This window comes from Ambystoma mexicanum, chromosome 12, assembly GCF_040938575.1.
Source record: "Ambystoma mexicanum isolate Mex_15411 chromosome 12, UKY_AmexF1_1, whole genome shotgun sequence".
Lineage (NCBI taxonomy): Eukaryota > Metazoa > Chordata > Amphibia > Caudata > Ambystomatidae > Ambystoma > Ambystoma mexicanum.
The window spans coordinates 675,610,542-675,682,630 of NC_090936.1; the positions used below are offsets into that span (position 1 = coordinate 675,610,542).

The 72,089-nt window shown below is 46.8% G+C and overlaps 1 pseudogene; it reads left to right on the forward strand.

The window, feature by feature from the left end:
- The first annotated feature begins 47,626 nt into the window (after nt 1-47,626).
- LOC138514653 (zinc finger MYM-type protein 1-like) lies at nt 47,627-48,967 on the forward strand (annotated as a pseudogene).
- Nucleotides 48,968-72,089: the final 23,122 nt, after the last annotated feature.

Genomic DNA, 72,089 nt, shown 5'->3' on the forward strand with positions numbered 1-72,089 from the left:
ATTGACGAAGCAAGCTATTAATACCAACCGTGGTGAACCAAATAAGAAAAGCAGATTGGCTCTAACAAAAACCTCCACAAAGACAATAAAGAAACATCAACAACCTTTGAACCTCTTATCGGCCTTTTTTCTCAAGCACCCAAAGGTCCTCCAAGGAATACGCCAAGATTTGACGGACGAGGAAATCCTAGAAGCGGCCAGCGAATGCTCCCCTCCTACTAAACAGCGTAGACTGAGCCTGCAACCTCAACCTTCTTTGCCGTCTTACCCTAAAGGAGCTGACCGCCCCACGCAACCCCAAACCAAGGAAAGGGGGCTATGCGCAGGCAAACTCTCAGCTGCAACCGTCGCACTAACAACTGCTCCACAGTCCACGGGCCTAGCTCCCAACAACAAAGCTGACATAGTGCCCGTTAAAGCGCCTTGGCGCCTTAATAACACTGCCATTACCACGGACGCCCCGGTCCCAGAGCAGGTTGACAGTGGAATGCAGTCCTGCAACGAGAGTGACTCAGCCTCCCCAGTTTCTATGGAACTGGAACGAGAGCTTTATGAGACATCCTCAAACCACTCCACGGTCAGTCAAAGTGTAGTCCTCACTGGTGGAAGTCCATTGGCTACCCAAACCCTACCTCAGGACCTTATTTCTAAAGACAACCAGAACCCTGCAGTCGTGGAGCAAATCAACGAGAACGAACCAGCGAAAACGTCCCATTCTGAGGTATGGGACGCCCACATCAGACCAAATAAACCACCACTTGGCAGCCTTCGGAACAAGAAGACCCCTCAACCGCCTAAACCAAATCCCCCACTTGAGAGAACCTTGGACTCTTTCTACTCAAACCTCAACAACTACAATACTCAAAGAAGCCACTCACTTGACCATTCTATCAGATTGCTAAATACAGATTCTACCCCTACCCGCCTATTATCCCCTCCACGAAATCGTTCCTCCTCTCAAAGTACCACAGCTTCAAAAGATCCCCCCCTAAAAAACTCGACATGTGTACCCTGATGTCGGCCCTGACAATCGCCCTCGCCCCCTTTACCAAACTCTACGAGACAATTGGAGACACCTTGAAAGACCAAATCTCAATACAGGCGGCAATGTCAACCAAACTGACTTTCCTTGAAGGGTACATAATGGCCCTAGACCTGAAACAAAAGCAGGAGGATGCCCCCAGGTCTCAGCCACCGACACCACCCATAGTCACAGGAAAGGATATTACAACAGTAGTGGTCTCGCGGCCAAACCATACCCTGCAAAAATCTATAGCAACTCAAACAGCAGCATTTATCGATCTAACAATTACGTCCAACCCACTAACCAGGACTGAAAAACTCATAAAAGACCCTCCAAAGAGCACTACACGATCTACGACAGTCTCAACTTTCAAACCAGTATTCCTATTTCAGGCCCCGACCAGGGGTAAACTCTCTCCACCATTAAAACTTCCTAGGACCCAAACCCCTCCAACATCTAAACCTGAAGCAAAGCAAAGGCCGACACGTGAAGAAAGTGACCCTATCAACCCCTCGCCAAGAGGGGTCCAGGCATTTTTAGATCAAGAAGACCTGATGAACATAACACAGCACTTAACAGAGAAGTCGACACTTCTCTCAACGAATGAAATCTCCATGCCAGATCCAGCTACGTCATCTACTCACAAACACACGAGGTTCAATCCAGAAGACTCTGACTCCGAATCGCCATTTCTCACTCTGGCGAATCGCAGAAAGTCAGCCATTAGGAGACAGGTCGACACGAAAAAACATTCTTCTCCTTACCTTAACCACAACTCTAAGAAAAGATCCTCCCACCAACAGAGAGAAGAAAGAAAAAGTGGAAACTGTCCGAGCAATTCGAAAGAACACTATGAAGACACTAAACGCTTTACCCTAGATACCGGTCGTCTACCAAACCGCCCGCAAAGATCCATAAATAGACTTCCTACAAACAACAGAACAACCAGAAATCTTTCACAAAAAGGACCCCAAATTAGATGGATCCTTAAGCTCGTGCAAATCCAAGAAAACCGCGACATAGTAACCCTGAACAGAAGAGCAGTCATCGACCTCTTCAGCTACATCCCAAAACTACGCGCAGTTAAATCCGCTGACATTCGGATAGTAGATCCAAGTCACATTCACCACAAGGCGATTTCCCACCTTTACATCTCCTCCTCATCTACGAACAAATTACTAAGATCAGCAGCCGAAGATCTGCTAACACTGGGCTACAACCTAAGTGAATCGACAAGGAAAATAAAAATACTTAAAAACGACGAACCAATACACACCGCCAATTCCATAAAGAGAAAAATTGACTTAAAGCAACCCAGTCAATACCGACACCATCTTACAAAAAATGTCCGAGATATCCGTTCAGGGGAAGAACCTGCCAACCTGATCACTCATAAAGTCCACTTGACACCATCCACAAAACAAATTGCCCACTCGACCACGTTAGGCGGCCATCCTTCAAACACGCAGCTCCCCCACGCTCCTCAAAGAGACAAGTCAAAACAACGACTAACGGTTGATCCAGTGAAAATCCAAAAGACGGTCCAAAATGAGTACTACTCAAACGTGGCCAAATTCACTCCAGCCTCCACCCTCGAGACAGTGTGGTCATTGCTACCTAAGGCCTTGAAGCCCCGGCGGCTAAAATAGCCATCAAAGCCCAACCTCTACCGCAACATCACCAAAGACACCCACAGCCTGACGGGCGACCGTATAAAGTTGTGCTCATGGAATACTAGAGGTTTTCACCATCTATTCTCCCAGAGCTCCGTAGACTGGCACAAATACGACATTATTTGCCTCCAAGAGACTTGGCTCCTTCAACCACCGACTATAGACGAATATGTGACCAACTTAGTCACGGCCAAGAAAGGCTCAACAGGCAGACCAACCGCCGGCCTACTTGTAGCGATCCGAACTTGCCGAAGTCTAACAAACATAGAAAAACTAAAAGAGTCTGACAATACGTTAATGATGAAGCTAAACTGGTCTCTGACTACAGAGACCCTCCCACTTAAACCAAAGTCGATGATCATCATTACAGTATATTGGAACCCGGCTACGACAAACACCTCAAAATTCATCAAAGAAATGGAACAAGATATTGATTGGATACTCCTAAAACACCAAGTGGGCCACATACTCATATGTGGTGATCTTAACATCAAGTGTCCCAACCCGGAAAATCCCCCTTCCGACAAACCGAAAGGCCCTTCCACCGACCTAAGGGCTTCCAAATGGCAGAAGTTAATGGAATCCAGATCCTTCTCAAACCTCGACCATACCTTTCATGATCCAAAGAGACACCCAACCTGGGAGAGAGCCAACTCAAAATCCACTATTGACTACATCTTCGTCTCTCGGCCGCTGCTAAATTTAATAACATCATTTAATGTCCATAGAACAGAGGAGAGTGACCACAACCTTTTAGAAACCACCTGGGTCTCGGTAGCTCCAAACAACATCTCGATGCCAACCAGCCTCGAATTAACAACGCAAGGCACAAGATTAAAAATGACCAAAAAAGCAATAACCTCCCTAACTACTGCCTACAAAGATCTCACCTTACGAAACCAGCAGTCGATGACCGACTATACTCCGCTGTTGACAGTATATAGAGTTCCACGTGGAAAGACCAGTCAAAACCCCCCTCAACGGTTTCACACCTTCGACAAACTAATCCAAGAAAAAAAGAGAGAGTTAAGGAGAATCAAAAGACTTGCCCTAAAAAGCAAAGACCCTGCAATGCAATCAGCCGTCCCTACAGCTGTTAAAGCCTACAAAAACTGGCTGAGAGGCCATCGACACAACTTATACCAACAAGACGCCGAAAACATCCTTATGGCAATAAACAGCAACCATGCAAGAGACTTTTGGGCCCTCATCCATTCAGCAACCCCAGGCACTCTCCCTGACGAACTAAATGGGATTGCTGCCTCAGTTTGAGAGACCCACTTCAAAGCCCTATTCAAAGAAACGGATTCCGTTCAGGGCAAAACAATCGAAACCAACTCCCCATGGATAAACATCACTGACCAGGAAGAAATCCAAACACAAATAAAGAAGCTAAAACCCTCCCGTGCCCCTGGACCAGATGGGATAACAAACTTAGATCTAAAAACCCATCCGGAAGCGTGGTCCCAGCTTCTGAGTATCATCTTTGCCCGTTGTGTAGCATCCAGATCCATACCTCCATCATGGACCAAAGCGAACATAGTTCCAATTTACAAAAAAGGAAACAGGGCCGATCCAGCCAACTTTCGCCCTATAGCCCTCCTGGACTCAATAGGCAAACTATTCGGATCCCTTCTCTTGCAACACTTCACTAAGTGGGCAAACAACGCCCCCTGTCATGATAACGTCCAAAGAGGCTTTAAGAAGAACCTGGGCACGAACGCCAACATCTTGATACTAAACACACTGAAAAACAAGATTCTTGAAGGGAAACCCACACTCTACATCACGTTCGTGGATCTAACCCAGGCCTTTGACAAAGTGGATCGTGCAAGACTATGGCAGAAATTAACGACCTGGAAATGCCCACCCGAGATTCTGAACCCAATCAAGGCTTTACACTCCTGCACATCAATGAGGGTGAGGTTAAACCAACAAGGGTCCCTTTCGGGAGAGATAAAAACAGCTAGAGGCGTCAAGCAAGGTTGCCCACTTGCTCCTGCATTATTCTGGACTTATCTAGGCGACTTTCAAGACTCTGGAAAACAAATCTGTTCGTTTCCTCCAAAGCTAGGAGGTACCCAGATTAGCCGCCTGCTGTACGCCGACGACCTCATTCTATTAGATCACACCCCTATAGGTCTCCAACGGCAATTAAACAACCTGCAAAGGTACATGGCGGAAAACAACTTAGAAATCAACGAGTCTAAAACTAAAATGATGAAGTTCCAAAAAACATCTAAGAAAACAGAAAAATTCCATCTCCATCTTGGCTCTACTCGAATCGAAATGGTCTCTAGCTTTAAGTACCTGGGAGCCACGTTAGATTCCTCCTTAAAGGATAAAGCCATGCAAGAAACCCTCATCGACAAAGTCAAGAAGTTATCTACACAGGGTAAGGCAATCGACCTCAAATTCGGTCGCTACTCCTTAATTCCCGTAAGAGACTTCTACAAGAAGAAGGTGATTCCCTCGGTTACTTACGGATCTGACGCCATGCTTAACCTTCTGGCAGAGTTATGGCCAAAATTGGAAGCCCTGTTCTGGAGGAAAATTCTTGGCCTTCCAAAATCGACTCCAATAGCTTCGATTAGGAGGGAATTAGGCCTCCTATCTCTGGGAACGTCTGTCGCACTGAACAGTGTCCAACTATACAGGAAATGCATAATGCCTGGGTCTCCATACGCCTACCAACTGATAAACCAGGAACTTGAATCGAAATCTTGCAACTCACTCCAGAAATGGGAATCAAACATGCACAATCTTCTACACTTGGCTGAAAGTAGCAAGGAAGAACTGATAACCAACCCTGTAAAAACCTCGAAAAAAATTAAAGAGTGGGACTGGATACAAACTACAGAAACCGCTAACAAATATAAACTTACCAGCCACCTTCCCCCTTTTTTCAACAAGCTGGACTCACTGCAAACTTACCTCAAACTTTTCCCAAGCAGACCAGCGTGTCTCTATTTTTTGAAAATACGCTTAAATCTTTTGGAGACAAACGAAATCCTGGCAATCAGAGGGCTATCGGAAACTAATCGATGCCGGTATTGCAAATCGACTACAGAAAAAGAGACAATGCGCCACCTCCTCTTGAATTGTCCAAAGACACGTGACATCCGTGTCATTTACCTGAAGAACAACATCTCTGATTTTGTATCGTTAGACGAGGGAAACTGTTGGAACAAGCTGATTGCAGGCAACAAACCAGGTTGGGCCCTAGCTACGGTTAATATCATGCAACACATCATCAATTCGACACCTCCTCGAGAAGCATTGAACTTTGATCCTCGTCCACCTACTGCTTTCATATGGGGCTAAACTGGCGAAATCGCCAAAATCTCAGAACTCGTCTACAAGGTGCTGTTTGGTGAGACCCCGACGTTCCCACCGGACTACTTTGGTCAACCCTTCTTTTTCCCTCGTCGACACGGAGAAACATTTATTTACTTGAACTTTAGTTATTGTCCTTGAAACCTCCATCAACACCAACCATTTGTTCCTTTTTGTAAAAAATCCGAAGAGATTAAACACAAATAAAAAAAAAAAAAAAAAGAAAGGCTGAGGTGAGGTGTTTAAGAACAGAAAAGAAAGACTCTCACACAGTTACTGCGCCTCAAGAAGTGCAAAACCTTATCTGGTTTTATTATGTAGAACTCCCGTAGGAGTGCCCTATGTGAGACACGTGTTTTGGCACGACCTGTGCCTTTTTCAAATCGGGGCTAGTCAACTGTAATGATTACACACAGTACACATTGCTTGTTAATAAACAAAAGTGAAAAAATATATATAACAATATTGTCATGAATTCACATGTCAAAGCCACAGAGATGAAGGAGTGGTGAAGGGCAGAGTAGTTACGGTAAAAAAGAAAAAACAGCATGGGAAAGAAGACAAAAAACTGTAAATCAGCACCATTCACCATTAAAACACATGTATTTTATACATGGGTTCATCATTACACAAGCTCTTAGATGCAGTTCTCCATAGTGTTACTAGATCAACGTTTATGTAACTAATCCCGTATTTAAAAAAAATATTATTTCTATTGAACTCCTCACTGTTAGGCCCGGAGTGGGCGTTGCAATAAGGACAGACACGCCGAGATAGTGCATACGTCTTTCTTTATTCGTTGCACATCCAAAAGTGATTAAACACACCCTCCCGCTTATGTAACCCTGTCACGTGTCCCGACCCACATGACACGATCTCAGTCTCTTAAAGAGACACAATCAGTGTAACATCACCCCCGGACAAATGTCCTTACAATGTTCTCAACATTCTTCAACTAGACGAGCTGGTTTCTACACTGCTCGTTGGAGCCGGCTGCTGGTGGCTTCTCCTGGATCCTCTTCTGGTCTCTCTGTTCTCGCGTCCATAGTGTATCTCGCGGATCCAATGACATGGGTTCGGGATCTGGGGGTTCCAGTCTCTCATTTCCTTGCATTGCCGTGAGTTTGAACTGCGAGCAGTTCCGGGTTATCTCTCGTTCTTCATTTTCGGCAGTCACCATGGTTCCTTTTACTGCAGTGACTTGTAGTGGCTGTGGGGCGAACCTTGGGTCAGTCTTCTTGACTGTTGCCTGTTGTACTAGAACTTCATCTCCCACTTGAATGTCTTTTGGGCGTGCTCCTCTTCTTTCGTCTGTCTGGATGCGGGCTCGCTCTTTCCAACCTGCGTCCCTCTCTAGGATTTCTGGATCTATTTCTGGTTTGTTGGTAGGGTGTCATATGATTTGTGTGCAAACTTGGTATTTTACCATGAGTTCGGCCGGTGTCCTATTCGTGGCCTCATGTGGAGTATTCTGATAATATTGAAGCATCCTGCACAGGGCCTGGTGAGGGTCAACATTTTCTAGTCTGGCTCTTTGCAATGTCTTTTTGATTGATGACATGAATCTCTCGGCCATCCTGTTGGCTTGTGGCCATCTGGGTGTTGTTTTGTGGTGCTTGAATCCTACGTGCTTGGCGAAAGTTGCAAAATCGTGACCACAAAATGGCGGGCTGTTGTCTGACTTGATGTCTTCAGGTATGCCCCACTCACTCACGACTTCATCGAAGACAGCTGCAATATGAGCGAAGGCTGTAGATGGCGATTTCTTTACGATAGGGAATCTTGAATGTTCATCAATGAATAAGTGTAGGTACTCCCCTGATTCTAGGGGTCCATAAAAGTCCACTGCTACTCTTTCCCATGGGTGTTCCGGTATCTGAGTTGGCTGTAGGGGTATCAGTGCTTCAGCTCTGGCCGTGCATTGGCATGCCATGCAGTTCCTTACCCATCGGTCTACTAAAGCGTCAAGGAACGGGAACCACACGTGGCAGCGGAGTCGTCGTTTGGTGTTGTCTGCTCCTGGGTGTCCCTCGTGCGCTGTCTTTATTATGTCTGACCGCAGGGCTGCTGGGATTACTATCCTACATCCTCTGAGAAGTATGGCTTCATCCTTGACGGCGAGTTCCGTATGAACTTTTGCCAGTCTTTCTAGTTCATCTCGATTTGCATCTGGATGTGTTGCCAGTGACGTCCTGTAGTCCATCCACTTGTTGTGTTCAGTGAGGTTGATCGCTAGGGCCATGGACGGATCAGCTGCTGACGCTAATGCGAAGGTTTCTAGCGATATTGCTGGAGGCAGTGCATTTGTGGTGATGTAGCTTATGTACTCTATGTCGCCTTGTCTTGGTGTTCGGATTCCTGTAGGCGAATGCCCCATCTTTCAATTCTGGGGGGCATTTTCGTTTGTGGGTTCCCAAACAGTAAAAGTAGGGCTTGATGGTCCGTGATTAGGGTAAACCTCTTTCCTATTATGAAATTGTGAAAATGTTCACACGCCCAGACTGCCGCTAGGCTCTCTTTTTCTGCTTGAGAGTATGCAACTCGGGGGGCGCCAGAGCCCTACTGGCGTAAGCCACTACATGTCTCGGGTGGGTGTCAACTCCATTGGTCTGTGCAAGAATGGCACCCAATCCTACTGGGCTTGCGTCGACTACTATTTCGGTGTGCCAGTCTGGATCGAAATAGGCTAGTTTTCTGGCTTCCGCTAGGGATTGCTTAATGGTGTCAAACGCTTCTTGGCATTCCGCTGTCCAGGCGAAAAGCATGTCCTTCTGGAGGAGCTTCATGAGGGGATCAGTGATTGTGGCATAGTGCGGTATATATCTTGCGCAGTAACCTGCCATGGCTAGGAATGATTGTATGTCAGCTATTTGCCTCGGTTCTTGTAGGTTGAAGATCATTGCAACCTTGTCAGGGTCTGGGGTCATTCCATCTGCAGAGAATATATGACCAAAAAATGTTAACTTGGTTTTGCTGAATCGGCATTTGTCAACATTCAAAGTGAGGCCAGCCTCTTGGATGGCCTTGCATGTGGCCTGGAGGGCGACATCATGTTCCTCCTTCGATTTTCCATGCACAAGAATGTCGTCACTGTAGTTTAGTGCCCCTCTAATGGGCCGAATGATCTGTCTGATGGCTTCATGAAAGATTTCTGCGGCTGATGATATGCCGAAATTGAGGCGCTTATATCGGAATAATCCATTGCGCCTGGCAAAGGTGGTAATACTTCACGAGTCTGGTTGGAGCACCATCTGGTGGTACCCTTGGTTCAGGTCTAGTTTCGAGAAAAGGGTGGACTAATTTATTTGGACAATCATGTCCTCGATTCTGGGGCCTGGGTGTCGTTCACGCTAAATCACAGTGTTGGCTATGCGCATGTCCACACAGAGTCTGAGTCGTCCTCCTTCCTTTGGCACGATTACCAATGGAGAGACCCACAGGGTCGGGCCTGTCGCTGGTTCAATTATTCCATCTTCCAGGAGTTGTCCGAGTTCAGCTGACACTGCGGCTTGGAGGTGGAAGCCAACTCTCCTTGGGTGTTGTGGGACAGGTCAGACCGTGGGATCAATGTGACGTTTTACTGGGGGTCCTTTTAGTTTCCCTAGGCCTTTGCAGATGAGGGGGAATTCTTTCATGATGGTGTCTTTTGACATCATGTCTGTATCCGTGGACCCTGATCGGACATTGGACACGCTCTCTCTTGTCTCTGGTGTTGGTTCTGTCGAGTGGATTTTGTCACCTTCTTGCACGTGTATGTCTATGAGTCCTAGGCAGGAGGCAGTTCTGTAACTGAGGAGGCATCTCCCTTTGGTCGGACTGCGAATTACGTGGATGCTTGTCATGGTGGAGTGGTTGCCGTGGATGAGGAGACGTCCAAACAAACCAATGGTTTGTAGGGGGGTGGCAGAGCCCCATTGATATATCTTGTAATCGGATGGCGTTAAGGCTGGTTTGCTGGGAATCTGGTGGAACTCTTTTTCACCCATTATGTTGACCGTGGCTCCTGAGTCAACCAGGAAACAGAATTGTTTTCCACCTATATCCACCGGTATCTTGGGTGCTTCACGTGCTTGTCCTTCGTCCATGATAAGGTTGACGTATTCGTCATGCGGAGAGTGGCCGCATTGATCGCTTTCATATTCGAGACTTTGTTGGTCCACGTCGTAGTGCGTTAGAAATGCTGGGGGCCCATCGTATTCATCTCTTATGTGGGATACCTGTTCGTATCCTTCACTTCCCTGGGTTTCATCGGATGGGTAGACGTCTTCAACTACTCTGACGTATCTCCTCGGGCCTTGTTGATGTGGTCGTGTTTGGTAGGCTTGTGCTTGTGGGTTCTTGGTGGGTATTTTGAACTGGGGGGCAACAGGTGGTCTTTGCGTCGGAAATGGTCTGCCCTCCCTGCAAACCGATTGAAAATGTCCTTCTCTGCCACAGTTGCCACATCTCTGGGACAGTGCAGGGCAAGTCCCTGCATGAGGGAAAGCCATCCCACAGCGGTAGCATTGGCGTTGGGTTCTTGGCGTCATTGGGTAGTTGGGATTGGGGCCTCTTTGCATTGTTCTGGCGGCGTTGGACTGCATTGCCGCTATCGTTTCGTTCTTGTCTTGTTTTGTGGAGGTGGTGCCTGTTATCTGTGTCACTTGTTTTTTTACCCTTTCTAAAATTCTTGCCATCTGGCTGACTTCTTCAATGGTGATGGGCTTTTTGAGAAGCTGTTTCTTTAGGGTCTGGGATACACATCCTTTGATTACTCTCAGTTGTATGGCTTCATCGAGTGAGAAAGCATGGAACTGGCAGTTCGCTCCTTTTATTCGTAGGCGGGTGATGAACTCGTCAACGGTTTTGTCGATATTTGCATGCACTGATTAAATATGTATCTTTCATAGTCTCTATTGGGCTCAATTACCAGCCTTCTGTTCAGTGCCGCAATTAGCGCTGGGAAGTCAGCTTGTTCAGCCGTTGGAATGGTTTTCAACAGGATTTTGATGTTGTTTTCTGCAAGGATTAGAAACATGCTGCGTAGTCTTGGTGACTTTTCTTCTCCCGCGGCTTCTATGAAGGTGTTGAAATCCTCCAACCACTCAACCCACCTTGGGCCTTTGTCCGCTTGTGACATCATGGAGAACGGGGGGCATGCGCCATGCTGTGGTTGCTGTACTCCCCGTAGGAGTTGGGGGAGCTGGAGCTTGCTGATCTTGGGGTGAGCTCATGTTGGTGGTGATGGGTGTGAGTCACCGTTGTGGCGGGTGAAATGGGCTGGAGCTGGCTGTCGGCGGGGGTGTCACCCACCTTTCACAGGAGTCTGCCGGTGTCTGCCGGGCCTCGGATGTGACTGCTGGCGGGTCGCCATGTAGTCGGTGTGGGTGGATGGGCCTGGGATCAGGCGCTCTGATGCTCACGGATGGGCCTGGGATCAAGCGTGCTGTGGCACACATGGTTTGCACGTGTACATGGAGGAGAAGGAAGACGGCCTCTGAATTGGCAAGCCGCTAATGGCGCATGTGTTAATTTCCACGCGGCCGTGACTGTACCACGAAGGAGGGCGGGCCGGGATCGGCTCGTAGGAGGTATGAGGAGGAGGCGGGCCTGGGATCAGGCACGGGCATCTACGGGCTGAAGGTGCCTGTGGCGCAGGATCGCTGCCGGAAGATAAAGGAGGAGGAGGACTCGGCTGTCTGGGAGATCACCTCATCGCCAGTTATTAGGCACGGAGTGGGCCGCTGCAATAAGGACAGACACACCGAGACACACTCCCTCCCGCTTACGTAACCCTGTCACGTGTCCCGACTCACGTGACACGATCTCAGTCTCTTAAAGAGACACGATCAGTGTAACGCTCACATTGTTTGCTCTGTGATTTCATCATTTTTCAGCTTCACTGGTCACGTTATTGTCATTTTACTTAGGTCATTCAAACATAATGGTTTAAAATGTTCCCCACTATAAACTCACTTAGAGCACCCATGTTGTACCGTAAGTTTGAGTCAATTGTAATTGAATGCCATTACACTGTCAGGTAAATAAAAATATAGATCTTACCATTTCTTCTTCTGTCCGTGTTCGCTAAAGTTATATGTTCTTTTGTCTTTACATCGATCAACACTCCTGCTGAAGATACTCAGGACGGTGACCAGGTGGCACAGCCTCAGCAGGCCCTACAGCCTCCTGTGCTTCTAGTACAGCAACCAGCGGCACAGCCTCAGCAGGCCCCACAGCAGCCCCCGCAAGGAGGGGGTTAGGCGCCTGCACCCCAGGCTTTACCCGTGGCACAGCTAGGTGCTCCACAAGGACTTCCCATCATGGCTCAGGCTAGAGCCCAGGCTGCCCAAGCTGTCCTGCAGCCCATCCCTGAATTTGATGCATCGGGCCCACCTTCCAGCATGGGGCCTCGGTGGAGGAGGTGGGTTGCCCGTCTGGACATGTATTTCAGAGCTGCTCAGGTGATGGACGATGACAGCAGGGTGGCCACCATGTTGCATTCGGCGGGTCCTGCGGTCCAGGAGATCTTTGAGTCGCTCACCCCGGTGGACCAGTCTTACGATGCGGCCAAGGCAGTTCTGCTTGCTCATTTTCTGCCCCTTGCCAATGTGGATTACGAAAGATTTGTCATGCTGTCGGCCAAGCAAAAGGACGATGAGACTCTGGATACCTTTTATGGTTGCCTGCGCCGCCTCTCCCAAGGATGTGCATGGGGGGATGCGAAGGACATGATGCGCACGATGCTGATTCAGGCATGCTCCTCCGGCAAACTCAGGAGGCAGGTCCTGAGAGAGCCGGGCCTCACTCTACCCCGCATATTGGAACTAGGCCGGTGCCATGAGGTGGCCGAGGCTCGTGCCAACAAGATGGAAGCGGGGTCACGCTCGATGAAGTCGGAGGAGGTGTGTGCTGTCTGGCGGGGTGGCAGAGGAACGAGAAGACCTGGTGGAGGACCCCGGGACAGGGCAGGAAGATCAGGGGAGTCGTGCCAGAAATGTGGCTATGACCTCCCCCACCCGACAGAGTGCCCGGCAGCGGGGAAGGCTTGTGGCCGGTGCGGCCTGCCTGACCACTTCTCAAGAGTGTGCAGAGCGGCTCTGCCTGTGATGGTACCGAGAGGTCCAGCCCGGACGTGGACTCTGCGCCAGAGCCGACCACCAAATGTGGCCCAGGTAGACCAAGGTGAGGAGGAGGCCCAGGTGGATGAGGCAGAGGAAGAGGAGGAAGAGAACATTTTCTTTGTTTCGAGCGTGGGGGTCCTGAAGGGGAAGAGCAGGAGGCAGCCAAGGTGTGTGGTGGAGGTGAACCACTCGCCGGTTCCGGTGCTGGTGGACACAGGGGCCTCAGTCAATGTCATGGCGAGGGGACACTACGATGCCATGGACCCGCCACCAGACTTGGCCATACCGAGAGCCTGCATGTTTGCTTTTGGAGGACTGGAGCCTATATCGCTGGACGGTGCATTTGTGGCGAAGGTGGAGCATGAGGGCTCGACGATCAAGGCTCGGTTCTATGTCACCCCTGTGAGTAACAACACTCTCCTGAGTTGTGCCGCTGCAGAGGCCCTTGGAATTGTCACCTTCGCGTACTCGGTGTACTTGGAGGACATCAATGACCTGCTCGATAAGTACGCTGCCCTCTTCAACGGCATTGGAATGATGACTGGTGACCCGGTCAGGCTGCATATCGATGAGTCTGTACAACCCATTGCCCTAAAACACCGGAGGGTGCCGTTTCATCTGAGGGAGCAGGTCGACAAGGAGCTAGACAACCTGGTGAGTCTGGATATCATTGAGAAAGTCGAGGGCCCGACGCCGTGGGTATCCCCTATTGTTGTAGCGAGGAAACCGAAACAACCTGACTCTGTTCGTATCTGTGTGGACATGAGGTTGCCCAACAAGGCCATCAAGAGGGAGCGGCATCTCACCCCTACTATCGATGACATTATCGCAAAGGTACAGGGGGCCCGATTTTTCTCCAAGCTAGATCTACGAGCAGGATACCATCATGTTGTCCTCCACCCTGAGTCCCGGTACATAACCATGTTCACCACCCACCGGGGGCTGTACAGGTATAAGAGGTTGAGCTTTGGGGTGTCATCGGCTGCTGAAGTATTTCAGAACATCATACGGTGCGCCCTCGCCAATCTGGAGGGTGTCCTCAATATTAGCAATGACATTCTGGTATTTGCCAAGACAGAGGTGGATCATCGGAGGAGGCTGGCAAAGACCTTTGAGAGGCTGCAGTCGCTGGGCCTCACCCTTCACAAGGATAAATGTGAGTTTCTGCGCCCCTCCATTGAGTTCTTCGGGTTCGTGTTCAAGGAGGGGGGGGGTGTCACCAGATCCAAGGAAGGTCCAGGACATTAAGAAGGCGCAGCCCCTGGAGTCGGTGTCGGACGTGAGAAGCTTCCTTGGCATGGTGACCTACTGCGGGCGCTTCATTCAAAATCTCGCCTCGAGGTCCGAGCCACTCAGGGCGTTGACAAAGAAGGAGACAGTCTGGCATTGGGGCCCACTGGAGCAGTCGGCTTTTGAGGACATCAAGAGCGCCCTAACAGCGGAGGACACCATGGCGTTTTTCGACCCGGCGCTGCCGTCAGAGATCATTGTGGATGCGAGTCCATTTGGCCTGGGGGCGGTTCTGACTCAGGTGGACCGGGATGGGAGCGTTCGTCCAGTGGTGTATGCCAGCAAGGCGCTCTCGGACACGGAGCAAAGATACTCCCAAATTGAGCGGGAGGCCCTGGTGGTTTCGACTCTATGTCCTGGGGCGTCCAGTGACCGTGGTGACTGACCACAAGCCCCTGCTCCGGATTCTGGCTGGGTCATCCTCGAAGCCCCCGGCCAGGATTGAGAGATGGATGCTCGCCCTGCTCGAGTATGGAGTCAACCCGGTGTACCGGCCGGGGGCCAACAATGCAGCGGACTACCTCTCCCGGCATCCCGGAGTGCGCGGGGGAGAGGAGTATGACACCTGTGCAGAGGAGGCCCATGACCATGTCCGGATGGGGGTGGAAGGGGCCACGCCAAATGCAATGACCCTGTCGGAGCTGGAGGCTGCAGCGGCAGCAGACGAGTGCTTCCAGATCTTAAAGCACTCCATGCAGCACGGCTCCTGGAAGTCCATCTTGGAGGCTCTGGCAGGGCGGACCCAGGAGGCCAAGACTGGACTCGAGCAGTTGTGGAAGGTGAAGGACGAGCTGTCCTTCTCGACGTCGGGTCTGCTGCTCCGGGGTGATCGCATCGTGGTCCCCCAGTCCAACGTACAGGAGGTGATCACTATGGCCCACCATGGACATCAGGGCGCCGCCAAGACCAAGGCGAGGCTGCGGCTGAAGGTCTGGTTCCTGGAATTGGAGAGAAGGGTGGATGACTTTGTAGCGGCCTGTGTGTGGTGCCAGGCGGCTTCCCCCGTGCAACGAGAGCCGACCATCGAGGCGATGCCCCGGGGGACCTGGCCCTGGGAGGTTGTCCATGCGGACTTTGGGTCAACGTCCGTGGGAACCCACTTCATCGTAATTGTTGATGAGTACTCATGGTACCCAGAGGTGGAGTTTGTGGAGTCGGTGGCCTTCGAGCATGTGGTCGTAGTGGTGGAAAAGGTATTTGCGGCCCATGGGTTCCCCTTGACTCTGTTCGGACAATGGGTCGCCATTCCAAAGTGAGCGGTTCTCTTGAGTTCATGGAGAGCTGCGGAGTCAAGCACAGGAAGATATCCCCGTCGTGGCCTCGCGCTAATGGAGACGCCGAAAGGCTGATGCGGACACTTAATAAGACCTTCAGGATTGCTCAGGGACAAGGGCAGCCCCTCCAACGCGCCCTTTATCAATTCCTGCGGGTGTACCGAACCACTCCACATGCCTCCACCGGGGTCGCCCCTGCGGAGGCTCTGTTCAGGCGATGCCCCCGGGGTCTACTGCCCGAGGTCCGGGAGAAGGAGCCCGGGGTGATTGACAACCAGCAGGTTGAGGCCAATAGGCGGGCCAGGATTGACCACGAGAACCTGCAAAGGGGTCTTCTCCCCCAGCGGCTGGAACCGGGGGACGAGGTGCTCATTCGAAACAGACACCCCCATGGAAAGCTCTCGCTCCCCTACGAACCGGAGCCATTGGACGTGGTGGCTGTGAAATGGTCCATGGTGACTGCCCCGAAACGTCAGCTTCTTCAAGAAGCTGGGCGATCCCCGGACTGAACCACCCCTGGACCCTGACGTGGCAGAGGTGCCTGAGGACGTTGGAGTCCCCGTGGGCACCCAGAACTCTCCGCCCAGGGAGCTGTGGCTGATGGACTTCCCGTGCCGGAGGTAAGCGGGGGATACCCCCAGAAGAGGGCTGGGCGAGGGAAACCCGCTTATCTCAGCGAATACGTGTTGGGACATGTGGAGAGTCAACCGGAGTGAGGGGACCCGGGTGGCTGACATTAAAGGGGTATGGGCTCAGTATACTGGTGTTATTTGTGTGTGTGGTTTGCAGTGTTTAAGAAAAAGCAATTGTGTTTCCTACCGAAAAAGGAGGACTGTGGCGCTGCCCCGTGTGGGACGCGCACACGGCGGCGTGACGTTGCACGTCGCCGCGTGCTGTTTAAATAAACGGGGCGTTCCCGGACGCAACAGAGCGACCGGGGATCCCGAACTAGATAGACGTGTGTCGTGTGTGGTCTGTCTAGTGTGGGGGCTCACGGGCACGCATGGGGGCCAGGACACACTCCCAACAATAAAGTGCAGAGAAACTGCAGTGAGAGAGTGCTGTGCGCTACATGAATAATTCTGGCGGGACAGTATGTAGGTTGTACTCCCTATTCTCACTGCAGTGGGATGCCAGTGGTCCTCAAACGGTTAGTCAGTAGAGTCGAAGTAAAGCTGGAGACAGGGGTGGGCCTCGAGGCGCTACATTAGCTAAAGGCAAACACCACCTTCTCCACCCGATGCACTTAGTTTCGTGAATTTGCTGCGTTTTCTAAACGTATGTCCTTTGTGGGGCAGTTCCCTAGTGTGGCTGGGAAACGCCAGCTACATGGGGAGCAGGCTTCGGGGTGCTGTCAGTGCTGACCCGGGCTCAGCGTTGGAATGCTCGGATTTTAGTTGGGGGTCTCAGGAGGTCTCCAGCGCTACAGCCCCATTCACTTTGCTTCATATACTGTTTGCCCAAAGGATGAGCTGCGGCAGACCTTTGGGGTCACGCCCCTCAATCCGTGGTCAGGGAGCTTTTCATGGGGGTGTCCGCTTTTAGAGGGTGCTCAACCCTCTGCTGCTCCAACCCCGACTGAGACAGACTTTTTCAGCGGACTGGGGTGCCACCAGAAGCCCCGGCAGTCTGGGACTTCAGCCCAGCTCACCAATGGTTAAAAAGTCCCCTCCTTTAGACCCTCACCCCATGTCAGAACTTGCACAACAAGCATTGGCAAGGCCAACAGTTTGGCTTTTGTGTAGGTATGGCACTGCCATAGTGGTATTAACTGCCCATCGTGGTAGCAGGTGCACAATGGTGCGAGTTCCTGGGCTTCTGATAGCAGCACCTGGCAAATGCCTGGTACTTAATACCAACATCTTTTCTACAGGTGTTTCGAATCTTCCACAGTCCTGGAAGTTCTCCTATACATGACTGCAATAAGCACACCTCTTTATCAACCTACAGTTTCTCGCACATCTAAAGCAGGAGAAGCACAAGCAAAAAAAAGCAGCCACTTCCTATGTTTCAGTGTTTTTGCTCCCGAAGTCGCCGTATGTCATGTGCATGTCTGTTTCAGTCCCCCAGTGACACTTACCAATCCCCGTTAAATGCCAAGCATTACGCGAGTAGAGTACCCCACCACTTTAAAGAACGCACTAGTTATTAAAGGATATTTCAAAGCGTTTACAGAAAGCGCTATCCAATGGGTTTATGTTGCTTGCATGCACAAATACCCTCAGCGGAAATATCTACTTTGTAGCCGAATAGCCTTGCCTTTTGCATAATGTGGATGAGCCACTGCACCATATGCTCCAGTTTATGCAGCTCTTGAGAATTGCGCCTCTATTTCGTGGGAAGGACTTGTAGAATTTATTATTCAAAGTAGGTGTTTTTGGAGCATGGTTATTTGAAAACGTGAGCGGTGTACCATCTGGGTGACACATGCCAAGGAAATATACATTGCACCGCATTTCTGCCAAGGGAATTAAAGAAAGGTTGATAGCCAGAGAGAGGGAACACAATTCTATATATACACATCATATATATATACACTGGTCAGCAATAATCGAAGCACTTTCTGGGGATTAGGCGCATGGCTAAACCTAAGAACATACTCAGTGTTATGACGTAGCGGACCTTCACACTCATGGACGCGCATCTTTTTTATTTTTCACATAGGCCTTCTACAGTACCGCAGAAACGCAAGACGCCTGAAGAGAGCGTGTATATGCTTGCTGATGCTTCCTTGCCACCTATCTCTACAAGACGCTATCACGTATACTTAGTGCTGCATGTGATGATTTGTCACTCCACGACCACCAGGGACCCATGAACTGGGCCCGAGTAGGCTGCGAGCAAGAGTCCCCAGGTTGGAGCCTTGCAAACGAAAACCCCTTCAGAACAAAATACAAGTGCTGATCAGGCAGAACAAGCCCCTAACGAGGGCCCACAGCCAAGGCCACGATGTTGCAACTCGCATGCCGAAAGCCCAGCGCCAAGGTTACACCTGCAAATGCTAAGCCTCCAGACACAGAATACTAAAATCAAATGCTCATAATTCTGCCCCAGCCACGGTCTCTCCACACGTGACCAAGCCGAACTGACAAGGTGCCAAGTCTACGAGACAGAGAAGCAGCCAGGGTCTCACAGGTTGCAACAACGAAGCGGCAAGATGGACACCTATAGCGACGGGAACGACAAGCCTATGAGCCTATGAGCAGACCTGTCCGTTGTTTGCACAAAATACATAATTGCACATTGTTGCTAATGACAGGTACACCGCGAGCTGGGAACGACGATGGTCCCAGGCTTGGGGGCTCGCGGGAGAACCAATCAGAACACAGGGGGACTCACTACTGACGCCATTTCTCAGAGCCAATCACCAAGGGTCCCCTTGTTGCAATTTTGAAGTAACAAATGTTAGGGGCAGCCCAAGTATACCACCCGATCTGGTCCCTTCCAATAACAACTTTCTCTATATGCTAACCATACTAACCCTACCACTCGGAGAGCCAATCCTGAGTGGCGATAGGTTTTTACGCTAACTTTCTCAGGTGACGCAGGTAGCGCGTCATACTGTAGTAAAAAGGGCCTGCGAGCCCCTCTGAGAGTGATTTTTGCGCTTTCTCGAATGCATACGAGAAACCCGTCCCTGCCGTTCCAATAAACCGCAGTCTCAGCCTTGCTTCTTGTGTGTGTCTCATACTCATTTTTGGCGACACGGGAGGAGTTGGGGCCTCCCAGCCCGGAGGTCCGCGGATGGCTCCGCCGACTCCGGGATAATCACCCCGACACACCACACCCCCTTACACCACTCTGTTAAAGGAAATTGATTAAAATGCTTGCAAAAATGTCAGAGCATTCGACCTGTTTGCCGCGCCTCTTTTGCCAAGCACCTGCGTGAGGTGCAATTTTTAACTGAATTAGTGCAGCTTAAATTGCATCAGTGCGTAATGTACATCTGCAACATAGTTCTTTCTCTCTCTGAGTGAAGTGCACCACACATAGGGCCTGATTTACGAACCGTTTTTCAACGGGACTGGTGTACGAGTACTCCAACTGGAGATAATGTGCCAAACCAAACAGCAGTAATAAATAATAGCCCCCTGTTGCCCTGCAATCTAGTCCACTCTAAATCGTTATGTTTATACCGCTGTGGCAGTGGCAAGAAAAATGAAATGAAATGATATTTTATTTATATCGCGCTCATACACAAGTGTTTCAGAGCGCAACCAGACAAAGGGAGGGGAACAAGGGAGAACAAAAACAGCGATCTTACTAGGCCCAGTGGCAATGAGAACGCGTAAGTGCATGGAAAAGGGGGAAAGTCCATGGGGGGGCGAGAAGTGGAAAGTGCGGAACAGAGGAGAGAAAAGAATAAATAATAAACAGTGGTAGTGCAGCCAGCAAGTGGCAAGTGCTAGATTAGTCAATAAGGATATATCTGATAAGTGCAGAAGAAAAAGTGGGAGGGGGACTGTATGGGTACAGATACAGTCCTCAGTGCAAGGGTTGGCCAGGAGGCAGTGCAGGAGGGTGGCAGGATGAGCAGGTACCTGGGCCGAGTGACAAAGGGTGGCCAGGTGCATGGTGGCCAGAGAGAAAACAGATCAGCAGGGGAAAGAAGAGAAGCAAAGGAGGAAGTGAAGAGGAAGGTCTTGAGGTGCTTCCGGAACCGGAGATGGTTCGCCGCAAGTTTCAAGGTGGCCGGGAGGCTGTTCCCAAGGGAGGCCACAGCCGAAGACAGAGATCTACCCCCAGCTTGTTTCTTTGAAAAACGATTGACCCTAGGGAGTTAGAAGTAGAGGAGTGAAGGGCTCGAGAGGGGAGGTATTTACAGAGGGATAGTTCGAGGTATTTTGGACCAAGGCCCTAGAAAGCCTTGTGGACAATGCAGAAGGTTTTACATTTAATCCTCCCGTCCCCTGCACACCCTTTCAATTGTATATACAATCAATATTTGTTACATTTACCATAATTATTAGGAATAAAAAACTTAGGAAACCAGTTTTTAGTAAAAATTATGTATTACTAATTGATTGTTGCTGTAATCCACCTATTGTTCATTTCACTTCAGTCCATCAAAACATTTGCTTCCGTATTAAAGGCATACTAGAAAAAATGCAGTTTGTGAAATTTGGACAATTTCCTTTTTTTGAACCTCTTAGTCCTCATGAGTAAACAATGTTCATAGCAATCACTCGAAGCGTTTCGGGTTTAGGTTGATCCCTTTCTTCAAGAGTTGTTCACCCACTTTCACTCTTTCTTTCTTTATCTTTTTTTCTCAATCACCTATAACATTTAATGCTATAATTAGATTATATATTTTTATAGTAATTTACTCTGTCATGCTGTCATAATCACTTTTGCAGTAATGATCGTTTAGATGATCACTTATCTCTAGGGGGTATCATTTACTGTAGTCTGGTGTTAGTTAACCCAGAGTGTCAATAGCCTTAACTTGTGAGTAATCTAAAAACCACATAAAAGACAAGCTAACTGTTTTAAAAGGAAGGATATGTATAAGTATAAGTCTCTTATTGCAAGAAACAACAGAGTAACCGTGATCTGTTGATCCACAGTCTACCACTAATTAGGAATATCTCTAAATAGCAATTACCTCGGGGTCTGTAGTCCCTGTCCCAGCTTGGGTGGTTTAGATTTCAAATTGTTGTCAATTTCGCATTGTTTAGAAGCTCCAACCAATATCGAATGGGTTTTTTCAGCAGCCTCTGATGGTATTTGTTCCACAAAAGGGAGTCCCTCTTAGGTGTATATATCTAGTGGGAGTTGTAAAAAATAATAAGTCAAACGATCGTATTTATGTAAGATTCTAAAGTTGTTTCAGTAGTGGCTATAATGCAATGAGTGCATCCCAATCAATCTATTCTCACTCACCTCTTCTTTGAGCCAAGGTGCAACCTTGGATGAAAAGCCGTTCAGCTCCTCGTGGTGTTCGTGCTGAAATGCTAAAAATGGCTGTTTATTAATATTATGACATCATCACGCCACGGCGTGATGACGTCACGTCAATAAACTTCAGCGCGTAACGTCATGAAGTCCGCGCGTGACGATTCCGTTTGCCTGAGTTTAAACTCAATATTATTGTTCACCGATACATTATAATATCAACACAACTAACAAAGGAGTAGAATATCCCGTGTGTTATTGGGTACTGTATCTGTCTCCATTTAAAAAAAACATATGTTATATCATGGAGAAATGGTTTTAACACCATAGTTCAAATCTGATATATGTGTTCATGTAATCTCAGAAAGGCCTAAAAAGGAAGCATCTAAAGGTTCATTTCTGGATTATGGCAATATGCTCACATACTAAGTACGTTATAGCTATTCATTCTTAAGCCATTAGGTTTCTGTGACTCACGTATGTCACATTGTTGTACAATAGTAGCAAGATACAAAATTATATATTGCATAAGTAGCTTGACATAACACATCAGATTAAGTCTCTGTGATCCTTGTTTGTAACACTGTTGTACAGTGGTAGCAAGATACAAAATTATACGTTGCATAGTTTCAGTGAGAGAAAAGAATTTAGGGTTTACGCAGGGATAGTGGTAATGCCTTATATTGATGGTCTTTTACTAAAGATCTAATCCTCCTGTACCACTAAAATCTCATTTGTTTCGTAAACTTTATTAGTTCTTAGACTTAGGAGGAGGTCCCCAAAAGTCCCTTTTCATCGGTTATTAAAGAAAGCAAGCCAAACTGTACTCCACATTCATTCCATTCGGTACGTGACTGTTTAGTTGTCAATCCAAAAATTTCTCTTTGATCCATCAATTTCCCATAATTGCCTCCTCTTTGGGATTTCTTCACGACTTCAAGTATTATAACTTTTAATTGTGCTATACTGTGTTTTCCATTGCCAAGTGTCTGGCTACTGGTGAGTGTATATTGTTGGTCCTTATGTTGCTCTTATGTTCGTTCCAGCGTTCCTTTGCCTTTCTCTGGGTTTGTCCCACGTAATAAATCCCGCAGGGGCAACTTAGTCCGTAGATGACGGATTTTGTATCGCATGTTGCAAAGTTGTGTAATGGAATTTTGTTACCATTATTTGGGTGTCTCACATAACTGCCCTTCATTATATTGTTGCAATTACCACAACTGAGGCATGCAAAGGTGCCTGCTTTTTTCTTTGTCAGTGTTCGTTGATTGTCCAATCTGGGTCTTTCAGCTTTCACTAGTTGGTCCCTGAAGTTCCGTCCTCTCTTGTAAGCAATAATGGGTGGTTTCGGGAATAGTCTCTTTAATTGAGGGTCTAGTTCAATGATTCTCCAATTTTTCTTAATCATTCATGTTATGTGGTGACTTTGGGCTGAGTATCTTAATGCGTACAAAAATGGAATCTCCTTGGATTTATTTTTTAGCAATTAGTATGTTTTTTCTTTCCAACTTCTGCGTTTTTTCTTCTGCTTTCTGAATGGTAGATTCTGGATACCCTCTTTTTTTATATTTTTCTGCCATCAGAGCATTTTCCTCTTTAAGTGTTTCTGTGGATGAAATGATCCTTTTGAGTCGGAGAAATTGGCTATACGGTAAGTTGTTTCTCAGGTGTTCTGGGTGATGGCTTTGAAAATGTAGAGTATTGTTATCATCTGTAGGTTTGTGATGTATATTTGTGATGATTCCTTCTGGGTTGATTTCTAATTCCACATCCAAGAAGTGTAGTTTGGGCATTCCTACTTCCATTGTAAATTTTATCCTAGCATGAGCTGAGTTGATGTACTGTAGGAATTCATCCAGTTCTGTGTGTTCACCCTCTCCATATTACAAAAACGCCATCAATGAACCTTTTCCACGTCATCAGTTTGTCTGTCCATTTAGTAGGTATTAGAATCCAGTTCTTTTCTAGGTGGGACATGAATAGGTAGGCATATGCTGGGGCCATTGAGGACCCCATAGATGTTCCTGAAGCTTGTAAGAAGTATTGGGTTTTATATCTGAAGTAATTATTTATGAGTATGATTTTACTTAATTCTAAAATGAAGATTTTGTTGGCTACACAGTCACTTTGTAATAATGCCCATTCCAATGCTTCCAATCCATTTTGGTGTGATATGGAGGTGTATACACTTTGTACGTCAAAAGAGACTAGTAGATCATCATTGTTGACATTTGTCAGGGTGTTTAAGTGATGCAGAAAATCAGTGGTATCCTTTAGATATGTGGATTTGTCTGTACCAGTCGTTGTAGAGCCTTATCTACATATATGGCTAAGGGGTTGAAGATTCTGTTGGTGCCCGCCACTATGGGTCTGAGTGGTGGAGTCCTCAAATTTTTATGGATCTTTGGTAATCCATAGAAAATGGGTGTAATCAGGTGTGCATTGGTCAAGAATTGTTTAGTTTTATTCGAGATCCATTCTTGCTCAATTGCTTTCTCCAAAGTATTTTCAATCATTTCTGATATCTTTTTAATTGGATCTTGATCGATTTTGATGTATGTGTTCTCGTCTGATAATAGCTCAAGGATCTTCTCCTCATAGTATGCTGTGTCCATAATAACTATGGCTCCTCCTTTGTCCGCTGGTTTCAATATTAAACTTCTGTCCTCTGCTAGATTTTTGATTATTTCGTTCTGGCGTCTTCTAGTGTTATAGTTTTTGGATCTGGCGAAGTTCACTCTTTTAAGATCTTTTGTCATTTGTTCTTCGAACATCTTGATGGTTATATTATTAATTTAGGGATCAAATTGACTTTTGGGTTTTATTTCCAGATATTGATGATCCTCTCGTTGTGTATCCGTTCCCATTTGTGTATCAAAAAAGACTTTCAGTCTCATTTTTCGAGCAAGCCTGTGTAGGTTGATCTTTTCTTCCAATAGATTGGAATTTTGTGTGGGTATAAAGGATAAACCCAAATTCAATGTATCTATTTGATCCTTAGTTAGTTGTTTCAAGGAGATATTAACTACTAGTTGTTCTGTTTGTTTCTCGGTCTTAGATTTCTTATTGCTTCTTTGCGCTGTCTGTTTCCTAAAAAGAAGACGGGGTTGGTTGTACTTTTGATGTTGTAGCTTCTTGTGATGTGTGTATGATTGGTCTTGTCTCCGGAGTTTCTGTGCTGATCACCTCGTTTCCACTAGTCGGTATTTCGCTACTTGAGCCACTAGCTTCTTGTCCCGCTGGTTTGCGGTTCGGATGTTGTCTTCTGTCTGGTCCTGATTTTTGTTGTGCGTAATATTCCTGCCATGAGTACACTATGTCCTGCAGATAATCCAATGTGTCCCTTCTGAATTTACGAACCTTACGTTGTTCAATGTCCTTCTTGTTCCCGTCTAAAGTTCTCTTGACTTCCTCTATGATGACTGTTAATTCCTCCTTATTCTTGAATTTAGATAGTTGTTCTGTCAGGTCCTCAATCTCCTTATCCAGTGTGTTAACTGATTTGGATAGTTCTTCAATTGTTAATAAGATTAAATCCAGGGAGCACTTATTTAGGATCTGCTCTGACCTTTTTACGAAGTCAGGGTTTTCCTTACACAATGTTGGTCTTAAATAAACTCTTAATCCTCTGGGTATTCGTTGTGCGCGATAGTATTGCGCTAATGTTGTTGCATGCAGTTTCTGTGAAATCTCTCTTCTGATCACTCTCTCCAGTTGTGTTATTAACTTCTCTGGACTGGTTGTTGTGGGTGTTGTAGTTTCTATTTCCTTGATGAGACCTAATATCCGCTTAGCTTCTTCTTCGTTGAAAGCCAAGGTGGTGGCGTGTTTTTCTGTAATGGCATTGATTTTTGAGAATGACATCCCTAGTCTAATAGTATTTTTGATCTATGAGATGTTAGTTGGGTGCTTCTGTGACTACTGTGTCACTCCCTAAACAAAACTAGGGGAAATATAGATGCAAAAACCTATTTTTGCACAGCGCACACCTAATAGTTCAATTACTCTTGATATTTGAAGGAAAATGTATGGGGTGCCGGGGAGAAAAATAACCTTGACACAGGGTTGTATTAATCTATGAAAAACCAACAGATGTCCATACACCTATGGAACTCTCCCGTCCCCTGCACACCCTTTCAATTGTATATACAATCAATATGTGTTACATTTACCATAATTATTAGGAATAAAAAACGTAGGAAACCAGTTTTTAGTAAAAATGATGTATTTCTAATTGATTGTTGCTGTAATCCACCTATTGTTCATTTCACTTCAGTCCATCAAAACATTTGCTTCCATATTAAAGGCATACTAGAAAAAATGCAGTTTGTGAAATTTGTACAATTTCCTTTTTTTGAACCTCTTGGTCCTCATGAGTAAACAATGTTCATAGCAATCACTCAACGCGTTTCGGGGTTTAGGTTGATCCCCTTCTTCAAGAGTTGTTCACCCACTTTCACTCTTTCTTTCTTTATCTTTTTTCTCAATCACCTATAACATATAATGCTATAATTAGATTATATATTTTTATAGTAATTTACTCTGTCATGTTGTCATAATCACTTTTGCAGTAATGATCGTTTAGATGATCACTTATCTCTAGGGGGTATCATTTACTGTAGTCTGGTGTTAGTTAACCCAGAGTGTCAATAGCCTTAACTTGTGAGTAATCTAAAAACCACATAAAAGACAAGCTAACTGTTTTAAAAGGAAGGATATGTATAAGTATAAGTCTCTTATTGCAAGAAACAACAGAGTAACCGTGATCTGTTGATCCACAGTCTACCACTAACTAGGATCATCTCTAAATAGCAATTACCTCGGGGTCTGTAGTCCCTGTCCCAGCTTGGGTGGTTTAGAGTTCAAATTGTTGTCAATTTTGCATTGTTCAGGAGCTCCAACTAATATCAAATGGGTTTTTTCAGCAGCCTGTGATGGTATTTGTTCCACAAAAGGGAGTCCCTCTTAGGTGTATATATCTAGTGGGAGTTGTAAAAAATAATAAGTCAAACGATCGTATTTATGTAAGATTCTAAAGTTGTTTCAGTAGTGGCTATAATGCAATAAGTGCATCCCAATCGATCTATTCTCACTCACCTCTTCTTTGAGCCAAGGTGCAACCTTGGATGAAAAGCCGTTCAGCTCCTCGCGGTGTTCGTGCTGAAATGCTAAAAATGGCTGTTTATTTATATTATGACGTCATCACGCCATGGCGTGATGAAGTCACGGTCAAAAAACGTCAGCACGTGACGTCATGACGTCCGCGCGTGACGATTCCGTTTGCCTGACTTTAAACTCAATATTATTGTTCACCGATACATTATAATATCAACACAACTAACAAAGGAGTAGAATATCCTATGTGTTATTGGGTACTGTATCTGTCTCCATTTAAAAAAAACATATGTTATATCAAGGAGAAATGGTTTTAAACCCATAGTTCAAATCTGATATATGTGTTCATGTAATCTCAGAAAGGCCTAAAAAGGAAGCATCTAAACGTTCATTTCTGGATTATGGCAATATGCTCACATACTAAATTTGTTATAGCTATTCATTCTTACGCCATTAGGTTTCTGTGACTCACGTATGTCACATTGTTGTACAATAGTAGCAAGATACAAAATTATACATTGCATAAGTAGCTTGACATAACACATCAGATTAAGTCCCTGTGATCCTTGTTTGTAACACTGTTGTACAGTGGTAGCAAGATACAAAATTATATGTTGCATAGTTTCAGTGAGAGAAAAGAATTTAGGGTTTACGCAGGGATAGTGGTAATGCCTTATATTGATGGTCTTTTACTAAAGATCTAATCCTCCTGTACCACTAAAATCTCATTTGTTTCGTAAGCTTGATTAGTTCTTGGACTTAGGAGGAGGTCCCCAAAAGTCCCTTTTCATCGGTTATTAAAGAAAGCAAGCCAAACTGTACTCCTCATTCATTCAATTCGGTATGTGACTGTATAGTTTGTCAATCCAAAAGATTTCTCTTTGATCCATCAATTTCCCATGATTGCCTCCTCTTTGGGATTTCTTCACGACTTCAAGTATTATAACTTTTAATTGTGCTATACTGTGTTTTTCCATTGCGAAGTTTCTGGCTACTGTTGAGTGTATATTGTTGGTCCTTATGTTGCTCTTATGTTCGTTCCAGCGTTCCTTTGCCTTTCTCTGGGTTTGTCCCACGTAATAAATCCCGCAGGGGCAACTTAGTCCATAGATGACGGATTTTGTATCGCATGTTGCAAAGTCGTGTAATGGAATTTTGTTACCATTATTTGGGTGTCTCACATAAATGCCCTTCATTATATTGCTGCAATTACCACAACTGAGGCATGCAAAGGTGCCTGTTGTTTTTCTTGTCAGTGTTCGTTGATTGTCCAATCTGGGTCTTTCAGCTTTCACTAGTTGGTCCCTGAAGTTCTGTCCTCTCTTGTAAGCAATTATGGGTTGTTCATGGAATAGTCTCTTTAATTGAGTGTCTAGTTCAATGATTTTCCAATTTTTCTTAATCATTCGTGTTATGTGGTGACTTTGGGCTGAGTATCTTAATGTGTACAAAAATGGAATCTCCTTAGATTTATTTTTAGCAATTAGTAAGTTTTTTATTTCCAACTTCTGCGTTTTTTCTTCTGCTTTGTTAATGGTACATTCTGGATACCCTCTTTTTTTATTTTTATTTATTTTATTTATTTATTTCTTGTTTTTAATCAGAAATGATTTTTACAAGAATTATACAATAATATAATTTAGAATACTTTTTTGCTTACAAACATGTAAATTGATTGTAAAGTACATGATTTTAAAATTCATAGAGACCATTTTATATTTCATTATTTTAAAAATGCAATCGAATTTCAAGCATCGCATGTAAAGCGCAAGCTCAGACAGTTCAAAAACTCTATAGATGCAATAAATATGCTCATATTAGCAGAATTTAACAAATAGGCCCATCTCAAGCTCGGCTGTATGTTGGCCACCACAGACATATGTTTTCTGTAAGCATTAAACCTTGTTGCACACAAAGCAGGGCATTCTACTATAATGTGCTCTAAGGTTTCTTTTTGATCTAGATTTTGACAGAACCTACAAAAGTTATCTATCATTTTTATTTGCTTCCGCTGTGCTAAGATGTCTCGAGTCAGCCACAGATTAAAACGCATTCGCATAATCGCTGTGCGTACTTGTGGAGATGGAGATTTTAGTAAATAGTTTTCAACCGTGCCCATTTTTTTATCCGGAAATAGTTGACTCTTAAAATTTCTATATTGCAAACAGACAGTACGATTCACCAACCAATCATGCAAAAAGATTTTTTTCTTAGCTCGAACTGGATTCTGTATTAGAGTTTCTAAATCTACTTCAGCTGCAACCATTATTTGATAGACGTAGGTAGTCCATACAACTACAAATTGATGATTTGATTTGAGTATATATGTCGCTAATACAGCTAAAATTGATTCAGCTCCAATGTTCATCAAACATTTCCTAAGAAAAGCACACAGCTGCCAATGATATCTTGCTTTCAGTGAGGTAAGACCAAGTTCGTATCTAATACATGCTACAGGAGTGGCTTGTGGTAGCTGCAGGATGTTTCTCCAAAATTTGGCTTCCATTCGATCTAACTCTTTTATATTAGTTATTTCTCAGGCTTCCATTCCGTAAAGAAGTATTGGTGTTGCCTTTTGTTGCCAATAGAATATGGCAGAACTGATGGAGAATTTGCCATATTTATGTAAAATCAACTTGGACTGTGATATTGCTGTATTCAATTTACTTTGTAGCATGTGATTATAGGCAATAGTTGTAGTGTTGGCCTCAAATTGCGTGCCTAAATACTTGTAATTTGCGACAATATCTAATGTGATATCATCGACTCTCCATGTGAACTTAGTTCTTTTTGATCTCTTTGGAACATCGACGACGATCTGAGATTTTTTTATGTTCATTGAGAGTTCATTGGTCTTAAAGTATATTGAAAGTGCAGTTATAAGTTTTTGAAGGCCTGTTGGAGTCTTAGAAATTAGCACCAGATCATCCGCATACCATAATGCTTGTATTATATGACCATTCATTTTTGGAGAGTCCGTATAGAGATTACAAAATACTTCTTTGACATCATGAATAAAAAAATTAAAGAGTGATGAAGCCAAAATACACCCTTGTTTCAAGCCTCTTGATGTGCTGATTCTTGATGAAAGCAGTCCGGTGGTAGATAATCGGATTTGAATGGACGTACCTGAGTGGAGCGCAGCTATTATGTCAATTAGAAACTGTGGACACTGTGCTATAGATAGTTTTTGTAATAGTTTTACACGTGAGACAGAATCAAACGCCGCATTTAAATCAATAAATGCGAAATAAAGTGATGTTTTAGTTTGTTGTGCTTGAGCCTTTAATGTCTTAAGGATCATTAGATTTACTGACGTCCCTAACCCGCAAACAAAACCTGTTTGATTACGGTCTCTGCTTTTGTTTTCAAGTGTCCAGCTGTTAAAGACTTTTAGGACTAATCTATTAAATATTTTGCCTGGGGCATCCAAAAGTGCTATCGGACGATAGTTGGCTGGTAAGCTACAGTCCCCTTTTTTAAAAATCGGGACAATGACAGATGTACGCCATGAATCAGGTATTTTCCTTGTTTTCAATATTGTCTGGAAAATAGAGTTCAGAATCTTTGCCCAAAGTTGTGGATGTTGTTTTAGCATATAATTAGTTATGCCATCAGGGCCTGCAGCTCGTGATGATGAAGATTTTGATATGAGTGTCATGATTATTTCTTCTGAACACTCTAAATTCCATGCTACCATTGACGGAGTCTCGGGAGCATACTGGAAAGCTTTATCTATATAGAGTGATGAAAAATGCGCTACCCATTGGTCTTCAGTCGCTCCATTCAATTGAGTTTGCTGAATGTTTGTGTTTATTTTAGAATTGAGTAATTGCCATATTTGTGCACAATTTTTACTAACTGTGGCTGTCAAGAAGGCCTCTCCATCTTTTTGAAATAGACGTCCTTTATAAGCACGTATCCAGGTTCTATAGCTGGTTTTTAACATTTTACATACCTCTTGGTTTTCAGGCCAAGGAAGCCGCTTGGCTAGTCTCATTTCCTTACAGTGTTTTTTTTTCCTTATGGATACGGGCTGATTATATGTATGCAAATGAGAACGTCCTGATGGAAGAAAAAAGGTTTTATAGCTGTTGAGCGTTTCCACATATGTTTGACTATTTAATGATCTCTTCTGTGACGTCAAATTTGCATGTAGGCTTTTCAGTTTAGATGGTGTCCACTTAAACCGTGTTTTGGCATTATTAATTGTCAACTTTTGTGGCATCTGTTGAAATTTGACACTTTTTTTATTTGTGTCTCTTGGCCACATTAAAGATAACATATGATGGTCACTGCTTTCTTGCTTTATTATCTTAAATTCGGTAGATAACATGAAAAGCCTTGATGAAAGATATATGTAATCTAAAGTGCTTGTTGATTTTCCTCTTTGCCACGTTACTTGCTGCGGAATGTCTCCCGGTAATGACCCGTTAGCCATTCTCATATCATATTGCTCCATTAAACAGCTCCACTTTTTATGATCTTGTGTGTTTTTTCTCAACTGAAGCTTGAAGGCGTCAATATTAAGATCTCCCACTAAAATAACATCAGTTATTTCTTTAGTTTGTGCAATAATATTGAACATTTTGGACAGTTCCTGATGAAAGCAAACATCCGTAATTGCCGCTGGGTTTCTATACATATTGATTAATGCAATCCTTTGGGACTCTATCGTTATTTTAACCATCTGTATAAACTTGTTGGGGTTTTCCCATGCTTGTAGTTGTATATTGCTTCCCAGTTTGATGGCTACCAAAAGTCCTGCCATAGGTCGACCTTTCTGAGCTATTATTGCCGGATTAATTGTAATAATGTGGTTATCCCATATTGGAGCAACACTTAGCCATGTTTCTTGGAGGACTATGATATCTGCGTCATTCAAAAAGGAATTGGGATTAGTAAGAAGATGGGAATATCCCCTTGTGTTCCAGCTTACAAGTATGGCATTGGCTGTTTTTTGCCTATCAGGTTCTTGATTCGGTGGTGGTTATAACTGAGAAAAACGTTCTTCCAATGCGGCGAAACTTGATGAGTTGCATTTATGGCATTGACACACGTTTGTTGGTGAAATAGTTATTGTTTGTTTCTCTATATTTTTTTCACTGTTTTTTCTTTCCGGATCTTGAGCAAGCAGGAAACCCATTGCAAAGATTTTCATTCTCGCCTGCCATATAGTATTCATAACTATGCCAGATTTCATCCATAGACGTACAATCCCCAAATTAGTATCGCAGATGAATTCCACTTGGTTAATGTCAAATGAAGTGAGGTCTCCTAGTTCTGGTATGTCACTAAAGATGTTAAGTACACTAGTACGTGATAGATCATATTGAGGATAAGGATCCGCACGGCATTTTAGAATTAGAGTATGATGGCTTGCAAATTCTTTTTGTCTCTTTAGATCCTGTTTTTGTAATTTTGTTACAGGTGGTTGTTTTTTGACAATTTGATTGATGCTAGAATTATTGATCACATGATTTGTCTTTATACAGTGGTCAAGTTTACTTCCAGATCCTTGTTCATCAAAAAACGTGACCTTAGGTTCTTTTGAACATCTAGGTGTGTGTAATGGCTTCAAGTGAGTATCCAAATAAGCTTCTGCGACTGATTTAATTTCATCATTTTGATTATGCCATATCTCACCACCTTGATATCCATTTATTGTTTGTGAATCGCAGCCAGTGTTTGACTTAATTTGTTTTTCATTTTCTATTACACATTGTCTTTCTGTGAAGGATGTGTTGTGGTGTGCAAGATTTCCAGCGCATCTCGCCACATTTATCTGCGAATTTTGTTTTGTTACGAGATCTTTTATCTCATTTGTGCGCTGAACAATATATGCATCTATCACTGCTTTAAGTTGTTCAACTTGTGGCTTCTCCGTTGTTGTCAACAATGGTTGTGTTATTTTTTCATTTGCCTTAATAAATTGAGTCTTTGGGTAAGTCTCCTTAGTCAATGGATTTGTTAAAGTTACATGTTCCATTGGTATTGCTGTATCCAAAGCCAATACCAATTGACTAAGGGGTGATTCGTTTATTTGTAGGATAGATTGATTTAACAAAGAACTTCCCACCGGAGCTTTTTGAACTGGGGTGACACCACTAATTGTGTGATCAACATGGGATTTTGTAGGAACTGTCAACTCCACTGTTTGTGTACGGATTTGACAATTGGATGATTTATTTCGTTTCGTTGATTGATGCGTAGCACGACCTTTATTTCGTGTTTGTTTATTGAAAAGACCATATTGAGTTTTATTTATTGGTTGTTTCACTGTTTTAGGAGAATTTTCAATACTTATCCATGAGGTATTCTGAAGCGACTCTGTTTGTGCCTCAGCTTCAATTGGGCAAATGACATGATCGATTGTAGGGAGACTCACAGAGTGTGAGATGGGTACAGTCACAATTTCTATGCTCTTAGACAGATTGTCTGGCAGTTCTTCTGTTTGTCCACTTTTCTCCATTTCCGCCGAGTGCGTTTGAATCCAAGACGTTAAATGGTCAATTTTGGTTGATTGAATGTTAATCTTAGTCTCAAGAGTTTCGAATAACTTGAACAAACTCTTAATTGTGGTGTTAACTGCCATAAGAGTCACTTCTAGAAGTCCTGTATTTACAAGTATCTTTTCTTTTTCACATGATGATTCGCGATGCCTTGGCGTTGGAAGAATATACGACACGGACTCTGAGATGGTGGAGTCCATTGAGCCTTGTTTATAATAGTCTGTATGTGACCTATTAAGAGATGCAATTGTGTTTACAAGTGTCGTTTGTTTTGCTTCTTCCAAGAATACTTCTTCATTAGCGGCGCTCTGTTCGTTCTCCAGTGTTTCATTTATTTTGTCCAAATGTGTACTCGGAACCTTCTTTCGTTCAATTTGATTAGAAGATAGAAGCATGGTATTATCCGAAATTGGAGTATTGTCCAGTGCCTCTGATTCGACATTATTAGTCATAACCATCTGCGTTGCTGAGAGTACTTGATTTAAATCTGATGTTCCATCTAGTATATTTTGATTAGATTCCATTTGTACTTCAATGCACTTCATAGAGAGGCTCGTGATGTTCTCTGTTGATATTTCATTTGAATGTCCCGAATTGTCTTCTGCAATGGGAGCTTCTTGTTGGTAGGAAGTCAATGTGCTAGGTTGTGTAGTAGTTTTCACAACCGGGCAAAATTGTCTAATATCTTTGTTTATAATTTGCGTTTTTAAGCGTGTTTTAGCACGTGGGGTCAAAGTTATCATTTTGGTAGAAGAGATTTTATTTAAAGTACTTTTAGATCTAGTGGCTACAGTCTCCAATGGTGTGTCAAAGTTCACCACTGGATGATTCGTGCAAGATTGCTTCCTTTGCGGTGTTAGAGACATTTATGCCTATATCAGTACTGTATCTACAATCAGATTTGACTCACTAATGCACAAGTATTTACCTTATTTCTTTTTGTCGGGATCAAAGAGGTCACACCTCCGCAGTCTCCCGTATATAGTTTCCGCCGCCAAACAGCCGCACAACAGCACTGCTAGCGGCCTTGTCCCCGCCGGGCTTAACGCCGCAAGGGCAGTAGCTTCCGTGCTATGTGCGCTTCTGTAGTCACGTGATGAGTCACGTGGGCGATGTAGCCCCGCCTCCTCCAGGAAGCGTGGGGAGATCCGGCAAGAGCAGAGAAGCCGCTCGCAGTGTCGGACTGTGAGTGGGTTTTCCAAGAAAGAAACGATCAGCGTTTGTCCTCAGGGCAAGGTAAAGCACACACGAAGCAGGCAGCAGCTTCCGTGCTATGTGCGCTTCTGTAGTCACGTGATGAGTCACGTGGGCGATGTAGCCCCGCCTCCTCCAGGAAGCGTGGGGAGATCCGGCAAGAGCAGAGAAGCCGCTCGCAGTGTCGGACTGTGAGTGGGTTTTCCAAGAAAGAAACGATCAGCGTTTGTCCTCAGGGCAAGGTAAAGCACACACGAAGCAGGCAGCAGCTTCCGTGCTATGTGCGCTTCTGTAGTCACGTGATGAGTCACGTGGGCGATGTAGCCCCGCCTCCTCCAGGAAGCGTGGGGAGATCCGGCAAGAGCAGAGAAGCCGCTCGCAGTGTCGGACTGTGAGTGGGTTTTCCAAGAAAGAAACGATCAGCGTTTGTCCTCAGGGCAAGGTAAAGCACACACGAAGCAGGCAGCAGCTTCCGTGCTATGTGCGCTTCTGTAGTCACGTGATGAGTCACGTGGGCGATGTAGCCCCGCCTCCTCCAGGAAGCGTGGGGAGATCCGGCAAGAGCAGAGAAGCCGCTCGCAGTGTCGGACTGTGAGTGGGTTTTCCAAGAAAGAAACGATCAGCGTTTGTCCTCAGGGCAAGGTAAAGCACACACGAAGCAGGCAGCAGCTTCCGTGCTATGTGCGCTTCTGTAGTCACGTGATGAGTCACGTGGGCGATGTAGCCCCGCCTCCTCCAGGAAGCGTGGGGAGATCCGGCAAGAGCAGAGAAGCCGCTCGCAGTGTCGGACTGTGAGTGGGTTTTCCAAGAAAGAAACGATCAGCGTTTGTCCTCAGGGCAAGGTAAAGCACACCTCTTTTTTTATATTTTTCTGCCATCAGAGCATTTTCCTCTTTAAGTGTTTCTGTGGATGAAATGATCCTTTTGAGTCAGAGAAATTGGCTATACGGTAAGTTGCTTCTCAGGTTGTTTCTCAATATTTAAAAATAAAAAAGAGGAGAATCTACCATTAAGAAAGCAGAAGAAAAAACACAGAAGTTGGAAAGAAAAAACTTACTAATTGCTAAAAATAAATCTAAGGAGATTCCATTTTTGTACGCATTAAGATACTCAGCCCAAAGTCACCACATAACAGGAATGATTAAGAAAAATTGGAGAATCATTGAACTAGGCCCTCAATTAAAGAGACTATTCCCTGAACCACCCATAATTGCTTACAAGAGAGGACGGAACTTCAGGGACCAACTAGTGAAAGCTGAAAGACCCAGATTGGACAATCAACGAACACTGACAAAGAAAAAAGCAGGCACCTTTGCATGCCTCAATTGTGGTAATTGCAACAATATAATGAAGTGCAGTTATGTGAGACACCCAAATAATGGTAACAAAATTCCATTTCACGACTTTGGAACATGCGATACAAAATCCGTCATCTACGGACTAAGTTGCCCCTGCGGGATTTATTACGTGGGACAAACCCAGAGAAAGGCGAAGGAACGCTGGAACGAACATAAGAGCAACATAAGGACCAACAATATACACTCACCAGTAGCCAGACACTTCTCAATGGAAAAACACAGTATAGCACAATTAAAGGTTATAATACTTCAAGTCGGGAAGAAATCCCAAAGAGGAGGCAATCATGGGAAATTGATGGATCAAAGAGAAATCTTTTGGATTAACAAACTAAACAGTCACGTACCGAATGGAATGAATGATGAGTACAGTTTGGCTTGCTTTCTTTAATAACCGATGAAAAGGGACTTTTGGGGACCTCCTCCTAAGTCTAAGAACTAATCAAGCTTACGAAACAAATGAGATTTTAGTGGTGCAGGAGGATTAGATCTTTAGTAAAAGACCATCAATATAATGCATTACTACTAGCCCTGTGTAAACCCTAAATTCTTTTCTCTCACTGAAACTATGCAACGTATCATTTTGTATCTTGCTACCACTGTACAACAGTGTTACAAACAAGCATCACAGAGACTTAATCTAATGTGTTATGCCAAGCTACTTATGCAATGTATAATTTTGTATCTTGCTACTATTGTACAACAATGTGACATGGCATGATGACATCATAATATAAATAAAGGGCCATTTTTAGCATTTCAGCATGAACACCACAAGGAGCTGAACGGCTTTTCATCCAAGGTTGCACCTTGGCTCAAAGAAGAGGCGAGTGAGAATAGATCGATTGGGAAACACTTATTGCATTATAGCCACTACTGAAACAACTTTAGAATCTTACATAAATACGATCGTTTGAATTATTATTTTTTACAACTCCCACTAGATATATACACCTAAGAGGGACTGCCTTTTGTGGAACAAATACCATCAGAGGCTGCTGAAAAAACCCATTTGATATTGGTTGGAGCACCTGAACAATGCGAAATTGACAACAATTTGAACTCTAAACCACCCAGGCTAGGACAGGGACTACAGACACCGAGGTAATTTCTATTTAGAGATATTCCTAGTCAGTGGTAGACTGTGATCAACAGATCATGGTTACTCTGTTGTTTCTTGCAATAAGAGACTTATTCTTATACATATCCTTCCTTTTAAAACAGTTAGCTTGTCTTTTATGTGGTTTTTATTTTAATCACAAGTTAAGGCTATTGACACTCTGGGTTAACTAACACCAGACTACAGTAAATGATACCCCCTAGAGATAAGTGATCATCTAAACGATCATTACTGCAAAAGTGATTATGACAACATGACAGAGTAAATTACTATAAAAATATATAATCTAATAATAGCATTATATGTTATAGGTGATTGAGAAAAAAGATAAAGAAAGAAAGAGTGAAAGTGGGTGAACAACTCTTGAAGAAGGGGATCAACCTAAACCCCGAAACGCATCAAATGATTGCTATGAACATTGTTTACTCTTGAGAACCAAGAGGTTAAAAAAAAGTAAATTGTACAAATTTCACAAACTGCATTTTTTCTAGTATGCCTTTAATACAGAAGCAAATGTTTTGATGGACTGAAGTGAAATGAACAATAGGTGGATTACAGCAACAATCAATTAGAAATACATAATTTTTACTAAAAACTGGTTTCCTAAGTTTTTTGTTCCTAATAATTATGGTAAATGTAACAAATATTGATTGTATATACAATTGAAAGGGTGTGCAGGGGACGTGAGAGCTCCATAAGTGTATGGACATCTGTTGGTTTTTCATAGATTAATACAACCCTGTGTCAAGGTTGTTTTTCTCCCCGGCACCCCACAAATTGTCCTTCAAATACCAAGAGTAATTGAACTATTAGGTGTGCGCTGTGCAAAAATAGGTTTTTGTATTTACATTTAATCCTTGCATCCATTGGGAGCCAGTGAAGGGATTTCCGGGCTGGAGACATATGATCCCAGGGCTTGAGGCCAAGGACAAGTCTCACAGTCGTGTTCTGGATTAGTTGTAAAGGGCGGAGAGTGGAGGCAGGTAGATTTAGAAAGAGGCTGTTACAGTAGTCCAGCCTAGAGAGAAACAAAGCTTGGGAGACAGTAAGCTTCTAGGGGAAGGAGAGGAAAGGCAGAGTACCTCTAAAAGTTTGACTTTTTTGAGACGTCAGAGATGTGTGCGGAGAAGGAAAGTGTGGAGTCAAAGATGACCCCATGGTTCTTAGCCTCGCAGGTAGTTGTAGGAGGAGGGCCAAGGGACACCGGCCAGAGGGTGAGGGGAGTGCAGAAGAAAACATACAAAATACCAAAGTTGGAATTTAAAGGATCTGGTTTGCTGCCATCTCCCTTGTACTATCTTTCAACTTTCCAGCACCTAGAAAAACAATTTAAATATAGAGTAAAGTAAAGACAGTAAAGGCGTGGTGCACTAATACAAACAGCAAGGTCAGGCTTGAGTGTGGGTGTATTTTGTCTGTGTCAAGTGTTTTTTTGTTGTTAGTCGACACTACCTCATTCCTGTATCATTACACTCTCCTACCCTCCACCTACACCCTTTCTCATCTAACAATCCAGCTCTGTTGAAATGGGCCCCCACACATCTTAAGCTGGACCAGAGGACACTGAATATGATTTTTCCTGGGCATAAAGTCACTCACTGGTGGAGGCAAATCCTGTTTATTTGGTTTAATCAAACCAGAAGTTGACGGCTGAATTTTTCTAGCAGAGGGGTGCAGTGGAGCACACATCATTTATTGTGGCTGGAGGCTGTTCCAAGAGCAGCCCTGCTTTGCTGCAGAGAGAGTGACTGACACATAGTCGGCAGGTAAGGTGCGCTAATAAAATTCAATTCATTCCTCACTGTACGGCACCTAACTATTGTTGTGACTGTCACATTTCCATTCTTTCCACCCTGCTGTGCTGCCTCTCCTCTTACTCATTCTTCTGCCATCCTGTCCCCCTGCTCCCTTTTTTCTTCATTGTATATGTGTTCCCTTTTAAATCTTCCCTCATGCTGCATCCTCTGCCTCCCTACTCCTTCTGACGCTCCAGATTCTTTCCACTTCTTCCCCCCTTCCTTCAAGGCATTAGTGTCTCTGTTCCCTTCCCAATCTTTACTCTTGCTCCATTCTCTACTGTCTTACTACTCTTACTCACTCCCCTGCTCCTCGTTTTACTTCTTCTAAGCTTGCTTGCCTCCTTACTCTTATACCATCCCTTTCCCCTGATTCTTTACTCTTCCCCGATCTTCAAACTCTAACCATACCTCTTCGCTCTTACACCTTCTTCTTGTGCCTTACTCCTCACCTCCTGTGTCCACTTTCATGTGCCTCCGTCAGCCATCCCCATCCTGTTGGTTCCCATCCTCACCATTTCGCTCTTCTCCTTCCCACCTGTCCCTTTCCCTTTCAGCCTGCCTATTTTCTTCTCCTCTTAGCTCCTCTGGGTTGTGAGCTATGGTGTTTCCCGCACGTAATTACATGACTAAAGAGCTATCCAGATTTTCATATCCACTGGCCATATTGTGCAATCAGGGAGCCTGCCACTGTTCCTCCGTCCAACCCCTCTGCTGCTTGGCAGCACAGCAGCACGTCTGTGCCTAGCTCTTCCACAAGCACCCTCTCAGAGACGCAGTGCATGTCATATGATGCATGATCGTGGATATGAACTTGCCCCAGAGTGAAATTTGTTTCTTATTGTCATAGGCAGATATTCTCACAGGGCTGATATGAGGGTGTTGCACTGAAATGTGGTCACCAGGAATATTGTTGATGGGTGCCTTTTTGTTGATGATTGTAGACTGTCACAAAGTGGACAGAGATCAATTGAAAAGTCCAGTCAACCTCATGTGCAGGTCTCATAATCTTTATTTCGGGTAATGTTACACTTATGGGCAAAAATAATAAAAAGGCTGAAAATCCTGTAAGCTTAATGGTCAGCGTAGCTTTACCAAAAGGCCAGTATTCTTCCCTGGGCTATGGTCCCATCCAAGTGATTAAGCCTTTGGGTGTAAGCAAAGTGTCTCTAAGCAATAGAAATGTTTCTGTCATTCTCCAAGTCTGAGTCTTACCTCCTTCCCAGTTGCTTGATGACATGACACAGGCAGATATTTCTTAAAATTATAGATTTAAAAGTGTGCCCGAAATGAATGGAAATACTGGTGTTTCTGCAGGAGGTGGGGTATGGGGCTAACTTTGGGAGGAGTAGGAAAGGTTGCTTTGTAGCAATGCTAATGAGTGCAGATAAGAGAAGATAGGGCTCTATGTGGTGTATACATTTGATAAATGTCATGCCACAGTAAGCAATGGCTATGTGTTTATGTTCTCTTAGAAACCTGGGCAGAACACTGGATTGTCATCTTTTATTTAGCTTGAGTAATCCATTGGGTTTATTTTCTTTCAGCTTGTGTGCATCATGGCAAATAGAAAGAAATTGTCTGGGTCACAGTATAGTAAACTCAGAAGAAAAAGGGAAAAGCAAAAGCAAAACAGGAAGAGTCTTTTCTTAAGTATTTTCGAGGCAATCCACTGCAAGACCAAGATGAAGATCGTTCAAAGGACCCCCCTGATACTGAAGTTGAGATGGCAGATATAGCTACTACCTCACAAGTGGAAGAAGAATTGGAAGTTCAAACTCTCATTGTACAAAATGAACTGAATGAAGAATTGCAGGTTCAAGATTTGAGAAGATGTGGAAGTGCTGATGCCGCCATCAGCGTGAGCTATAGTGATCCTGCTACCTGGGACAATTTTCCCTCCAAAAGTAGTGATCATGTCAGACAAATCCTGGTAGAAGATGGGCCACAACAGGTCATGGAGTTTCTTATCCCTAGAGATAGAAACAAAAGAAAGTTTTCCTCAAACTTTTACAAACAGAGGCTTCCCATCGGAGATGCTGTGCACCGTCAGTGGCTCCAGTATTCCATATCAAAGGACACTGTGTTTTGCTTCTGTTGTAAGCTGTTTAGCAGTAATCCAGCCAATGCCTCATCTCTTGCTAATAAAGGGTTAAGGGACTGGAAAAACATGTCTGCAATTCTTTTTTTTTTAAACTTCTGTTTATTGGCAGGTGGTCAAGACAGGTACAGCACATTTATCATGTAAGTGAGAACAAAAGGAAAACAGTATTACAGCATCAATATACATTGCTTCATCGATAACGTAAGATTCACATTGTAGAGGGGAAAACACATATTGGAAAAAAGGATTCATACTTATGCGGCGTGTGTCAGGAGGAGTCTAGTGGTGCCGGGGAAGGGGCTGATGTTCGTTCGGCGCCATCCTTGCCGTTTAGGTAACTACGGAATTCAGTCCATACATTTGCAGGGCGGGATGGAGCAGGCAGGGTGCCGATGTACTCCTCCTCGCATGTTTGTATCCACGTAAGGGCCTTCAGCCACATGTTGAGGGTGGGGGGAGTGCGGCGCTTCCAGCATTGTAATATGCATCTTTTGACAACCATAACACTGACATTCAAGAACCTCGACAATATCCTTACATCTTCTCCTGTCCACATGCCAAATAGCAAGGCCAATGGGTCCATCTCTACCGGGGCATCTATTATCTCGGTGAGCGCCTGTGTCATCTCCCCCCAGAACTTGCGCAGCGCCTCACAGGACCAAAACATATGGGCATGGTCTGCTTCGTTCGATTCGCATTTCGGGCATTTATGTGTCGAACTAAGCGTAAATTTTGCCACTCTGTACGGGGTGTAGTAGAGTCTATTGAGTAACTTGTATTGGATGCAGCGGAACCTGGCACTGAGTGATACCTTTCGCGTGTGTGCACACATCTTACCCCACATTTCATCAGTGATCTCCGTTCAGGGTTCTCTGGCCCATGACTCCCGTGGTGCCGGGGAGGTATTCTCTATTTTTCCCATCTGCATTTTATACAGGGAGGATACTATGCCCCTACAGCCTGCGGAGTTCGCTATGTACAGGAGTTCAGGTGAGTCAGGAGGCTCCTCTGGGAAGGAGGGCCACATTGTCCGCACCGCTGCTCTCAGTCTGTAGTACTGTAACAGGTCGAGCACGGAGCCGGAGTGCCCGGGGCGTAGTGTTAGAGGGGTAATGAATGAGCCTTCAGGGTAAAGGTCAGTCAGGGCACGGTACCCCAGGCTCTCCCATCGCTGGGAGAGGTGTTGATCATGCGTGGGGGTTAGGCCAGGAAATTGCCATAAGGGAAGCCACTTATAGTATGGGCGCCGTACTGGACTGGGGGAGAGGATATTGTTCCAAGCCCTAATCGTGGATGCTACCGGGTCCCATGGGGCATCCGCGTGGTAACCATGGTGCAATAGCAGGGTCATGATGTGGGTGCCGTCTCCCGCCATTTTTTCCAATTTGACATGTGGGGGCGGGTCGGGGTGTGTGTACCAATGGGTAGCATGCTGGGCCTGCGCAGCGTTCTAGTAGAAAGCTAAATCGGGGGCAGTAAAGCCTCCCTTCTCGTACGGGAGGGTCATATGTTGCCACTTCTTACGGACCGCCCCCGAGTGCCAGAGGAATTGGGCGAACGACGCATGGAGCCTCTTGAAATACTGCTTGCCAGGCCAAACTGGCACATTTACAAATATATAGAGTAGCTTGGGTACCGCGATCATCTTTATTAGGGAGAGTCTACCAGCGAGGGATAGAGGGAGATTGCGCCACTTGAGCATCTTGGTTTCAATGAGCAGCGCCGTTGCTTCGTAGTTATCTGCCAACAGGGAGTCTCCAGCCCTTGACACCCGAACCCCGAGATACGTAATCCCAGACGGGGACCAGCGCAGGGGGAACTCGCAGGACGGTTGCTGAGTTGTTATAGTGAGGGGGAAGATTTCGGATTTTGAGTAGTTAATAGTGAAGCCCGAATAGGTGCCTATTTTTGTTATGTCTCGAATGATGGGGTCCAGGTGTGTGGAGGGTTGTCTGACGTAGAGGAGGACATCATCCGCGTACAGCGAGATGATTTCCGGTGTGCCCTGCAAGCGGATGCCCTTATTAGTATGGCGGTTTCTGACATGATCGGCCATGGGTTCAATGGCGAGTGCAAAGAGGATGGGGGAGAATGGGCAGCCTTGTCGGGTGCCCCTATGCAACGCGAAGGGGGGAGAGGGGACGGAGTTGACTAGCACCCTTGCCGACGGTCCCGTGTATAACAGCTGTATGTAGGCGATCATGTTCGGCCCGATTCCCATTTTCTCCAAGACGGCCCATAAGTATTGCCACGAGACCATATCGAACGCCTTTTGGGCGTCCAGTGTGACTGCCACAGCATCCGCGTTTGGGTCAATTCTCGACATCACGTTGAATAGGCACCGGATGTTAAGTGCTGTAGAGCGGCCAGGGACAAATCCACTCTGGTCGGCGTGGACTAAGTGGGGCATTAGTGGGAGGAATCTGTTGGCGATTACTTTGGCAAAGATCTTCATATCAGTGTTGATGAGGGATAGGGGTCTGTAGGAGCCGCATTCGTCTGGGGGTTTCCCTGGTTTGGGGAGGACAGTGATTAGTGCTTCTCTTAGAGAGGGGGGGAGGGAGTGTGAGTGGAGTGATTCGGTCCAGACCTCGTGTAGTGACGGCGCTAGTATGGCCACATGCTCTTGGTAAAACTCAGATGTGAGTCCGTCGGGGCCAGGGGCTTTGCCCTTAGGGAGATCTGAGATCACCCGGACTATCTCTTCTAGTGAGAACGGGGCGTCTAGGAGTCCCTGGTGTCCTGGGAGATCAGGGTCATAGGGATGGATTCCAACAGGTCGTCGAGGTCGCGGGTCGAGTGCTCTGGCTGGGGGCCGGACAGGGTGGCATAAAAGTTGGCAAAAGTGTCAAGAATAGCATGGTCTGCCCATTGTCTGGACCCATTATTATCGATAATGCTATCTATACGAGTCCCGCCTCCCTCGGCCCGGACCAGCCTAGCCAGGGTTCTGCCAGGCCTGTCTCCCTCGCCATATCTACGGGCGGCTGCAGGGCGGGTATGGTATCTCACTTCGCTAAGGGCATGTGCCTCAAATAGTTCCAGTTCCGTCCTAATTTTCGCTAGGGTGGCAGGTACTGGCCTGGAGGCATAATCCTGCTCCAAAGTTTTGAGTTTAGATTCGGAGCGGCTTAAGGCCTGTCTTATGGACTTGAGGACCCCCGCTTCTCTGGCAATACACATTCCCCTGATGTAGACTTTGAAGGCCTCCCAGCGGGTCCCAACGGACGTGTCGGAGGCCTTGTTGGTTTCGAAGAACAGGCTTATGTCAGCCAGTATCTCTGCTCTAAAAACGATGTCTGATAGGGCGTCGGACTTAAAACGCCAAGCGGGGCGAGTCCCTGCGATGAAACCCATCTGGATCTGGAGCAGCACGGGGGAGTGATCGGAGAGTGTGCGCGCTAGAATCTTGACTTCGGACACCCTACCCATCCGACTGCCCGACAGGAGGAATAGGTCTATTCTTGAGGAGCTGTCGTGTACCGTGGAGTAAAAGGTGTAGTCCCTCTCCTGGGGGTGGAGTGTTCTCCACACATCGTGTAGTTTCAGGGAGCTCATGTGGGTAAGCAGCCGCTTGGCCGCTCGGGCTACCGGTCTTTTGGCCGTGGTTGTCCTGTCTAGGGCTGTGTCGAGAATGAGATTCATGTCGCCCCCCCACACAATGGGAACGTCGACATATTTCATGAGAATGCCGTACACCGTGTCCATGAAGTCGGGAGAATCAATGTTGGGAGCGTACGAGTTCACAAGCAGGCATTCTTCGCCGGCTAATGAGCAGTGTAGGATCACAAATCTGCCCTCGGGATCAATGTGGGATGTGTGAAGTGTGAATCTGATTGATTTGTGGATGAGAGTGAGGACGCCTCTGGACTGAGTGGAGTACTGAGTATAGTACCTGTTGGGGCCCCAGGACTGTGCGAGGTTTGAAGCCAGGAGTTTCTTAGCATGAGTCTCCTGCAGCAGGAGAACCTTGACCCCATGCCTTTGTGCATAAGCCGCAATTCTGCGAGATTTGGTGAAGTTGGTCAGCCCCCGTACATTCCACGTCAATATTCTAATAGCGATAATAATGAGTTAAGGGACATCCCAGGCGTGTATTCTCACTTTGAGCTTAAAATGGAGCACTGTGATGCAGCAGGCCTGCCGCCCTGTCGCACCGGTCCCGACCAACCCGCCTTTTTGCGAACAACAAACCCCAACTTTCCCACCCCCCACCCTCACTGCCCAGTGATACCAAGCAGTGTATAAGCAACCACCATGAAGCGAAACTGCGTGCCATCCCCAACTCGGCAACGCCTGGAAGGCAGCCCAACGGGGGCTCGAACACAACTTTACTGCCATCAATGGCCTTGCAACTGCTGTGGGGGCTGCTGCTGCCGTCTAGCAAACCCATAATAGGACTTTGAGTGAATGTCAACATACACATTCTTACCAGCATCGTTAGACAATTTAAGTGGAGGTTACAGGTAACGGATAACCGCAGTTTTCAGTATAGCAAGTACGAAGTGGAGTCTACTGCAGGTCCGTGGACAGCGGTGCGGCCCTGGCCCTGGGGTAGTGACCTGGGTCCGGCCATGGAATCATGAAGCACAAGGCGGCGGCACCCCCAGGGCGGGAAATACTTGCAAAATTGGCGGGGGCCTTAAGCGGCCGGCTGGTGGGATGACGGGGGGGGGGCTGCCCCACGCCAAGAGAGCCGCGGCACGGCCCCATCCTCCACCCAGGGTCAGCGGAGGAGCCTAGAAATTATGCCGTCAGTCGTCATCCATCCGTTCCTCAGGCGGATTCACCAGGGGGACCTGAGCCTCGATGAACTTGACGGCCTCATCCGGGACCGTGAAGAAATAGCTCTTGTGCGGTGGATAAATTTCAGGCGGGCAGGGAAGAGCATAGAGTACTCAATTTTCCTATCTCTCAGCATCTTCTTAACCCCGCTGAACCTGCGTCGCTCCATCTGGACTCCCACCGAAAAGTCAGGGAAAATTCTGATGACTTGGGATTCCAACCTTAGTTCACCCCTCTCCCTGGCCAGGCGGAGAATGAGATCCCTGTCTTTGTAGCTGAGTAGTTTAGCGATGATGGGCCTGGGGAAGTCTCTGGGCTTAGGGCGGGGTGCCAGGGAGCGGTGCGCTCTTTCAACGGTGAAGAACGGGGAGAGCTCAGGGTTGCCCAGGAGGTCCTTGATGAGCTGCTCAACAGCGGTCTCCATGCGGCCCTCGAGTGCGGATTCGGGAACCCCCACTATTCGGATGTTGTTCCGCCGTGATCTCGATTCGAGGTCATCGTTCTTGGCCTTGACCTGTTTCATGTCGCGGACGAGCTCTGAGACCGTGGTCTGGAGGGTGTGGATGTGATCTTCGTTGGTCCCTATCCGCTGCTCTGTTTCCGTGAGCCTGGACCCATGCTGGTCGATTTGAGCGCATAGGGAGGCGACGTTAGCATTAATATCGTCCAGCTTTTCATGGAAGGAAGCAAAGTTTTTGGCCATGGACTCCATCATGGTAGCGAGGTCTGGTTGCGGGGGGTCCGGGAGTGTCTCGCCATCCTCCTGTGTCGCGGAGGAGGACGCCGGGTCCGCTCGATGGGCTGGCTTGGTAAATTTGTCCATAGCGCCCGCCTTGTTGGCGCCCCGCGCCCTGTTGGACATTGTTGTGGTGGGGGGTTCCCAGCGACTCCGGTAGAGGCCGTGGAGTCGGTGGATGAGGCGAAGGCGGGACCGCAGCCACTAATCCCCAGTATTGTAGGCACAGGGGAGCCAGCAGTGCGCTCGTAGGATGGGGGGGCGGGCGACAGCGTGGCCACCAAGGTGGTGTAGGTTGCAGGGGGAATGCGTGGTCCCGGGCGGTGTAGTTTTCGCGGGGGGCAGAGGCCCCGATAGTCCAGGGAGCCCAAGGGCCCCGCGTATCCTATGCGGCCACCGGGTGCCAGGCCGGGCCCTGAGCGCAAAGTGGAGAAAGCAGGTGGGGGCAGAGCCCAGCAGCAGGTGAGGGAGACCCCCAAGCGGAGTTAGCTATGGCCGGAAGGGACCGGGGCCCAGTCCGGGAGGCGTCAGGGAGGATAGCGCCCAAGCACCCACCTCAAGGCCTCCGGGAATGCTGTGTTCGACGTGGGCCCACAGCGGCAGCAGTGCTTCAGGGCGATCCTTGTGGCAGGCTGGAGAGGTGGGGGTTCCCAGCAGCGGTGTCCCGGAGATGCATCGTGCAGCCCTCTCAGGGGCCGGCGCCCGGCTCCCCGACCAGCGAGAGCGGGCGAGCGGTCCGTCCTCCTCCCGCGGAGTCGCCGCTCAGTCCGGCGCGGGGGCCCACCAGGCGCCACAAGCCGCGGCAGTCAGGAAATCCACGAGGCCACAGCAAGGCCAGTCTCCCTCACGGGGGGGCCTCGCTTGCGGTAGCGGGCTGTAGCGCGGGACCCACAGCTCCTCCCGACAATGTAGATTCAGGGAAGCCCACGGGGCGATGGATCCGCGGTCAGCGGCGCGGGAGGCCCCCGGAGCCGCTGCCCCCTCCGGCGGTGGCTGGGCCGCAGCGGATCCGGGAGGCCTCGGACGGCCCCGGGCCGCGGAAGTTCGGGTCCCGGGCGCCGTTTCGACTCGGGATTGCGGGAGAATATAGCGGACAGCGCCGCTAGTCGAATCGTTGTCGTGTCGTGCAGCAGGCGGACCGGATTCATGCTGGTGCAGCAAGGATTAGGTGTGCGGTGACGGAGCTCCGAAGCTAAGCGGCCATCTTGCTTGGCTGCTCAACAGCGCCCCCAACATGTCTGCAATTCTAGCAGCGCGTGAAGAAGGCAAGGAGCATTTAGAAAATATTCAAAAGTGCAGGAACTGGCACTGCGAATGAAAAAGAATAAAACAATTGATGAAGAAAATATGCGCCTCATTAAGCAAGAAGAGAAGTATTGGCAGCAAATCTTAGAACAACTGATTGCTTTAGTAAGAGTTCTCAGTATGCAAAATCCGGCCTTTCGTGGAACACATGAAAAACTGCATACATTTGGTAATGGAAACTTCCTGAAATTTGTTGAAAATCTATCTTTGTTTGACCCAGTCATGGATGAGCATCTTCGTAAAATAACAGATAAAAAGACACACATTCACTACTTAGGGAAAGATATACAAAATGAACGATTCAGCTTTTAGCCACAACTATTAAAGAGGAAATCCTGGCCTGGCCTCAGTTTGGGCTGCCAGGTACTTTTCAATCATTCTAGATTGCACACCAGATGTCAGCCATGTTGAACAAATGACAATGATAGTTCGCTGTGTGACCACCATGGCAGTGTTGGATTCTGATCATTGTGAGCCTTTGTGCATAAAAGAACATTACTTAGGATTTGTGCCATTAAAAGAGAAAACTGGAGCTAGTATGACAGACACTATTCTCCACCAATTACAAGAAATGTCCTTGCCCATTGAAAACCTACATGGACAAGGCTATGATAATGGAAATAATATGAAGGGGAAAGAAAATGGTGTACAACGAAGAATTTTGGATGTAAATCCCCGTGCTTTGTATGTTCCTTGCAGTGCACATTCTTTAAATGTGGTTGTTAATGATGCAGCTAAGTTTTGCTTGGGGGCAACTGCTTTCTTTGACATGGTACAACATATTTATGTCTATTTCTCAGGTTCAACACGCCGTTGGGAAGTTCTAAAGAGCCATGTTAAAAATCTTACATTGAAACCACTGAGTGACACAAGATGGGAAAGTCGAATTCATGCCTTGAATCCACTACGCTATCAGCAGGGTCATGTGTATGATGCACTAGTTGAGATATCAAATGACACTACGCAAACAGGATCATCTGGTAATATCTCTCGCATAGATACCCAAGGTCTTGCAAAGGGTATTTCTAGCTTCAGGTTTGTAGTTTCTCTTGTTGTGTGGCATTACATTCTCTCTGAGATAAATGTGACAAGTAAACAACTTCAGACAAAAACACTAGATGTTCGTGATGCTATAAAACAACTGGAAGAAACCAAGAAGTTTCTCGGTGGGTGCAGGAGTGATGAAGGGTTTGAAAAAGTACTTATTGATGCAAACTTCCAGAAGAGTTGGAAATTCCTGTGTGCTTTGAACCAGATCATTCTGTATGTGTTTGAAGAAAGAAGGAGCAGTTCACATATGAAGCAGATGATGAGCCTATTGAAAATCCCAAGGAAAATGTCAAAAGTTAACTTCTTTTTTGCAATGTTGACACAGCCCTTCAATCTGTAGAAGAGAGATTTACTCAAATGCATCAAATTAGTTCTGGGTTTGGATCGCTTTATAACATACACAGTTTGAACACTGAGGCAGCACATCAAATGTTTGACCACTGCTTTAAGCTAGAGAAAGCTTTACAACATGGGGACTCGAAGGACATTAATGCGTCAGATTTGTGCAATGAATTGCAAGTAATTGCAAAAAGAGTTCCAAATAGGTCATCCCCACAAGATAGACTGAAATGTGTATACAACAATAATCTGGCAAAGAGTATGCCCAACACATGTATCGCTCTCCAGATTCTCTTAACCCTGCCTGTTTCAGTGGCAAGTGGCGAAAGAAGCTTTTCAAAGCTAAAGTTGATCAAAAGTTATATTCGATCTTCTATGATGCAAGAAAGACTTGTTGCCCTAGCAATCTTGTCAATAGAGCATGACATTGCTCAACACATTGATATCAAGAACCTTGTTTCCACATTTGTGAAAATTAAAGCTCGGAAAGTTAATTTCTAATGTGCATTTTCACTTGATTTAACACATATCTACTATGAAGTCACATGCATTCCTAGACACGTGTGTTTTATATGTCTGGGTCACCAAAGCCATCATGTTTGATACATGATGGCTTTGGTGACCCAGACAAATGTTTCATGGTTTGGCAACAGGTGGCCCACTACTTCTTCTGCTCTGTTTCTTGGGATTTTGGATGGATTTGGAGAGTCACTCACTGTTTTTCACTTTTTTAGGTGTTTTAAAAATAAGAAACATATTGCAAAGTATTGTTGAATTCATAAATATCAACATGTTTGGTATTTTGTACCAGGTAGTGCTGCTTATGTGCTTACAGGTGTCTAGTATGTATTACCAAAATCGTTTTCCTACTGTTTGTATTGCCTGTATATAATTTACAGAAAAGATTAGCTCCACATGCCTCAGTATTACATTTGTTGTTGCTATAGTATCATTGACTTGTTTAATAAACCTGTATTTATGAAACACAGAGGTTTTAATTTGACTTCTGAAACCTAACACTGTGAGTGGACGTGAGTGTGAGGAAAGTGCAATGGAATCCATCTACAGCAGAAGACGTGAGCAATGTGTTCGGTGAAGGTAATGGGTTTGCGGCAATCAGTAACAAAATGAGGACGGTTGGTTGAGATCGGTTAGAACCTGGAGTTGGGGGGAGGGTGTCCAAACCGACAGTTTGCCTAGGGTGGCAAAATTCCTTGCACCGGCCCTGTGTGTAACGATGAGCCCATGTATAAAATATGTGTGTTTTAATGGTCAATTGTGCTGATTTACTGTTTTTTGTCTTCTTTCCCGGGCTCTGTTTTTTCTTTTTTACCCTAACTACCCTCCCCTTCACCACTCCTTCATCTCTGTGGCTTTGACATGTGAGTTCATGACAATATTGTTATATATATATATTTTCACTTTTGTTTGTTAACAAGCAATGTACTGTGTGTGAATGTACTGTGTGAAATCATAACACTTGACTTGCCCTGATTTGAAAAAGGCACATGTCATGCCGAAACACGTGTCTCACATAGGGCACTCCTATGGGAGCTCTACATAATAAAACCAGATAAGGTTTTGCACTTCTTGTGGTGCAGTTACTGTGTGAAAGTCTTTCTTTTCTGTACTTCAACAGAGTGGGGGAACATTTTCTCCGTTTTCTTTCACACACACACACAGGCGACACTACAAACCTTTTTTAGGATGTCTTTTTTCCACGCTTCAATAGAGGGGGATGGGCCGCAGCCCCATGCCATGGCTATTCTCCTGCGTGCCAGTACAAGGAGAAGGGCTGCCAGTTTCCTCACTGAGGGATGTAAGTATTTGGTTAAACTGAGAAGAGCTATCCAGGGGAGTGGTGTCAATTCTTCGTTAATTATTGCCACCACTGTTTGTATCACTTGGGACCAGAACTGGGAGACCCTGGGGCAGTCCCAGGCTAGGTGGTAGAAGTCGGCTGGCTGAGCATTGCAGCGTTCACATTGTGCTGCCGAGTCTTGGTGCTGTCTGTGTTTTTTGGCCGGAGTGAAGTAGGTTTGGTGAATGAAATTAAACTGAATTTGTTTGAAGCGTGTATTTATTGCCACCTTGTGTGTTTCTCGCAGGATGTATGTCCAGTCTTCTTCTGATATCCTGGTCTGGTTGTTTTTTTCCCAGCGCTCCTTAGTTCGGGTGTCTACGGTCACTGTGTCTGTCAATAGAGATTTATATATCAGTGAGGTTAGCCTCCCCTCCCCATGCGCATGGATCGTGTTGTGTAGGAGGTTCCAAGTGTCTGGTTGTCTGGGAAATGATGGGAACATGGACTGCAGGGTGTACCGTAGCCTGAAATACATGAATATGTCGAGAGATGAGTCACCGCCCCTTTCTTTGACCATCTGGGGGGTTAGAAACATACCTTCGGGAAACAAATCACCTAGTGATTGTACATTGACTTTGTGTAGCCATTGGTGGAACGTTTTCTCGTTTGTAAGGGAGACGCCCGGGATGTATTTAATCGGTAGCAGGGGGGGAGAATCTGACTTGCACGTTGTATTTTCGTGCTAGCTTTTTCCAAACTGCGTAGGTTGAAAGGACGGTGTTCATCGTGTTATGGGGCACTGGTAAGTGACTGATAACAACTGCCCTTAGTAGATTGGGGGAAGCTAGGGCTCTTTCAATTTGTACATGAGGAAGGATGAAATGTGTAGTATACCAGTGGCTCAGGAATTGTGCTTGGGCTGCCCAGAAGTATCTCTCGAAGTCGGGAAGTGCGAGGCCTCCTGTGGATGTTGGTAATGTTAAGGTCGAGTATGCCACCCTTGCCGGTTTACCTGCCCATATTAGCTCTAGGATAAGGCTCTTGATTTTTTTTAAAAAGGTTTGTGGAAGGAGTAACGGTATATTCGTAAATAGATAGAGAAACTTGGGGAGGATCGTCATTTTGATAAGGGCGGCTCTATCCCAGAGCGTTAATGGGAGTGATTTCCATTTCTGTGTGCGTTCCTGGACTGTTCTCAGTGTTGGTTCATAGTTGTCAGTATAGATGTCTTTGTGGTTGAGGGACATGTAAATCCCTAAATATCGGACCTGGGATTCTTCCCATCTGAATCCATGGTCGGCTACAAATTTGGTGGTTTGGTGTGTTAAGGGCAAAACCACTGATTTGGAGTGGTTGGTTTTAAGACCTGACACATTGCTGAATTTAAGCACTTCACGCATAATCGGGTTGAGGTTGGCTTCGGGATGTTGTACAAATAATATTACATTGTCTGCGTATAATGAGACAACCAGTTTGTGGGGTCCAAAGGTTAGGCCTCTATGGAGTTGTTGAGCAAGTAGCCGTGAGGCTAAGGGTTCCATTATTAAGGCGAAAATTAGTGCCGAGAGGGGGCAGCCCTGCCTGGTGCCACGTTCTAGTTTTATACTGGCTGACTTCGTGTTACCAAGGTTAATAAAGCAGCGTGGGTCAGTGTAGAGTAGAGAGATTAGTTTAATAAAGAAATTGCTGAGTCCCATTCGTGTCAGGACAGCGAACATGAATGGCCATTCAACCGAATCGAACGCTTTTTCAGCGTCAAGAAGGATCGCTATTGCTTGTTGCAAACGGTCTAGTGCTTCAATTACACGAACAGTCTCCTGATGCCGTATTTTGTGTTACGGCCTGGGATAAACCCTGCCTGGTCACCCAGCACCAGTGCGGGCATGAGGGGAAGCAGCCATTTCGTCAGAATTTTGGCTGGTAATTTATTGTCTAGGTTAATTAGGGAGATTGGCCTATAGGAGGCGCAATCATCTGGGGGTTTACCTGATTTATGTAATAGGATAACATTGGCTTCGCGCATCGTGGGTGGGAGTGTCCCGTGTTCTAGGGCCTCTTCATATACCTGTAATAGGAGCGGGGCTATGGTGGATGGATGGGCTTTATAAAATTTGCCTGTAAGGCCATCTGGGCCGGGGGCTTTGGTGCTAGGTAGGTCTTTTATGGCTGCAATAATTTCTTCTGTCGAGATGGGTGCGTTTAGTGGTTCCCTGAGTTCGCTGTTCACCCAGTATAGTTCAGTGTCATTTAGGTAGTCCTGTAATGTCCCGGGATGTGGGTTGTGTTTTGAACTATATAGTGTTTGATAGAATGTATGGAACTCTTTGACGATGTTTTCTTCGGTGTACACCGGGGTTCCTTGTGGATCACGGATACATTCCACTTGGGTGGGTGTCTTGTCTAGTGCTATCAGGCGTGCTAGTAGAGCTCTGGGTTTTTGGCCTTCACCATACGGTCGGACTTGGTGTTCGCGGGTAGCTAATTTGTTAAAGTTTTGTAGCTCAGATTTTATTTCACCCTGATGTTGTAATAGGTTATTTGTGGTGCTTTTGCACTCAAGTTCCTTTAGTCGCCTTTCACTGGTTGCTAGTTCACACCTGAGCAGCTTCAAAATGCCGTTTTCTTTTGCCATACAGACGCCACGTACGTAGCATTTCAATGTCTCCCACAGCGTGCCCAAGGAATCAACGGAGTTCTGGTTTGCCTCTAGGAAGGTTGAGATTGCTTGCTGCAATTCTGTTGCGAACACAGTGTCTGTCAATGAGTCTGATTTAAATCTCCAAAGCAGCGTGGCTGGCTTGGTGTTGGATAAGGCGCATTCCAGGGTTACCATTGAGTGGTTGGAGAGGGTTCTGGGGAGGATATGGCTGGAACCCCATTGAAGGGGACTTTGTGCTGATACCATGAGATAGTCGATGCGGGAGTCGGTATTATGGACTGCGGAGTGGAACGTAAAGTCTCTCGTGTCTTGATTGGCTTGTCTCCAGGCGTCGATCAGATTGAATGCTTGGCAGATTTCTTTAATTTGTAGGCTGGCTTTGGAGGGAAGGGTGGCTGTGGCATGCGATTTATCGACTTGTGGGTTTAACGTTGTGTTGAAGTCAGCTCCCCATATGATTGTTCCAGGGTTGCTCATTCCTAGATGTGACATGCCCCAATTGAAGTTGTTTGGGCTATCTGTGTTGGGAGCATACAAGTTCACTAGGGTTATCTCGGTTCCTGCCAGGATCCCTCTTACCAGTACCGATCTGCCGTCAGAGTCTTTCTTGGATTCGATGAAGCTGAAGCCCATTTTCCTATCGATCAGGATGGCTACCCCTCTCGCGTATGATGAATATGATGAAAAGTATCTGTGGCAGCCCCATGATTTGGCCCATTGCCGTTCTAAGTCAGGAAGGAGATGGGTCTCCTGCAGCATGACAATGTCGACTCTGTGCCTCTTGAGATACTGTAGGATCTTTCTGGTCTTTGCCGGTTGATTGCCCCCTCAGATGTTCCATGTAGCTACTTTAAACATTTCTTATGGGTGGTTAGTGATTGATAGGGTATGGCTGTGTGATGGGTTGTGGAGGCCTGTGAATTCACTTTGATTTGTGGGGCGCTGTTCATTTCTTGTGCGGTGGGGGTAGGGGCTTGACGTGGAGTCGAGGTGGAGGACAGGCGGGTCGGTGTCTTTCCAACTTCATTTTCCCTCCCTCATGTGGGCAACTCCCAACTGGCCCACATCGGTCCCTCCCTTATAAATAAACATGGAGACATTAGCGTTGTCTTGCTTGACTGCTCCTCTGGTCGGGGGGGTGTTCTGCAACGGTGCAGATCCGTCGTTGACGGTCTTTATCTTTAATAGTAACAAAACCTTGTTAACTTTGCTGTGCAAGGGGCCCTTGGGGCTTCCCAAGTTGCACGGCCTTGGAGTGCTTGACTCCAACGACATTTCTCCAGGACAAGTGGTGGATTATTGTAGCTTAGTATTGGTGCCACAGACTTTGTGGTTGTTTATGGCAGATTTCTGTTTCTTTCTCTTTGTGGTTGTGCCTGGTTAGCATTCGGTCCGGAGCATCCTGCACGTTCTAGGAAGTCGTTAGCCTCTTCAGGTGAGTGGAAAAAGTGGACCTTTCCCCCGTGTTGGATTCTGAAGCGTGCCGGGAACAACATTGAATACGTAATTTGGTTATCTTTGAGTCTCTGCCGGGTAGAGGTGAATGATCTTCTTTGAGATTGGCTGTCGGCGAGAAGGCTGGGTAAAAGTGAATTCTGTCCCCATCATGATGGATTTCTCCCTTCTCCCGGGCCAAGCGGAGGATGGCGTCTCGATCTTTGTAATTGAGCAATTTGGCTATTATCGGCCTGGAGGGCCCTCCTGGAATAGGTTTAGAGGAGGGGATCCTGTGTGCTCTTTCTACGACAAATAGGTTGGAAAGAGCTTTGCGGCCAAAGAGGGTGGTGCATAGTGTTTCGACAAAGTTTTCCATCCTCGTTCTGGGTTGGTGTTCCCTCACTCCGACGATCCTGATATTGTTCCTGTGGGAGCGGCCTTCCAAATCTTCACATCCGGCGGTAGCTGCTTTCATTTGGGATTCAAACTGAGTGATTCTTGTCCCCAGGGTTGCTGTGCCGTCATCTAGGTTGGACACGCGTTGTTCGACCTCGTTGAGCCGCTCAGTATGTGTGTCTAGCCGGTGCTGGAAGAGATCTACTTTCGAGGCGAGGCTGTCCATTTTGTTATTTAGGCTCCCTATGCCGGCTTTCAGGTCCAGGAGCAGCCCCTTAATATCTGTGGAGGAGGTTGCTTCCTCCATTTGGGATTCGCTGATAGGAGGGGTTTCTGGCTCCTCCTGTACTCTCGGGGTTTTGGGGACTGTTCCTGTTTCGAAGTTTAGTTTTCTTTGTGACCTATCTGTCTTCCCCATTGAACCTACTTCGTTGAGGATCGTTCTGTGGTGGTTTCAACACTTGTGTGTAACGTTAAGGTATAAGTTGTCGCCCCACAACGAAGTATGGTATATATTCTGCAGTAAGGGTAGGGGGCGCTGCGTGGCCTGATGGGTCTGCAGAGCTTGAGTGTGATGCCCGGCTTTGTTTCTAGGTGGTTTCCACTGGGGTGCCAGTGGGGCATGATGTTGCAGTGTTGGGTGACCGAGGAGCTTTGTCACCTCTAAAGCGAGAGTCCTGGGCAGTCTATTCCGCTGGGCGTTGCTGGGTTGTGGTGATTGTTACCCCTTGTTACTTTGGCCAGGAGGAGAGGTTCAAGTCTGCTTATGCTTTGGCTGGGTAGCCAGGGGGAGAGGTCTTGGTTTGCTGCCGTTTTGGCTGGGCAGTCGCATTGTTCTGGGCTAGCAGGGGACTCAGAGAGGAGATCTTGTGGTTGCAGCTGCAATCAGTCCTACCTTCTGTGTACCCGAGTGCGGCGCCCAGGGCCTGGTGTCTGTTCAAGTGGGCTGATCGGTCTGCCGGGCTTGCGAGAGGTCTCCACGGCCTGGATGCAGAGGGAGGAGGGCCTAAGGGCAGCCCGTTCTGCTGGGAATTGCTGGATCGTAATGATTGTTGCCGCTCATTACCCTGGCCAGGGGGGAGAGGTCCCGGTGTGACTTTGTTGAGGCCAGATGTTCAAGGGGTAGGGGTCTTGGTATGCCTTTGTTGTGGCTGGGTGGTTGCGATGTTCTGGGCTTGCGGGGGGGCTCAGGGTGGCTAACTTTTGGTTGCAGATGCTTTCCCGCCCGCCCGCTCCGTACCTGGATGCCGCGTCATCGCTTGGCGAGCGTTCAACATCGCTCACCCGTCTGCGCTCGTGCGTCGCTTCTCTCGCCTGGATGCAGAGGGAGGAGGTGCCGCCTCACGCGGCTCCCAGGCCGAAGCTCCGTGTCTCAGGCTCTCCCGCACAGCGCCGCAGGCCTGGTCGCGGGGGTGGGGGGAGAGCTCCAGGAGCAGCGTGAACTCCCGCCTCGCGTAGAAAACCCCCGGCACAGGCGAGCAGGTAGCGGAATAGGTGTTTGTCGCTGGAGCTGCGGCCGTGGGTCGCCTCCTCCGGCTTGATTGTAGGTGCCGTGCTGGGGGTTGTTGGCGCGCCGGGGCGAGGGGGGGCGGGGCAGTCGTTTCTGGCTTTTGCCCGCGGCTGTAGGAGTTCACTGCGGCATTAGCTCGTAGGGATGTAGCAGGGGCGGCCAGTCCTTGCCCGCCCGCCCAACAATCGGGTTGGCTGTCACTCCACGCCCCGGCTTCTGGAGGGCCTGCTCGTTTGCTTACGGGCGCTGACTTGGGTGACAGCGTTTTCGCTCTGGGGTAACGCGATTTGGCTCCAGTTTTCACGGATCAGTAGGGCGTTGTCTGGCAAGCAAGGAGATGCTTTTGTCAAGGCAAAGGTGGTCCGGAATGACAAGGATTGGGCAGGATTGATCACAGGCCATGCAGGAGCTCACCAGAAAGGGGCCATCTTGTTTGGCCCTCTAGCGCCCTCTTGACACTACAAACCTAAAGATTTGAATAGGGGCGCAGGGCACCTGAAGTTGGTATTGATCAACCCCCCAATAAACTATCATGTGTTTAAGAACAGACTAAATCAGTGACTCACCCCGTAAAGTGTGCCTGAAATAAACCTTTAATGAGTCTAGCAATTAGTGTATGGAATTCCAGAAAGACACATTTTTTGGTATTCCTATTCTTTCTTATTTAGGGCCACTGCTGAAAGTGTTAGACTTGTGGAACCCCTGTTCTTTTTTTTTTAAGAAGACTGAACAAGAAAGCCAGCCACTCCAGAAGATAAGAGCCACATGATTCTGGCCACGGGCCAGGAGCTTGCATACAAAAAAATACAAATACTTTTTTAGGAGTAGCAAGGGAGACCACAGGGACCTCAGGGGACATGGTTGCGACCCCTGGTGACCCCTAAATGAAGTCGCTTACCGCTCTGGTATATTGGCCCAAGACCCAAAAAGAGCACTCATCGGGGACCGGTGCAATGGCTTGTCAATAGTCTCAGCCAGGGTGTCAAAAGCCTGGACCCTAAAGGGATCCAGCCGTGGGAAACTCCAGAGCATAGTAAGTGGTCAGCATTCTCCTCCCTGCATCAACCATCTGTTTCGGGATATATTCGGGATATATTTTCTTAAGTTTACAGGAGGTGTAAGGCAGTCTATGCAGGATTTTAAACTGGATCCATTTAAATCTAGTTTTTATCAAAACGGATTTAGTGAGTGAACACATCTTTCCCCAAGCATTCTCTTGGATATCCACACCCAAGTCCCCAGCCCACTGTTCCCTCACTCTGACTGTCTGAACCTGTCATTTCCCCATGATCACCTTGTAGAGAGAGGACAGCACCCTCCGACAACCATTTGAGCTGGCGATAAAAGCCACTGCCGCGCTCTCAGGTGGCTATACTGGGCAACCCTTCCACCATGCCATGGACGGCGCTCTCAGCTTATAGCACTGCAATATTTCTATGCCATTGCCTCTGTGGCCCTATCGCCAGGTCTGTAGTGTCAGTATTTGCTTCTCAGGGAATATGTTGCCCAGTGTCTAATAACAAAGGGCTTCCCAGTGTTTCTGAAGTGTACCGTCCCAGGTGGGCCCTATATTGGGAAATCTCCTCAGGGGGAGCCATTTATAGTATGGGCAGGAATCCTAGGTTTTAAGGTAGAGAGCCTGCCACGCACTGAGTTTTAGTCTGCAGTGAGTCATAGCTTCAGGTCCTCTTTATATTCCCTTAAAAGGTACAGGGTTCTCGGATCCTCCTTACCAGCTTCACGCGGGGCAGAGCACCCTCTAACCCAAACCACAACAAAGCATATTGCGCTTGGGCAGCTATTCAGGCGATCTCAAAATGTGCCATACAGTTGTGTCATATCTTCCCACTTCTTACGGACCGCACCGAGAGCGGAGAGCGAATTGTGCACTTCGGCAAAAAACTTCCTCCCAGGCCATATTAGGACGTTAACAAATGTATATAAAAATGTGGGGAGGACGAGCATCGTCACAAGCCCAAGCCTACCAGCCGCCGACAGTCCCTATGCGACCACTTCACGCATTTGACTGTCAGAGAGTCTAGTCGTGACTGGTAGTTTCTTGAGAGCGATCACCGTGAAATGATCGGAAAAAAAACTGAATGGAGGAATGATCTAATTTATTTGACCGAAAAAACGAAAATTACCTTTTGCTTTTTGTACTTTTAAAAAAATAATGCGGGGGGAGACCCGCTGCACCCCTGTCCCTCTCCTACCCTAACCTAAACCCTTACCCCACCCCCACCTATTACTTCTGTAAATCGGCAGCAGAGCCTGATCACATCCATCTTCACATTTGATCCTCATGCCTGGTCTGGAAATGGCCGCGCGGCCCACACGCAACTCAAGCTTCCACAACAAGGCTGTTTACTGCATTGCTTAGCAACGTTCATTCGATCTTTGCTCGCGCCTATTCGCCGGCAGGTGGAAGCCAGCATCAGCCCTTTCGGCAAAGGCCTGGAGGACAAAGCCCTGTTTCGACCGTGCCAACTCTGGATGGTATGTGCGCTAAATGACCACTCATATGCTTTGTCTGTCGCCTAGAAAACCACCACTGTCCCTGACCTACGCCCACGCCTATCATCATCCCACTAGGAGCGAACAGTCTCCACTCACTCCACCAGACGTGACATTGTACTTATTTGCCCAAAAGCACACTCTTCCGAAAGGCACGCCTTACCTGCCGGCTACATGATACCCGATGCTGCAATATCACTACATCAGCTGTAGCTATTATCCTACTTGCACTCATATTTAAATACGTTACTGTTTCTGCATATGTTACTGCTTATCTGCCATACCGGTCTAGGTACTATACTGCCAATGCAATAACACAACGTGACTGTATAGTTCAAATGTGAAACTTCCACAGTTAGCTCTGGTTCTGCGACTTTCTGCTCTAACCTGTGCCTGTTTAAATCTATCATATGCTTTGTGCTAAGTATAGAAGTACCGCTGTCTTGTCCAGGTGTCGCATAACGGTAGCCTTATGCTCCTGCAAAAATGATCTAACATACTGTATTATACTGATTTTTGACGCTCTGCTCTAGTGATCCCCCTCAACAACTTATATGTTGACTAACAACCCTGTTCTTATATCGTTATGCTAACTAGCCTATTGCATACATAGTCACATCACTATATTCCAGGTCCGTGTTACTCTATTCATAAATGCCTGTATTACACTACTGAAATGTGGTCCACTGCTTGCTAGTAAAAGTCACTACAGCTGCTACCCCACATCAAACAAGAACCCTCCTTCAAGAACCTACCATCCACCATTCCAGGTCCACAAGAATTAGCTTAAAGACGTCTGGGGCCACGCCACCCTGCTGCAACCTGCACCAGGCACTCCCAACCATGCTATGCTGGATAGCTATTGTCATGTTCCCCTACTGTATGATTCAAAACAGCACACCCTGTACCTTCGCTACCACCCTTCACAACCAACCACCCATTTGTCATGGACTCCGACGGCCACACCGATAGCACAAACATGCTCACCACCTCCCAAACATCAGATCTGTTGCGAATGCGCATTACCTACAAAGAGAACCACTCCATCCCCATTCTGGGAAAGCCCAGACTCCAACGCCTTAGATCAAGAACCAAGTATCACCCCCACTACATCATACCAGACCAAAAACATCTCAAGCCGTCACCACCCTTGAATCGCTTCTGTCAACACAAGCCTACAATCCCAACTAAACCACTTCCTACTACATCGCACCCAGAAACCTCTAAAGCCGCTGATCTCGGCAGGCAGAAACCACTCACAGATTTTCATTGCACCCTCATTAATGCACTCACAGATTTTCATTGCGCCCTCATTAATGGGAGTTCCCTAGGAGCCCGCGCCATTGAAATACATGACCTCATCACAGAGCTAAAACTAGACATTTTAATAATCACAGAATCCTGGCTCCATCAAGCTTCTGGGCCCCTTCTGATGCTGGCAATCCCACCAGATTATACCATCCTAAGAACCGATAGGTCCCACTCTCACATAGGTGGAGTAGCTATCATAGCCAAAATGAAACTCAACCTGAGATCATGTCCCATTGAAAATACTATGGGTTACGGACTGCTACTAGATAAATTTGCCACCAACGAAAAAACAACTATCAACCTCGTAGTGATATATAGATCACCCAGTCCCAACAACCATCCCGAAACAGACATTCCTTTATCATTGGCTCCTCTCATCAAACCCAACACTAAATGAATCCTACTTGGAGATTTAAACTTGGGCTTTAATGACATCCTAGATCCCAAAGCTGAAGCCCTTCGCTCGGCCCTCAAGCATATGAGCTTTACCCAACTAATGAATGCCCCTACTCATAATAAAGGTAGAACATTAGATTGGATCCTCTCGCTCAACACTACCATCACCATTGTCTCCCCACTAGACTGGGCGGACCATCACCTCATTAAGTTCACCCTTATCGCTGATGAACCCTGCCCCACTAAACGGCAGGTATCCAACACCTACGAAACTAGAAATCTCTGCAAGCTCACGCCGGAAAATCTTAATCCATTGCTCTGCAAAATGTTAGACACCCTGCCTACCTCTGGCGATTACCCTTGCCTTCTTGCAGATGCATATCAAAATTGTCTCACCACCACTGTTAATGTCATAGCTCCCCTAACCACTAAAACAAAACACAATGTCAAGCAATCCTGCTTCTGGTTTAATGACGACCTAGCTCTACTCAGGAGAAAGAAACATGCCTTTGAACATGCCCACAGGAGAAACCCCACTACTGAGTCTGCCCAAGCCCTCCAGGCGGCAAACAAATCCTATAAAACAGCCATCATTACGTGCAAAGCCAATGCCTATAACACTCGCATTAATAACGCTGCCTCCGATTACAAAGAACTCTTTTCCATCCTGAGAGAATTGGAAAATCCCTCCCCTACCTCAATCCCCACCAATTCCAGGAAAGAATGGTGTACCACAATTCAAGATCCCTTAGCTGCCAAGATCGACCTCCTTCAAAAGAAAATCACAACTAAAAGGCAATTTCTTGCCGACAAATCCCACACAGACAACCACATCCAGCACTCAACTGTAAATGTCAACCCCAAATTCTCCTTCACTCCAGTCACGCAAAAATTAGTGTTCGACACCATATCTAAACTTAAAGCCTCTAACTGCAAAGGAGACTCTGTCCCAGCGCAAGTAGTCAAGTCCTCCTACCACACTCTCACTCCGATCATAACCAACTTTGTTAATGCTTCTTTCAAGACCAATCTAGTCCCAGACAGCATCAAAGAAGCTTGGGTTACACCCCTACTAAAAAAAACATCCCTAGATCCAACCATGCCCACTAACTATAGACCAATAACAACAGTCCCGTTTCTACTTAAAATACTTGACAAAGTAGCCTACAACCAAGTCCAAACCCATCTGAAACACAACCAGCTCCTGGGCACTAGACAATCTGGATTTAGGCCCCACCATAGCACGGAAACTGCAATGTTGGACTTAAAAATTCAGATGGACACTCAGGGATTCAGGTAAACTTTGCATTCTCCTCTTGCTGGACCTATCTGCAGCGTTTGACCTTGTGGATCACAATAAACTCTGCGCCACATTAGCTAAAGACTTCAACTTCTCTACTGATGCCACCTTGTGGATTAAATCATTTTTAGCTGAACGAACCTCCAGAGTCTCTATAGGGAAAGAAGCTACCAACCCCATCCCAGTCCCTATTGGAGTACCCCAAAGCTCCTGCCTCTCCCCTACTCTTATAATTCATACACAAAGCTCCTCTTCTCAGCCTTAGACGATATGGGTGTCATCTACAGTAAAATTGCAGATGACACCCAGATCCTCATTCCACTCTCAGAGAACTACACCCAAGACACACTGGTAATCAATAAAATCTATTGTATAATACAAAACTGGATGGCACTCCACAGCCTCTGTCTTAATGATGAGAAGACAGAGATTCTCATAGTGGGTTCCCAGTCAAAAATATCTACACTTCATCCAGACTATTCCTCCATCAATATTGCTGGCAGCATGATACCTGTCCTGAAGCAAGTGAAAACCTTAGGAGTCTATCTGGACGCAAACCTCACAATGACTAAGCATATTATCACCTTGGCATCCTGCACGTCCTACACCGCGAAACTAATTACCCTCAGCTGGCAGTTCCTGAATCCAACCAATTGCATCACCTTGGCGAGGGCCCTAATCTTATCAAAACTCGACTATTGCAATATATTGCTACTCGGCACCTCCTCCACCAACCTCAAAAAACTACAACTAATACAAAACAAAGCTCTACGAGCCGCCCTAGGTATTAGAAAACATGACCATATCTCCAAGACTAGGAGAGATCATCACTGTCTGCCCATTGAAGCCAGAATCATCTATTAAACTCTCTGCATCACCTTCAAATGCCTCCAAGAAAAATTCCACATCTACCTGAACAGGGCTATAACCAAAAAAGAGTCTTCTAGAACCCTGAGATCCAACAACCAACTACTCTTAACGATGCCACGCTATAGAAAAGCTAGAGTAGGAGGCAGAAGTTTCCAATACCTAGCACCCAAACACTGGAACTCCCTCCCACTAAACATCAAACAAGAGGTAACCCTCTCAGGCTACAAAAAAGCGCTAAAAACCTGGCTATTCAATCAATACTAAAATAGCCTAGGGCGCCCAGAAGTTGCAAACATTTCTTGCACTATTTGTACTCGCTGCCATTTTTATTTGTGTATATCCTGTAACACTATCTTTGTAAATATTATGAAATATTATGTATCCGTAACACTATCTTCCTTGTAAGGGTCTGCGACCAAATATCTTTATCAAGCTGTCTCTAACCTCGCTGTGGCACCTAAGGGTTTGGGCGTGTAACAAATGCAATAAATAAATAAATAAAAATACAAAAATATCTACCATTTATGGACAAATACATTTGTTAATTTCCCTTTGTTTTTTTTCATTTGTTTTTTTCTACAGATTTGGCTAGAGAGCAGTGTAGAGCGGTCACGCGATACTATTAGCCACAAGTATTAAAAGTGATCCGGTGTCCACTTCAGGGGAAACACTCCTTGGAGCACAGGTGTAGCATCCGTTAGCGGAAATATCTCAGATTTGGTGTAGTTTACAGTAAACAGGAAAAATTCTCCAGCGTGCATGATGTCATCCATAATGGGATCCAAGTTAATATGTGGGTCTCTAATGTACAACAGAACATCATCGAGATGATCTTGGGTGAACCCGCAAGGCATATTCTGCGATTACTGTGACAGTCCCTAATTCAGTCTGCCATCAGCTCTATCACCAAGGCGAACAGGATCGGTGATAAGGGACACCCCTGGCAGGGCCCTCTTTCCAGCAACAACGGATCTGACAATATGACATTGACCAATACATGAGTCGTTGGGCAAGTGTAGAGGAGTTTAATATAACAGACCATCTGCTCCCCCAGCCCACATTTGGCAAGTACAGTAAATAAATACTCCCAAGACACCATGTCAAATGCCTTCGGCGCATCCAGTGCAACTGCTACAGCATAGGCCTGTGGCAATATGCAGGCCATAATATTGAAGAGCCGGCGTATGTTTAGGGCCATGGAATGACCCAGCACAAATCCAGCCTGACCTTGATGAATCATCTGGAGCATAAGCGGTAGCAGGCGATTAGCTATGATTTTGGCATATATGTTAGCAACTACAGGCTTCATTATAAGTTTGGCAGTCTGGAAATAAGGGTGCCAGTAGCAACGTACGGGCACCCATTCCGGACTGCCAAACTATGAGTCTGCCAGCAGGGGCACGGTACTCTCGGCAGGCCTGACCTGCCAGGAGTTCAGGCCCCTACTGGCAGTGTTTTCACTGAAGCACCAACACCGTTACCATAATGGGGATTTACCGTTCCACCACCGCTTATGATATCCCGGTGGCACTGGGCTGTCAAGCCGTGGAAATGGTTTTACAAGGTTGGCGGTAGCCCGCCACCTACCGGTGGGTTCTACCACCAACCTCGTAACGAGGCCCTACATTCATCAACGACAGTGGCCTGTATGATCCACACTCAGCACTAGGCTCCACGGTTTTAATAATACTGTTATCGTGGCTTTGTGGACCGATTCAGGATTTCAAAAGGGATTCCTCCCATACCTTCAGCAGATGAGGAGCTAGGACTGCCCCGAATTCTACATAGAACTCTTAAGCCAGTCCATCTGGCCCAGGAGCTTTGTTTCTCGGGAGGACTTTTATAACACTCATAGGGCGTTATCAGGAGTTGGGCAGAGCAGTAAAAATGCAGCGTTAATAGCATTTTGGGCGGAAAGTGGGAGACTTACCTCCAGTTTTTTGCTCGAGGTAAACCCCCCCCTTTCCACCAATTTTTGGCGCTAATATTGCCGGTACTATTACTGCTGGTGATAATAGCAACGAAAAGCCCCATAGAGTCCTATTGACTCAAAATAAATGGGAATTAACAGCGCCACCGTAACTCAGGATCTGGCGCAAATTTGACCGGACCGAGTTGCAGTAAAGCTAATAGTGTTTGGCGGTATCCTGGCGCATTTACCACTGGGATACCATCCAACTCGTGATAGAGCTCAACATCTCTTCCACACAAAATGGGGTGTTCATCTGTTCTCTGGCACTATCCTACAGTACAGAGATAGGGATATTATCCAACAGCTCTTGGGTCCCCCTCTCCCCCTTTGGGGGGGCCAGTTTGATGTAACCATCCATAAAAACTATGGAAAGCTGCAGCAACGTCCTGATCAGTGTCTCGAGTAACACGCAGGTCATTAACAACACTTTCTATGTAACAGGAGCCTTGTTCCTGCCATATCAGTCTTGCTAGCTCCTTACCCGGATGCTCCCCCTCCCTGTATCGTCTTGCAGCCTTGGGCTTCGGGAAGTATTTAACCTCCTTGGCTGCATGACTATGAAAAGGTTAGTGCGGATGGCTGCCAGGTCCTCCGGAGTAGGCTGGGCCAAGTAAGCACCTTCTAGTTCCTTAAATTCCTCCTCGGATTTAGGTATATCCCTTCTAATTGTCTTTATGACATCAAATTCCTTAGACATCGCCATTCCCCTTATTTAGACCTTAAAGGCCTGCCACAGTGTACTATAGGATACCTTTTTGTTGTCATTGCACTGAAAAAACGTGTTAATGTTCTGCTCAAAGTCTATTTTGCATACTGGGTCCCGTAGGTCCTCTGACTTAAATCTCCAGGCCGTACGGTTCTATGCCGAGGAACCTGTATCCAGATGCAGAAATACTGGGCAGTGGTCCGAGAATGTGCGTGGGAGTATCTCAGTGTGAATGACCCTACCCACAGCTGTCGGGACATCAAGAACACATTGATGCAAGAAGCCATGTCATGGACTGTAGAGTAGTATGTGAAGTCTCTGTTATGGGGGTACAGTGACCTCCACACGTCACAGATCCCCAGCCTATCCATAAGGCCAAGTATACTGCGCACCGCCCTAGATATCGGTCTGGGTGCCCTGCCCGTCCTGTCCAACTGCAAGTCAAGTATGGTGTTTAAGTCGCCTCCCCACACTACTGGAACCAGTGGATACTATTCCAGTAAGCCTTCGATCGACTCATTAAATCCTGGGTCATCCAGGTTGGGCCCGTACGTGTACAGCAGGAGGATTTCCACGTCGAGTAATTTGAAGTGTGTGATCACGTACCGGCCCTCTGGTCCATGTGGTTCCCCAGCAGGGTGAATTTGAGCGACTTGTGTATTAACATAAGGACCCCCCTAAATTGGGAAGAGTAGTTTGTGAAAAATCTGCTTAGCCCCCAAACACTCGCAAAACCAACATTCAACCCAGTCATTGCATGCATCTCTTGGAGGAAAGGAACATTGGCCCTATGCCTATTCATATACACCAACAGCTTCCTTAATTTTTAATAATTACCCAATCCTCTGGCATTTCAGCTAAAGGTATTAATCACAGCCATAGTAGCAGGTGTCTACAGTAGTCACCCCCACAAACATGTCCAGACCCATCAACAGAGAACAAGGTGCATTGCATCAAGCAGATTCCGAAATTAAGCCAAAGCACACTTGCAGAGCCAACATTTTTAACACATAACAAAGCCCAACTAGAATACTCCCACCCACCCTCATCCCCCTCCCGATCATGGTGATATCAGTCCCCTTTCCCCCAAAACCCCCCCACACCCTCCACAAAGCAACCTAGCATATATGGGGCTACTGCTAGAACTTCCAAGAACCCACATTACCAGCTACGTCTGCTCAGATACAGGATTATAAAACTGCAGCAATCAAGTGCACCGGTACCAGAGTTTAGGCCACTAGGGGAATCCTGTTCCTGGCTGCTTTCCCCTGCACCATGATCGGGGCCCACGCCCTCCACGGGACGCTGAGGGGAAGGAATGCTAGCTTCTATAAAGGCCAATGCCTCATCTGGGAGCGTGAAGAAGAAGGTCTTTCCCTCATGTTGAATACAAAGTCTGGCAGGGAAAAGCACTGCATAGGGTGTGGCCGCTCCCTCAACAGTTTCTTCACACCATTAAACGAGCATCGCTCCATTTGCACCGCTGTGGAAAAGTCTGGCTAGATATGGATCACAGTAGACTCAAACCTCAGGGGCCCCTTCTCCCCGGCCAGTCGCAGTATCCGGTCACTGTCTCTATAGATAAGCAAGCTGGCAATCACTGGTTGTGGGGGGGCCTCTGGCCTGGGCCTCACTGTTGGGCTTCTGTGGGCCCTTTGTACCACAAATGTGACAATCAATTGACAACCCAGCACCTTTTTTACGAGGTCCTGAACTGTCACCTCCATAGGACCCTGCCCCACTTGTTACGGCAGACCCACAATTCTAATATTCTTGCGCCTGGAGCGCAACTCTAGGTCATCGCATTTCTGGAGGGCCTGTTTAAGATCTTTAGTCACTGTGGTCACTTGGGTCTTGAGCAAAGTGATATCATCCTCTGCTGTACTTATAAGCGTTTCCGCCGCAGTCACCCTGGTGCTTTCACGCTCCATTTTGGCGTTCAGGTTGCTGATCATGGTCGTAATATTATCCAGTTTGGTATTTATGGTGGTGAACCTAGATAGTATGCTCTCCTAGATCTGTCGGAGGTCTGCTGCTCTGCTGTTCCCTCGCCCAGGGGCCCACCGGCCCCCGTCTCTGGCTCAGCATGGTTTTTAGAGCCTGTCGGGCATACGCTTCCATATTGCTCTGTTTCTTCACGCCCGCTTCTTTTAGTTTTAGTCAGAACCAGCGGATATCCTGAGGTACCTGAGGGGCCCAGGAGCAGCGCCCCAATGCTGTGTGCGATGTCCAGCACCCCAGCAGCCTCCAACCAGGGACTGAGAGTCTAAGGAATCGCTGAAATCCACCAGGTGCTCTATTGAAGCTGGAACAGCCAGCAAGCCGGCCGCCAAAGTCATCTGATGTGGCCCGAGTACTACTAAGGCCGGACCCCGGGCCTCTAGGCCCCCCACAGCATCGCTTTGATGAAAAAAGTGGGGTGGGGAGGACGGTGGAGAGGTTCTCTCCTAGTTACAGTAGCCGAAGTCTAGCCCAGCTACCCGTATGTGGCTGTAAGTGGGTACACTTAACCTCCTGGCAAGGCAGAGCAGGCCGATCCAAGCGCAGGCCACTCCAGCTGCACCAGCCGCACACACAGCCGCCAAGTCACAATGGGTCCTGACCCAGCCACCACCTGAGGGGATGGATACAAACGGGTCTTGGTCGCCCCACCAGACCCCCAAGGCAAGCAACAGCAGTCACAGCCACAGATCTGTTGCAGAAGAAGGATCCAACTGTGTGGTCAGCAACACTGGGGGTGCACTTTCCGCCCTCTGCGTACCAGGTCTAATTTTGCGGGTCTCGTGTTGTCAGGCAAAGGCGCAGCCTTAGGATTCCCCCGCTAGGCTCCAGCTCTCAATCGCAGTGCAACCACTCAATCACTGCAGCTTAGCGGGCCACAGAGTTCCAGCCCCAGCAGCCAGCGGGCATGCACGGGAGCAGTCTCACAGCAGCAGCCCCGTGGGAAGGCAGGCCACACCAAGGCCCAAGCACTCCAAGCCCACAGCCACGAGGCAACAGAGGGTCCCCGGCTGTCACTGTATGCAGGCACCCGCAGCGTACGAGACTCCCCCAGAGTGTTGCCAGCAGATTCTCATAGCCAAGTCGTCGGCAGTAGAGGTCGCTGCAGTGCCGGGCCAGGCCAGGGCAAGGTGATTACTGAGCAGACGCTGGTCCGGAGCCTCAGAAGAAAGCATCCAATGCAAAGGCTGCAAGACAGCCCCCCCCCAACATCTCTCCCTTTTCTAACCCTTGTTTGTTCACTGGGATGACACAGATATACCTCCAGAGGATGAAACTGAAGGATCTAAGGGTAGGAAAGGCTATGGCCCTCCCAGCCCAGTTCCGCAACGCACCATGGATGCTATCTGGGACAGGTTCACATAAACCGAGGTGGATGGAACACATGGCCCAAGAACAACTGGGTCATTCCCAGGCAATGCAAGACGCTGTGCAGGGTGCCTCCAGGAGGGAGGCTACTGCTATGGACCATTTGCATTGGGATGCAGCAGATGGCACATTCAGCATTACACTTATGAGCCAAAGGATGTCGGAGTTGGGAGTTGGCAAAGCACATATCTGCCAGCATTAAAACTATTTCACAGAGTATAACCCTCACCTTCCAGCACATCCGAGGGGTGGGAAGTGAAACAACCCGTTCTGTGTCAGCCACCCCACAGAGGAATCCACAGCAACCACACCACCAAGGCAATCTCTGTGGCACATCCTTTGTCCCCCCACCACTCCAACCTGGGAATGTGGCACAAGAAGGAAGACGTACAGAATTCTATATCACTGACTGCAAACCATGAGGGTGTGGGGAGGCTATGGTGTTGATGACAAGTGTTTGGGGAGGGCAGAGTGTTGGCAATGAGGGTGTGGGTAGGGCAGGGTGTTGGGGATGAGGGTGTGGGGATGGCAGGGTGTTGGGGATGAGGTTATTGGGGAGGTCAGGACCTTGGGGATGAGGGTGTGGGGAGAGCAGGATGTTGTGGATAAGAATGAGGGGAGGCCAGTGGTGTGTACATGTTAAATAAATCACTTAAGAATATATCCAATGAATCCATTGATCATTTTGCTTCAATTATAGATGTTACGTTAATGAAAGGTACAAGTACAGTGCCAGGTGCATATGTTTGTAATTAAAAATAGTTGTCCATTAGATACTGGCATATAATGCCTCCTTCTCTCACTTCCTTACATCCATCCTGATGTACTCTGTTGTCCCCTGCAAATTCTTCATAATCAGAGACAAGGGGTGCCCAGTACTCATCTGGTGACATTGGAATATTCCTCTGTATACACACTTGCGTAAACATAAGCTGCAATCGCATAAGAAATTCTGTAGAGGGGCAGGCTGGGAGGGTTCGATGTGGAATACGTCGTCTGAATATCCCATCGAAAGAACGTTACCAGGTAAGAAAGTAACTTGTTCTTCGAGGGGATTGGTTCCTCCGACGTATTCCACATCTATGACAGACTCCCAAAGCAGTACCAACGTATGGAGGTGGGAAAAGAATTTAGAATTTTAGAATGCCCAATTAAATTGCAGAATAGAGGACCACCTTGCCAAAGGCCAAATCTTGCCCATGGATAGAATCCAGGGAGTAGTGCCTTACAAAAGTATGGACAGAGGCCCATGTGGCTGCTTCACAAATGTTATAAATGGGAACACCCCTCTGCAGAGCATTAGAGGCAACCACAACCCTGGTAGAATGGGCCCTTAAGCCTACCGGAGGGTCCTTACCCGCCAGGCGGTAACATTCAGAAATTGTCAAGATAATCCATCTAGACAAAGTCTGCTTAGTAACAGCTTGTCCCAAACGCCTTCCAGCGTATCCTACAAAGAGCTGATCGTCCACTCTGACCCAGGACATGCGTGAGATGTAGAAACTTAAAGCTCTCCTAGGATCCAACCTATGGAGCCTCTCCTCTTCCTTACCAGGATGCGGAGGAGGATAGAACACCGGAAGAATGATCTTCTGGCTTAAATGAAATTCCGACACCACTTTCTGAAGAAAAGAAGGACGAACCCTAAGGCCAGCCCTGTCCGTATGGAACATCATGAAAGGTGGCTTAGCGGATAGTGCCTGCAACTCACTCACTCTGCGGGCGGAAGTAACCGCAACTAAAAATACAGTTTTAAAGGTCAACAGTCTCAAAGGACAAGAATACAAAGGCTCAAACGGAGCTCCCATTAGGAATTTTAGAACCAAGTTCAAATCCCAACCGGGCACCTGGAAAGGTGACGGTGGGAACACATTAGTGAGTCCTTTCAGAAACTGAGAAATCAAAGGAATCTTAAAATAAGAACACTCCTCAGACGAGCGCTTAAATATGGACAGTGCCGCCAGGTAACCTTTAATGGTACCCATTTGCAGGCTCTTGTGGGCTAATGAAAGCAACCTTCACCTTCCAGCACATCCGAATGGCACATGAATGGCACATGAAAAAGGATCCACGTTCTGAACCCTGCACCAGTCGCAGAACTTTCTCCAATGGCAACGGTACAGGGACTTTGTTGCAGGCCTTTTGGCCGAAAGCAACACCTCCATCACATCTTCAGGGAGGTCCCAATCCTTATACCTCAACCTTTCAGAAGCCAAGCATAAAGGTTGAGAGACGGCCTCTGGATGGAGAACCTGACCCCCTCACGTGAGAGCAGATCGTCTCAGTAGGGAAGACGGCGTGGAGGGCAGATGGACATGTCGAGAAGGTCTGGGTAGCACGTTCTCCTGGCCCATGCCAGAGCAATGAGGATCATTCAGGAACCGAACCTCCGGAACCTCTGCAGCACTTGCGGAATGACGGGGACTGGAGGAAACAAGTACAGCAGTGGGAAGGACCACTCCACTACGAACGCGTCCCCTAAATCTCCTCTTGGAGAAAATTCCTGCAAGCAGAATCTTTCGCACTTTCGGTTGACACTGGTGGCGAAGAGATCCACTTAAGGGGTCCCCCAAAGGGCAAAGATCTCCAGGAGAATCTCCTGAGCCAGCTCCCACTTGTGAGAGACTGTGCTTTGCCTGCTCAGAGCGTCTGCTGCCTTGTTTTCGTCTCCGGCCAGATGAACTGCCGAGATCGAAATTTCATGTTGTATGGCCCAGAACCAGAGCTGCATCGCCTCTCTGCACCGAGGGAGAGACTGTGCCCCCCCTTTTGTTGAGGTAGTGCATGGCCACTGTATTGTCCGTCAGAATCAGGACATTCTTCCCCCGCACAGACGGCA